At 46.0% G+C, this 72,089-nt stretch overlaps 3 protein-coding genes across 4 annotated transcripts; 2 read left to right on the top strand and 1 right to left on the bottom strand.

Moving 5' to 3' along the window:
- Positions 1-15,214: 15,214 nt before the first annotated feature.
- LOC146182578 (uncharacterized) lies at positions 15,215-31,768 on the bottom strand. 2 transcript variants are annotated; one of them, XM_084608863.1, is made up of 11 exons: positions 31,393-31,768; positions 29,409-29,503; positions 27,304-27,613; positions 26,897-26,974; positions 25,989-26,048; positions 24,608-24,673; positions 23,899-24,078; positions 22,241-22,294; positions 20,354-20,448; positions 18,288-18,510; positions 15,215-15,759 (listed from the first exon to the last, which is right to left on the bottom strand). In XM_084608863.1, exons 1-11 carry the CDS (start codon positions 31,709-31,711, stop codon positions 15,638-15,640), a joined length of 1,602 nt encoding a protein of 533 aa, XP_084464989.1. In that variant the 5' UTR covers positions 31,712-31,768; the 3' UTR covers positions 15,215-15,637. The 2 variants fall into 2 exon arrangements, with proteins under 2 accessions (XP_084464989.1, XP_084464990.1); XM_084608864.1 differs by lacking the exon at positions 22,241-22,294.
- Positions 31,769-32,188: 420 nt separating this feature from the next.
- On the top strand, positions 32,189-33,964 carry LOC146182577 (uncharacterized). Its single transcript, XM_084609561.1, has 2 exons — positions 32,189-32,383; positions 32,690-33,964. The coding sequence occupies exons 1-2, from the start codon at positions 32,261-32,263 to the stop codon at positions 33,962-33,964; spliced, it is 1,398 nt and encodes a 465-aa protein (XP_084465687.1). The 5' UTR covers positions 32,189-32,260.
- A 43-nt stretch (positions 33,965-34,007) lies between these two features.
- Positions 34,008-39,642, top strand: LOC146182576 (uncharacterized). Its single transcript, XM_084608862.1, has one exon. The coding sequence runs from the start codon at positions 35,128-35,130 to the stop codon at positions 36,409-36,411; it is 1,284 nt and encodes a 427-aa protein (XP_084464988.1). The 5' UTR covers positions 34,008-35,127; the 3' UTR covers positions 36,412-39,642.
- Positions 39,643-72,089: the final 32,447 nt, after the last annotated feature.

Raw genomic sequence — 72,089 nt, 5'->3', positions numbered from 1 at the left:
AAGTCTATATTCCCTATATTCTACACGTCCTGCTTCTATATTTCCTGTTTTGATAAACTGAATGCTAACAGTTGTGCAAATAGTACTAATAGTACAGGAAACCTCCTGAAACCAGCGGCTAGAACAACCGATTTGTGGAGCAATAATAAAGGGCGTCCAAAGAGTTTTGCTCTCATTTCAATCACTGCTTATTACAATAAGAATTTAGCGCAAAAATAAAAAAAACTATGGAGAGAGAAGGACACGATCGACGAGCGCTAACTACCAACTCTTTATTCATGCCAAAGTACAGAGCATGTAAAAAGAAAAATCGAGCATACGCGTTGACTGCTGCTGCTTTATCGGTCTGTTTCTGCGCATGCTTGTTTTTTTTTACATAGGCTTTACTTTGGCATGAATAAACAGTTGGTAGTTAGTACTCGTTATTCGTCTTATGTGCCCTTCTCTTTCTGTTGTTTTTCATTTTTGCGCTAAATTCTTGACTTAATGGATCACTAACTAGCCCGGCAACATTCTCTCCTCAACTGCTTATTCCAAATTTCTGAAACTTTTCAAGCATGCTTCCGTACATCTGGTATCCCTAGATTAATTTTCAATGCAATCTCTATCAACTGCTGTTGCTTTGCGCAACCGGTCTCCCACGGCATGCCAGCCTTTTATCCTCCTGGTGCAACCATGTCTTCAGGCGCGAATGAAGCTCATTTCGCCCGCAATTGGGATCCGTCGCCCGAAAAGAATAATAAGACAGAGCCAAGCAAAAACTGTAAGGAAGATAGGGCAGTATGGTCCTCACAAATTTCGCAGGGTCTTTGTGTGTGCGTGCGTGCGTGCTTGCGTGTGTGTGCTGTCTGTGAGGGGGGACCCGAAAGTACAAGCAAATACAGCCACATAGAATTATTTATTTGCTACCTAGATTAACGGCACTGCGAAGGCACAACGTTGTTAATCTGAAACAGTTCTAACGCGCTCTCCCCGGCGCCAAGGATTGGCGGCGCCGCATAGTTCAAACCAGAATCTCGGTGATGGCGCCACTTGTCCGCAAGGTGGCCGAAAATACCACCTTGTGGCAGCGTATGCGCTAGCTGCTCGAAATCCTGTACTCACCTAACCCGGCTTTTCTTCAACAAGCATTTTTTTGTTTTGGATATCTCACTTGTGAACTGCAACTGTGTTGCACCTCCCTAAAAGGCGCAGGGTAGGGTGGGGCAGAATGAGACATGTCTCATCTAGCATCATCTGGTCTGCAATCTTTAGAGCAAGCAGGCTTGTAAATTCCGAACAGCTATCGCTATGTGACCAATTAATACGTATTATAAATCGTTGGAATTATACGATGCATGCTTCCGTAAAAAAAATCCTGCAGTGGCCTTCATACGGTGGTTGTTCCGCCAAAAAGGTGCGAAATGCTGACGTTCCCTTCTTTTGGAACTGTCTGCCAATTACAGTGACAAGGCACGTAATTTTGTTGCTACTGCGTCTCCTTGGCTAGCTGTGAAAACGGCTATATTGCCTTGGATTGTAATTTTCGTGAAAATTAAATTGGCTAAGTCAGACCATATACTGCTGCTTTGAAGAAGCAAGTATACAATATCTGCGCGATAGCAGTGCGTTATGGTAAACTAGTAAAAATGCCTCTCAACGATCAGGAAACATCAGTAGTATAATCAATGAATGCCGGAAGGGTGATGTTTGGCCCTTTTCTCGTGCGCCGCTGGACGATCCTCCGCTCAATGAAGCGTCATTGTCAAGCACAGCTGGACAGCAGACTTGTAATCAACGAGATGCCTCCCGCAATAACTGCCTCTGCCTACTTCTGCCGAAGGCAGTTAACAGACAGCTCACAGTGAGACGAGCTTTCAAGATCTTTCTCGTGTGGCTGCTATGGCAAAAAAAGAACAGAAGCAACGAGGTTGGACTCTGTTTTGCCCTCATCACCTTAGAAGGCGAAGCTGGTTGCAGCAAAAGATGCCGAGGAGTCAGGTGCGGTCGGCAAAAAATGAAACGGAAAATGGAGAGAAGGCTGTTTGTAGCAGTGTTTTAAAGTAAGGATAATATTCTGGTAAGTGGTCGGCAAGAAAAAAAACGTGACTGGGAGTGTCTCACGTGCAAATTATTAGAGAGCAGCACAACGCATCGTTCTGTGTAGATTGAAGCACTAAAAGCAGCACCGTGATGACGGACCTGAAAGAAGGACTAGTGCTGACTAATAATAGTTGTTAGCGCTTCTTCTTTCGTGTCCATCGTCGCGGCGCTGTAATTAGTTTTTCAATGATGCACCAATTCGCTCAGTTTTCGGTTCCTCTCTGTGCAGATCCTACGCAGGACTTCAACGAATGGGAGAAGTGCGTAGGGGCCCATCGATTGCATTTGAAGTGCACCGAGCGCAAAAGGGAGTTTTTTTTTTTTTTTTTAGTTGACAAAATGTCTCGCTTTGCCCCACCATATGTTTCGTTTTGCCCCGAGTATAGAGCAAAATGGGACAATTGCAATTTTTTTTTATAATTTATGTTTGTTCCTAGATTAATTGTTGCAAGTATTTCTAATTTTGCTGCTCGCTTAGCCAACATTCTAAGGAAGTCTCCTTTATAACATATCCGAAGTTTACGATAATAAGAAAGGACCACGAGTTTGAAAATTGTTCGTCTCGTGTTGCCCAGCCCTGTCATAATATTGCGCCATGAATTTTATGAACTAAACGAGTGCAAATGCATGAATTGTGCGGACACCAGATGTTTCTCTTCATTTGCGGCAACTTAAACGTCGATGCTAATGAATCAGTGGTTACCAGTAATCATGCGCAAGCTACTCGCGGTCATAGTTGTTAGCCCACTTCAAGCCACTACCAGAAGGGCATCTTCCACTGATTACTTCTTTGCAAGCCACGTCGATGTAACCAGCACCAACTATGCGCCTTCAGTTAACACATGCCGTTACTCGCTGTACTGCGCCACAGCACAGATCACACGCGTGATTAAAAGTAAATTTTCTTAAAACTATTTTTTTTAATGTCAACATAATTTGGTTGGCACGACGTACAATCCTCCAGGAGAGTAATCTAGGCGAAGCAGTTTTTTTTAAACTGATCCCTTTGCTAAAGTATTTTCCCACTGTGGCGGCGACTTGTGGCATGCAGAAAATGCGGCCCATGTCACTGGTGGTACGTCGTGTGCCGGAAAACACGGTTTCCCACGGCCTTCCTGAGGAGCGGGACATCGACGAGTGGCCGTCCCTCGCACGTCTGCGCGCAGGATGTAATTACAGTCGCCCGTGTTTGCCAATTAAGGATCGCAGCTGCTTCATTAGCCGGGGAAATCTGGCGCGTAATGAAAGGTGGCTTTCGTCCATCTTCCTCTCGCCGCCCCTTTTGTTCGGCCAGAGAGCGCTGCCTATGGGCGGCGATGGCCGACGGCGCGCAAACAGGTCTGCCTCTTTAGGCGCCGGTGCTGTGCACTCGCTGACGCAGGAGCGCCTCTTCAAGGGCAGGTGTCGGCAAGCAAGCGCACGACTCGTCTGGCCATCCGCAGGGCCTCGTGCCAGATATGGCGAATACTGAAAGCGCAAGCAAAGGACTACAGAATTGGACAGGCGTCACCAAGCTTATTCGGAAACTTTTTCTGCCTAACCTGGGCATCCCCAGTCAGCACAAAAGCAAAAATAAATCGCCAACACACAATGAAAGCTGAGAAAAATATGGCTAGCTAGCGATGATTTGCCGAGACATGGTAAATAAAATATTATCAATTCGCATTGGCGCACGCTCGAGAAAATAATTTTATTTTTATCCACGATTGCAAGCAACAAATTCCTAACACGGTGATTGTCTGCTGGGTAGACAAGCTTCTTTTGAGTGAGGGCTGTTGAAGGAGTGCTCATGCAGTAGTCTCCTTAGTCTCCTGCTTTCTCAATTCAGTATCCATCGAATATTTCTCACCCAACCTACACTGATAAGGAGCTCAGGCATGAACGCAACAACTCAATAGTGATGGTTCGCATGAGCGTCGTGTGCTCATATATTACATGAATGACCGAGATACTTTGTTGGGCGAGTTGGTACTTATTCATTATTGATATAAACAGCGCGAACACGAAAACAAGGGATGTACTGTGGCTTTCTTGTTTCTTGTCCCTTGTTTTCGTGTTCGCGCTGTTTATATCAATAATGAATGACCGACCCACTCGCCTCAAGAAGGTGAAGAAAAAGTTTGGTATTCCATCGTGTCGTTTCGATTTAGCTAAGGGCTTAAACTGAACATTAAAAAGACAAAGATCATGGCGTCTTGCCCTATCAAGTCCTGGAGCATCAAGGGACAAGAAGTGGAAGCTGTGACAGATTTTCTCTTCTTGGGCTCCAAGATTACCCCGGAAGGAGACTGCAGCCATGAAATTAGGAGACGCCTGCTTCTGGGAAAGACAGCCATGGCTAGGCTTGACCGCCTAGTAAAGAGCAGAGACATTAGTCTGCCAACCAAGATCCGTATAACTCGTGCTATAGTCTTTCCAGTTTTGATGTATGGATGCGAGAGTTGGACTGTGAAGAAGACTGACCGCCGAAGAATTGACGCGTTTGAATTGTGGTGCTGGCAGAGACTCTTGAGAGTTCCTTGGACTGCCAGAATATCAAATCAGTCGGTATTGTCTACCATAAACCCTGACTGCTCATTGGAGGGTCAAATTCTAAAGTTAAAGCTCAGCTACATTGGTCATCTGATGAGAAGAGAGGAGTCGCTGGAGAAAGATTTGATGTTGGGAAAGGTTGAGGGTCACTGGAGAAGGGGTAGGCAGCGAACGCGATGGTTAGATGGCATCCTCGAGGCGCTGCAGATGAAGTTATGGGATGTTAGGAAGATAGTGAGAGACCGGAAAGCGTGGCGTGATATGGTCCATTGGGTCACGAAGAGTCGGAAACGACTGAACGACTGAACTGAACTGAACTGAAGGCTGTCAAGGCTGGGCTGCATGACCAACAACGCTATGAAGATGAAGCACGGATCAAGCGTGCCATGCGATTTGTGAGCTGGAGCAATGCAGTGGTTCCCTTAATTCCCCTGTCTAGTCACAGGTGCCTGACTGCGGAAACACATCCCGATAAACTTAGTTCTGATGGGCACTTGGTTGCCTGTGGCAGAAAGTGGAAAATTAAATTACTAGGCAAAAAAAAGAAAAAAAAGCCATTTTTTTCCATCCACCCGAAGCTATATTAAATTGATAAAGCAGCAGACAAGCACGTGAACCACCCGTCAATAGCCTTCACAAATACGCTCCGCCTAATCACGACAGTGTTAAGTGCTCCCCCTGAAACGGTTCCTCTTCACACTGCCATTGTTCTTTGAGTACATTGCGACATTACTAATTTTTGAATAAGTCATTATTATTCACGCATCATTCCACTTCGTACCTCACAAGGATCAACGAAAACTGACGAGTAAAGGCCACGTTGCGTATAGTCGGTTACTAAATTTTTGGGCTAGGACAAGGATGGCAGTGAGACATGGCGACATCGTTGTTCGTTCTGCCCGTGAAAATTTTATTGAGAGTGTAACATTCGTTGCAGAGGTTGGTTTGGTTTGGCAAAACTTTATTTCCCACAGTAGGGGTCCTGGAGGACACTCGGCTAGGCGCCAGGTGTAGAGGGCAGCTCCCACGTCGGAACAGAGAGCCCGAAGCTCTCCGCCGCCGCGCGGGCCTCCTGGACAGCCCGAAGCTGATCATGTAGTGAAGCACTTTTTAAAACTTTGTCCCAACGTTCCTTGTTCTTGGCGTAGGCGTCGCTCGATGCACAACCACACAGCATATGGTTTAAGTCTACACGGTCACTGCACCATTCACACACATGTTGTCCGTCGTAGTCTGGGTCGATGTGCTTCATGCGCCAGGGGTTGGGGAGTTCGTTTGGAGCAAGCTTAACGTGACTGATTGGCTGCGGGTTAATTTCTTATCCGGGAGGGGAAATGCTCGTCTGCCTAGATAAAAGTGCTTAGTGAGCTCGTTGTACGTGAATAATTGATCTCTGTACTCGATATGTGGAGTAACAGGGGAACCGGAGGGACGCGGTCGATGAGTCCTCGCGCCGCCTCGTGTGCGATCTCATTGAGATTCCGCAGGCCGCCCCCTAAGTTGCCCATGTGTGCCGGGAACCACACGATGGAGTGATCGGTGATGTTACTTCCGCCTAAGATCCGTAGCGTCGTCTTGTCTATCCCGCCCTTGACGAAAGCTCGAGTGGCTGCTCTAGAGTCGCTGTATACAGTTGTGAAGTCCGAGTCTTTTAGAGCTAGTGCTATCGCTGCTTGTTCAGCTACCTCTGGCTTCGTGTAAAGTGTGAGTGAGTTGCGCGTACGCCCGTGTCCGTCGACTACTGCTACCGAGTAGGCATGCTTTCCCGGTATGTACGCTGCATCCACGAAAGCTGTCTGGTCGGGGAACTGTGCCGCGTCCGCAGCGAGGGCTTTGGCGCGGGCGAGCCTTCTTCCTTGATTGTGGATCGGGTGTACGTTTCTTGGGAAGGGGGACACTTTGATTGCTTCTCGCACGACTTTAGGTAACTGCAGGACGTTGTCCTTTGCTACTATGGTGTTCAGGCCGAGCTTAACGCGAATCTCTCTGCCTGCTTTGGTGCTTGATAGGCGTGCAATCTGTGCCGTGTGCTGTGCCTCGATGATTTCGGCAAGGGTATTGTGCACTCCTAGCTGTAAGAGTAGTTCAGTGGAGGCATTATCGGGGAGCCCCAACGCTGTCTTGAAAGCTCGGCGTATGTGTACCTCAAGCCTTCTCTGATGTTCCTTTTTCCAGTTGAGCATTGCAGCCACGTATGTGATGTGACAGAGTAAAAAAGCATGGACCATTTGAATAGCGTTGTCCTCGCTCAGTCCCCTGTGCCTATTCATGATGCGCCGAAACATCCGGATCGCGTTTGCAATCTTGATCGTGATGCTGTGAAGCATTGCCCAGTTGGACCCGTTGCTTTGGATGATTAGTCCTAGAATTCGTATTTTATCGACCGTGGGTATGCGATTTCCATCCCTGTCGTGTAACTCTATGCATGGTGTGGTGTCGGCGCCAGTCGTTGGACGGGCGGCCTGGTCTTGGGGGGTGGTAGATGAGTAGCTCGGATTTTCTAGAAGAGCAGCAAAGTCCCATTGGGGCAAGATGGGCCTCGGTAACCGTGATGGCTTCTTGCATGAGCGCTTCTAATTCGGCATCGCTGCCACCGGTGCTCCAGATGGTAACATCGTCTGCGTATATGGTGTGCTCCACATCAGCAATTTCACCCAATGCGCGAGAAAGCTTTGTCATCGCCAAGTTAAATAAGAATGGTGAAAGCACTGAGCCTTGTGGTGTTCCCTTATCGCCCAGATTAAAGCTCTCCGAGACGTGTTCGCCTATCCGGATAGTGGCCGTTTGATCCTGCAGAAACGCCTTGACGTAGTGGTAGAAGCGTGTTCCGAGATTGTGGTCAGATATGGCTTTGAGAATGGCTTGATGTTGGATTTTGTCAAAAGCTTGCTCCACGTCGAATCCCAGTAGCGCCTTGGTGTCTCGTGTGGGGAGATCCAACAGACTTTTCTTGATGCGTAGCATAGCGTCTTGCATTGAGAGACCTGGCCTAAAGCCAATCATATTGTAAGGGAAGTACTCCTTTTCTTCTACGTATTCCGATAGTCTATTCAGGATGACGTGTTCGGCTAGCTTTCCTAGGCAGGACGTCAGTGAGATCGGCCTTAGGTTGGGTAGGCGCAGCGGCTTCCCCGGTTTTGGGATGAGGATCGTATTGGCATGCTTCCACTCTGCAGGTAGTTGGCCAGTTTTCCAGACTTCATTGATTTGGTGCGTTAGGAACGTGACCGAGTCGTCCTCTAAGTTTCGGAGAGCCCGATTTGTGATACCATCGGGGCCGGCTGCAGAGTTACTGTTGAGTTCGTGAATTGCGAAGCGTACTTCGCTTTCTGTGAAGTCCGTATCTAGCTCTGAGTTTGGCGCACCGTCATAGCTTTTCCTTTGTAAGGTACTGGGTAACCCCGATTTAAGCGGTAAGTATCGTTTGGCAAGGTCATCCAGATGGGCTTCGGCGGTACTGATTTGCTTCTCGCGTTATGTACTAATTTACTTAGCCTGATCCGTTGCATAGTTTTGGACTTTGTTCCGTGTTCGTCGAGGAGGTGTTTTATGAGTCCCCGCCCACTTCCTCTGCGTATTTGCCCATTGAGGGAGTTACAGACTTCATCCTATTGTTGTCGGGAGAGAACCATGCAGTATTGTTCAATTGTCTTGTTGAGTTCGGCAAGTTTCCTTCGTAGTCTTCTGTTAAGACGTCGACCCTTCCACCTGGCTAGAATGGAATGTTTGGCTTCGAGAAGATTCGCTAGCCGACTGTCCATCCTCTCTACCTTAACGTCCGTGGTAATTGTCCGTTCCAAGGCTGCGATGTCTGCTTTGAGCTGCTCGGTCCAGCTCGTTATCGTGTGCTTTGTGGTTGCTCCTGATGAGTTGGATGGCTGCGCCCGTATTGCACGAAATTTGTCCCAATCGATAAGTTTGTATTCCCTTTGCCTCTTTCCCGGTATCTCTGCATCAATTCGGAGAATATAGTGGTCACTCCCAAGGTCTATTCCTGAGTTGTGCCAGGCACATTTTTCTAGGCCCCGGACAAAAGTAAGGTCTGGTGTGGTGTCTCGACATGTGGAAGTGCCACATCTGGTTGGGGTCTCCGGGTCTGTGATCAGCGTGAAGTCGAGATCGGAGGCTGTCGTGAGAAGACGATTTCCCTTGCTAGAGGGATACGCGTAACCCCAAGCCTGGTGTGGGGCGTTAAAATCTCCACCTATAATCAGCGGACTGTCTTTGGCGATGTGCGCAATCTTGGCCAGAATGCCTCTAAACCCTTGCCTCGTATCCTTAGGGCTGCTGTACAGATTGGTGAGGAAGATGCTTTGCTTGTTCCCTACGTGGTCGTTCGGTATGTCTCAATCCTGAGGTGTTCTAGATAGCAGGCTGTGTGGCGGATCTCATGCCGAATGTACGGGATCTTCTTTCCAATCAGTAAAGCGACGCCTCTGCCCTGCTCTTTTCTGTGGGCTTCGGCCGTATATCCCGTAATGGCCAGTTCAGTTGTGAGTGTTTCTTGTAGCATGATGACGTGTGGTTTCTCGGTTTCTGATTTGACCATCTGCAGGAGGACCGCCTTTTTTGAGGCGATCCCCCTGCAGTTCCGTTGCCAGACGCGGAGACTGCGTGTCTTATTCGGCACTGTCATGTTGGCCGTTGTAACCTCCTTCGCTTGCAGTGAGACCATCGCGAGGTGGGCCTTGCGCACCGATGTGTTGTGAACTCATCCTTGCCATTGCCGGTACTACCGTATTGTTTAGATACATTTCCATTTTCTGTACTCGTGAGCTAAATATGTCCATTTTCTCGTTCATTCGCACCATGCTCTCGTGCATTAGCCTCATATTCTCGCTCATGGCGTCCATAGCGTCCTTCGTGATTCGCGGTTGCGTTAAAGGGCGCTTCTTAGAAGGCGGGCACTCTTCGATTTGTTATTCATGTCTCTTCGTCTCAACGAGTTGGGGAATTTCGATAGCGGTTGATGGCTCAGGTGTGAGCGTTTGTTTACGGCTGTGCGCTTTACCCATTGCAGTTAATTCGAGCGTTAGCTTAGTATAAGCGGCTTTTAGCTCTCTTAGTTCCTGTTCTAACATAGCTATTCGCTCTTTATCAGGATTGCGGGACTCACTTTTCTTTGGAGGCGTGATAGCGTCTCTGACCTTGTCCGCCCACGTGCCATCGCCTCCGTTGTCTTTTCCACCGAAGCGCACCTGATAACCACTTCCGTTTGTCCTCGCATGTGTGCGGCTCTTCGATTGAGAGCGGGAGCGGCTGCGTGTGGGCGTCTTGGACCTAGATCGGCTTCGTGCCGCGTGCTGCTTGTCTTCTTCAACTAGCTGTACTTCCTCTTGTTGCTCCAGTCGCGCTCGTTGTCGTCGTGCGCGTACTACGTATGGAATGAGATAGCGTTTCCTACACACCTTGTCCGCCGTCACGTGCAAGCCCCCGCACAGCTTGCATTTTGGATCGTACACATGGGATGAGGTGGGGTTAGGAAGTCCGCAACCCCCATAATCGGTTGAGTTTGGCTCGGGGCAAACGTCCGCACGATGTCCGAGTTTGCCGCATACGTAGCATATGTCTACTTGTCTGCGATATAAGTAGCAGGGTACCAGTGTGGGTCCATACCTAACGAAGTTTGGGACGCGAAGACCATCGAACACAATGATCACTGATCCTGAGTCCTTGATTCTTTTCGCCGCTAGTGCCAAGGGGTTGCGGTCATTCACAATGTTTCTTTCAATCGTCCTGTGATCGTCGGCACTATCGATGTGTCTGATTACCCCTTTGCAGGTGTCGCTTGGGGCAGTTTCGTAAGCGCTGACTGCGTACTCTTTTTTGGCTATTCGGATAGCCCTTATTTGCGCATACTTGTCTGCATTTTCTCGAAAGGGCGTGCTCGCCACCATGATGTTCTGCGTAATATTGGGACATATTATGTCCTCCGTGGTCTGCTGTGGATCAAGATTAAGTGCTGCCATTATGGCTTTGCTCACTAAGGTAGGTCCGATCTTTTGCAAGTTCAAGCCGCCCTTTGGGCGAAGCACTATCTTGATGTTGTCTTGCGGCAGGGGTGGCATGCGTGAGGCTCTTATCACCCGGTTCTTAATGTTAGGAGGCTTGCGAGAAGAGCTCACCTGCCCGTCGCTTGCATATTGTGCTTACTGTGAAAGTTGCGCAGTAGGTTGGGCGCGTTCCTTGTTCGGTGTCCGGCTAGTCACCACTTTCCAACCCGTGTCGTCTTCTGTAGTCGACGCTTGTGGTAAATCCTCCGCAGAGCTATCCATTTCATCGGTTGCCATTCTCTTCGTGTTGCACCCAGCGCGAAGGGCGGCTGGCGTCTCGCCGAGCTAGCGCGTTTCTGGCTAGCGCTAGCGTCTGGCGTGCACGCCTAGGCTTAGTTCGGCGGCGGCGTTCACGTGGTAGAAACGTACTTGTAGATTCTTGAAAAATGAAGACCCACCTCAAAATCAGGTATCCACGAATTCCCTGCCACTTCACGAAACTGCTGGTGCAAGAACTTCGGTGAAAATTGACAGAAATCACTGCGGAATCATATGAAGATGACGGAGCCGATTGGATCACGTCCACACATCTCGGCGACCGCAGCGCCACCCCAGAGGTGCAGAGGTGTATCGTGCACAAACGGAGCAGCCACAATGGATGGCTGTTCTTGAAATATCGGTTAGATTGAAAAATTTTTAACTGGCGTGTTTCAGCAGTGTCTGTATTGCTTGAACTGTTGTCCGAGAAGGCAATAAAGAAACAAAAAGCGTAGTTGGTCGCGTACCTGGCTTGTAGCTACCCAGAAATCGTGGCTTCGAATCTGTACTAGAACAGAAATTTTCGCTCGTGTAAAATGAATTGTTTCTTAAAGTTAACTTGTTTGAGAAGTGCGTCGCCATTTATTTCACATTTGAAGTTCTGTTTTCAATTATATGCATTGCAGAGATCCAAACATCCCTCCTCGCTCGACGTCGTTTTCTGGCAGGACGACGAAAGGCTTTCCGCTCAAGCCTTCCCGCTGGCGCGTTAGAAACAGCTTGCTTACCTGGCAAAAAGCACGTGCATCAATTTATGTCTCTTACTGTTTGCCCCCCTTGGGTGAGAATAAAATACCGAGTTTCTCAAGCGTGCGATACAGCGAATATGTGAGCCTTGCCTTTACGTGTCCAATAAACATATCAGTTCATGTCTAGAGTTGTGCGTCGCTTGTTTCTTTTAGCTGTCAGCCGTGGATTTTCGTAGCAGTCACCAGGTCGAAGCCATTCAGTCAAAGGAGTGCTGCCATCTTTAGACACCCCTTATATAGCATAGTGCATCTCATTTCGCTCACGCACATTCTACCCAAGCCACAGATAAGCGACGCTTCCAGTATCTAAGTTTCAGATTTCTTGCTTTTTTAAGCAAAGATGATAAGCGTTTCATCATTCAGGAAAGCCGGATCCACGGAAAAGCGACACCGAAATCCTCACCTTCTGGAGTAATTTCAAACACCGAGGGAGAGAACTTTCTACCGCATGCCATCATTGGGTTCCGGAGAGGAATATCCACGCAAGATGTCATGCTACAACCTTCAGGTTTGGTTTGTTTGGTTTGTGGGGTTTAACGTCCCAAAGTAACTCAGGCTATGAGAGACGCCGTAGTGGAGGATTCGGGAAATTTCGACCACCTGGGGTTCTTTAACGTGCACTGACAACGCACAGCACACGTGCGCCTTGCTTTTCGCCGCCATCGAAAAGCGGCCGCCGAGGCCGGGATTCGATCCCGCGTCCTTGGGAACCGTAGTCGAGCGCCGTAACCACTGCGCCATCCCGGCGGGGTGCTACAACTCTCAGATCACATCATTAATCAAATTATTTCCTCTACTATGGCTATTTTCTGACTTGACCTTTAAAAAGGTTTTTGTCAACGTATCGCACAACAGGATAATAGAGCTCCTGTTATAACTCAACCCCGAAATGAGAGCCTTTAATTACGTGAAAGGCTTTCCGGATAACCGCACAGTGAAACTTCAAGTGGATCTGCTACATTTCAATCCATTGAAATCCGGGAACAAGGGTACACCAAAGGGAGCGGTCCTACCTACCTGTTCAAATCTGTATTCTTCAAGCAACCAAACAGAGGAACGCTATCAGCAGCATACACCATTGTCTATACGCTGCTTATATTACTGTATGAATCAATCAAGGCTCAGGTGGATAGAGAGAAGAAGCGTTACAGAAGACTGCCAAGGCAGTTGATGAACAGGCAACGAGAACAGGACTCGAGTGCTTGCCGAGCACGATAGTCATGCAAGACTGCTGGTCATTCTAGACACACGCCCTAAGACAGGATATCTGTTACGGTAAAACTCCAATAATGAAGTGAGTGAAGTCCAAGAAATTGATTCTTGAACTAAGGTTACCTAACTCATCGGGTAACGCTGCCACGCTGGTAGCAATCAAATGATCTGTCCACCAGACAGCAAGAATGATTACGGGCATCTATCGAAAGGGGAATGAAAGAGCACGATCTCTTCCATATCATTAACGCGTTCGTACTAAGGAGAATAACGTATGCACTCCACTACGTCAACCTATACATGAAACCGAGGTCGGGAAGGTCGACGTTTTGATTAGGTCGGCTTACTAAACAGCTCTGTCTCACTCATTACACAGCCAATGAGCAGCTACGTGCGCTCGGGGTTCACAACACGTTTCAAGAAGAAGTGCAACGGACAATTCAAATTCAAAGGGTGAGCACACTCTCACAGGAAGAGCCATTCTGCACAGACTGGGCATCGAATGAGAACCGATGATGAACACTTGAGGTCCAGTACAAACAATTATAAGGAAAATATTCAAGGTCAAGCCACCCCTGTCAAAAATTCCAACAGCTAATGGTCTGAAGGAACCCGTAATTTGGGCATGTTGGTGACGGCCTGATGGTGATGGCCTGAAGGCGACGGCCTGAAGGCGGCGGCCTGAAGGCAGCGGCCTGAAGGCGGCGGCCTGAAGGCAGCGGCCTGAAGGCGGCGGCCTGAAGGCAGCGGCCTGAAGGCAGCGGCCTGAAGGCAGCGGCCTGAAGGCGACAACCTGAAGGCGATGGCCTGAAGGCAATAGTCTGTTGGTGACGGTCTAGTAGCGATGGCTTGTTGATCCCGTCACTGTTCGGATATTGCTAGGCCTACTTTGAAATACATTATGAGCACCTGAGCAGTGTACTATACAGAAAAGCATGCTATCCCATGAGCCCACGTTGTCATCTGGTCAAGAGGGGTAGAAATGCTCCACGATACACAGACTTTATGCAAATAAACATTTTATTACAGTAAAGCGCAGAGTTCAACATTCGGTGGAAGAAGCAGAGCCCGATCATTGCACAGACACTACAGGGGAATTTTAAGCTTATGTAAATGCAAGCACTGACTATGAGATTTTACATAATACCATCATAATTGTCCAATGCTTCCTGAAATATGCCAGATATGTTCATATAGAACAGGAGCATATGCACCTTCCTTCTCTAATAACAGAGGTTGTTACCATTCGTGACGGTTTGTCTGCATTAGCAGAAAGCCTACATGTTGCACCGCTGACCATTTTGATCTTACATAGAGCATCCACCAAGGACACAATATTGTGCAAGGAAATGTTTGCACAATATTGCAGATATCGATGATGTCAAAAGTATTAGCTATACTCTGTAAGGCTCGGACTGCCTGGGTGGATTCTCTCATCATCATCATCATCATCAGCCTGACTATACCCACTGCAGGGTGAAGGCTTCTCCCATATTTCTCCACTTAACCCGGTTCTGTGCTAGCTGCATCCACTTGACCCCTGCAAACTTCTTAATCTCATCCGCCCACCTAACTTTCTGCCGCCCCCTGCTACGCTTTCCTTCCCTTGGAATCCAGTTTGTTACCCTCAGCGACCATCGGTTATCCTCTCTTCGCACTACATGTCCTGCCCATGTCCATTTCTTCTTCTTAATTTCTATTAGAATGTCGGTAACTTGAGTTATTTCTCTGACCCACTCTGTACGCTTTCTATCTCTTAATGTTACCCTTATCATTTTTCGTTCCATAGCCTTCTGGGTTGTCCTCAACTTAAGTAGAACTCTCTTGGTTAGCCTCCACGTTTCAGCCCCATAGGTGAGTACAGGCAAAATGCAACTGTTGTATACTTTCCTCTCGAGCGATACCGGTAAGCTGCTAGTCATAATCTGCGAGTGCTTGCCAAATGCGCTCCATCCCAATCTTATTCTTCTTGTTATTTCCTTTTCATGGTCCGGATCTGCGGTTACTACCTGTCCTAAGTAGACATATTCGCCTACTACTTCCAGTATTTCGCTACCTAATGTAAACTGCTGTTCCTTCCCGAGGCTGTTTAACATTACCTTAGTCTTCTGCATATTGATTTTCAAGCCTACCTTTCTACTTTTCCTGTCTAGGTCATCAATCATTATTTGCAGTTCATCCCCCGAGTTGCTTAGCAAGGCAATGTCATCAGCAAATCGCAGATTACTGAGGTATTCTCCATCTATCCTTATCCCTAACTGCTCCCATTCCAAGTCTCTGAATACTTCCTCTAAACAAGCTGTGAATAGTACTGGGGAGATTGTGTCTCCTTGCCTAACACCTTTCTTTATGGGAATTTTGTTACTTTCTTTATGCAGAACTATGGTTGCTGTGCAGCCACTATATATATCTTCGAGCACTTTCACGTACGGCTCGTCTACCCCCTGATTTCGCAATGCCTGCATCACCGCCGAGGTTTCAACTGAGTCAAATGCTTTTTCGTAATCAATGAATGCTATGTATAAGGGCTGGTTATATTCCGAGCATTTTTCTATCACCTGATTGATGGTATGGATATGATCGATAGTAGAGTACCGTTTCCGAAACCCTGCTTGATCCTTTGCTTGATTACAGTCTAAGGTTGTCCTAATTCTATTAGCATTAACTATTCTATTAGCGATCGAAAGCCATACTTGCACGATAAAAAAAATTATTACAGCGCCCATTGGCAGTTGCAGCCGCTGGGAGCTATTACGTGTGGGTCCCCTTCCGCTTCATATCACCCAGCTTCTGTGAGAGGTGCTTCCGCACCTGCTTCAGCCTCTTGCTTTTCTCCTCGCCTTCCACGTCGCCCATGTAGACGTGGAAAAGTGCTGCACAGAAGAACAAAAGTCATGGCACATTAGAACATAACTTTGTGAGCAACTAGTTGCAAGAATGATAAAGGCAAACTTTATCTGTCATGTAAAGGTGAGAAATAATCCATGTTTTCGCATTACCTGTGCAAATGATATCAAAATGGGCACTGAGGCTCATATCCAGTACACATGAAAATCAGCTCAAGCTTGTTTTGCTTATTTTTTCAAACATTAAAATGACACCAAAGAGGTACGCTGAGAATGCTATTCTTAATTCAAGAATACAGAACAGCACAGGTGAGGGATGCTCAGCATTACCTTCAAATGAAGCGTGATTCAGTGACCAGCTTAGTCCACACACGACCTGAACTAGTGTTTCATGCAATGCAGCACAGGGTCAAAAGGTGCTACTGAATGCCTTCTTTTGAAAAAAGGTCACATAGCCGGAGAGTCTGTGCCCGCAAAATGCTATTTATACCCACAAGAGGGCCGCCACACTCCGGTAAGGCTTATACCCTCAACTAGGTAGCTGGCAAATCGAGCAAACAAAAAACATAACCCAAAGGAAAATTCTCAATAATTAGTAGCAGTCAAAATATTTCATAACATATGCTGGACAAATTAAAAGGTGTACCCCATGACCATCAAAACGCATGCACAGTCTTTATATACATATCGCACATCCCAGGCTAACACAGAAAGGATATACAGTAGCCGACGGGTAATTCGGACTCCAATAATTCGGACTTGTAGGATATTTCGGACTTCAGTGAGGCACCGTCAGTCACCCCATAGAAGCGCATACATATTCGCGACGGATATTTCGGACTTTAAAAATCCAAAAGTTCGATTTTTCGGACTAATTTCAGTCCCCTGCAGGCCAAAATCTGCCATCTTATCGGCTTTTCGCCGGCGCAACAAGTGGATTGGCTCTGCAGTTGGATTGGCTTGACATGGTTTCGGTGCCCCATTTTTGCCAGGAGAGGCCCCTGCAATCTCTGCCACTTCGAGGTGGCAGTCGGATTGTCATCGCCGTCAACCTGCTTTTGTCGCCAACGCTGACGCGGGCAGCTATCTCTTTGTGCTTTGTCTCATACGTCCGCCGTGTTGTCACACGAGTCTCTCCGACCGCGTCAACCGAGTGGCGCGCCGTCAATCCTTTGGCCGTTTTGTGATTGCGTCCGGCGGTTCCACCGCTCTGAACGAAAAGTGCCTCATTTTTGCGTGTTTGACGAGCGGTGTGGTGCGCACTCGGGCTGTGGACATGGCCCCGCCGGTGCTGCCGGGTCCGTCAAAGAAGCGTGGGAGCTATTCTACCATGACCCTTTGGTGCAAATACAAGCGCAAATCGTCGCCAGCAAAAGAAATTTGCCGCAAGGTAAAATCAGCGACTTTTTTAAGCCGATTTCCTCTGAATAAAGTGATTTTTTGTGCTTCACGGATTTTTCGGACTGTTCGATTATTCAGACCATTTTTCAGGTCCTTTCAAGTCCGAAAAAACGGTCGGCGACTGTACTGGTGCCACTGGCAGGAAACATATTGCACCCAAATATCCACAAGACATGTGCTCACACGCTTTGTGCAAACCTGATGTTATCGCCAACCTATAATGCAAGAAACGACGAGATCGTAACCGTTTACATTAGCTCCTGCTGAATTTCACGATTTATGCAAGTGCAACATGCCTTTTATCAACTTGGAATAAAAAGCTGCCTTTCAAGAGCTTTACTTCTGAATATACTCTGAAAATACATACCGCAGCAAACCCACGAAATACAGAGCACCCAGCTGTCTTATGCGGAGCACTGAACTTACATCCTAGTTATGCAGCAAATCCACCAATCTTTTCTATGTACGGGTGTACCTATCCACTTTGTTTCCTTAAGTGATGCACTGAGTAAAATTCAGGACATTCATCTCTGCCTTTTAGGGCATGACATGACAGCCTTCATGCTTCCTGTCTTGGCTTCCCTTGCATATCCTCATTTGCATATGTGCTTTCCAACTCATCAAATCACTAATTCATTAATCTGTACCTCTGCTATTCCAGAAAAACTCAACATACAGCAGCAAGCTAAAAGATAATGTATTGAGAAACAAAGCTGGTACTGAGAAACAAAGCTCTATCTGAACCAAGCCTTGCAAATGTGCCTGTGTAGCCTAGGAGCCAAAGGGTTCTGAGTTTGATTCCCATCTCAAAGGAGCTACATGAGTTGGCTCCCTATGCCAACTACGCCATGCCATGTGGTCTTGTAATGCTACACAATTTATCGATAAATCAGTGCCCAGCCATGCCACCTGCAAGAGGTGTGCTCCGATTTTTTATTCACAATGACAGCGCTGGATTTTCTGCACAACAGTACTGTTGCGTTAAAAGGTCTGCATGAGTCAGTTGTTCAATGCTTGACTGCATAGAGTCTAACCATATGACACCAAACAGTTACATGCATCAGCATTGTTGCAGCCCCAATCTCAAGCTTTGCTTCAATTGCAGACGCCTTTTTATCCTTTAGACATTACTGAAAGCAAATAGAAAAACTCACCTTTTAGTGCCGAGACCTTTTCTGGTGAAAGGGCAGGCTTCACTTCTGTCATGCCAAGTGACCTCGACTTGTTCGACAGTACCCCAGTGACGCTGCGGCTCCTCATTTGGTCTGGCGTCCAGTAGAGGTGAGCCGCAGCACGACAGAACATTGAGTCAGTCGGCGATTTGAGAAGTACGTCCCACGCACTCCGATCAACCCATGCATTTGCGCCTGCATACACCTGCAGCGAATTCCCAGAATTTTACATTGGTGCACTAATAGAACTCACATTTCAAGTCCAAATGTTGAGAAACTGTAGAGAAAGCACAAATACATGCATACATACATTTTGCTTTGCAGTAAGCAGTATCTTAAATCATGACAATATTCAGAAAGGTGCAATAGTAGTATACTTTTTTTTTTTTTTAGTAACACAGAAATTTGAGCTAGTTGGTTCCTCTTCGATAGTTTATCGGTGCTGCGACAGGGGACGAGGAACAAGAAGAGACAAGACAAGTGCTCGGGGCGAGCGCTTGTCTTGTCGTCTCTTCTTGTTCCTCGTCCCCTGTCGCAGCGCCGGTAAAATATCGAAGTAGTATACTTGCTCCTGCTCTTTTCCATGTTCTCTATACACCGTGGTGCACTGGCTTCAAGTGCATGCTTTTTAGAGGCCAGTTTAGCCCTGAAACAATCCCAATCACGCAATCTACTCCTGGAACTACAGCAGTTTTGATTGATAAACACTTCATTGGTGAGGTACAAAGGCGAAGAGGCAACCACAGCCATGGTAACTGATTCACGAGGCAAACTCATATACGGACTAACTATACGAACCAAATGCATCCGCAAAACGGAAGAGGTGGCAATAGCCCTAGCAATCTCTGAAGCAAACCGAAGAAAACACAGTTACTGGATAGTCTCGAACTTGTAAGCTGCCTGTCGAGCCTACCAAAACAACAGGATTAATCACATAGCAAACCACAACTACTACTGGTTGACAAAGAGTCTCTAAGAATGCCTGGCTGAGAAGCACTTGGTTACCGAGTGGTAGGTGCTAACATTACGATGCAAGGATTGCAATTTCTTGGCTGTATGAAAAAGGTAGTTAAGCAATTTGCTGAAAATCAGAATGGCAGTAGCAGAGATGGTCGACAATCGGGGGTTGTGAGTGCACTGGCATGAACGGTGGTTGAGAAAGATAAGCTCAGATATCTAAAGCAGGAAAGAGAGGAAAAAGGTGCAGTGTTTGGAAATGATTTCATGAGGTTTAGGGTAGGTTATAAGGTATGCTGCTTATGTGAACTCCAGAGACAAACAAACATCAAAGTGATTTTTTTGGTAAAAGATGTGAAGGCCGGGAAATTGGGCTAGCTGGGAGGCAAGAGGGCATAGCCAGACAGAACAGAGTAAGGGAGGGAACGCTCTTCATGGAGTGCCCCAAGAGAGTTCATAGAGGTAGGACAAATGGGTATTTACTTGCAAGTGAGCCACTCAGAGAGGAAGAAAATGAGGTACAGTACATGCTGGAGCCACAAGCAATAAAGTTCTGAAAAAAAAAAGAAAAAGAAAAAAAAAAGGATATGCCAAACCTGCCAAATATGCCAAATCTACGGTTATCAGTGATCACAGCATGTACTTGAGTATGGGAAGGTAAAAGAAAGGTGTTCTGGAAAAGCAGGAACATGTCCTGAGAAGCTGATGAGCAAAGGAGAAAAAAAGTCATCTTGAGAAAATGAGAAATGCGAATCTAAGCCATCTGCTCAAGAGTCTTACCAAAGCATGCCAGTGAGATATGGAGGTTTTAAAGGGAAGAAGGTTTGCCTGGTTAAGAATCGTAGTATTGATGCATGACAGGGTGCCGGTGTCTCGGGTTTCACTGAAATAGGAACAAAAATCTTCAGGTGTGGTCAAGGTGGTTGCCGAATATAGCGTATGTAATGCTGTCCTCATCGAGAGCGGAACAGATAGCATTAGCAATCAGGGCCACTTCGAGCTCCCGCAGAGTGAAAGGGCAGTCTAGATCTAGATTAGGTTCACCCGTGTAGGCCAGACAGAAAACAGAACAGTAGATAGAAGGCAATTACCTTCCCATCGTCTCGGGTAGAACCTATAATGCTGTCTTGCTCACCAGCCCTGTCGAACTCGCAGCTGCCGTCTTCAGCTTCGATGTCCTCATCACCTGAGGATTTTTGTGCAAGATAAAAGAATTTTAGTAAACCTCAGCAGTAAAGTAAATGACAAGGCAAATTGACTACTGTTGCTTGACACACAGGCCATTCACATTCACATTTAACAAATAAGTTGGCCAATGATTATTGTACTCTCTAATGGGAACTTTTATGGTCTGCCCATTAGATCGACCATGCTTGTCCAACACTTAATTTCAACAAAAAAATATACTGTCATGGAAATGTACCCTGAAGAACATGTCCAAGGTAGCTCATTAAAAAAAGTAGTTTTCAAAAACAATTTCAAAACAAATTTGGTGGATAGGTCAGTTTTCAACAGTTTGCACAACCTTCACTTTGAAGCCTTGCAAAATGTAATTATTTGCACCCAGTTTTCCAGCTATATATATATTGGTACTCCACATACTCCCAATGCGGTAACAGCTATAAAAAAAAAAAAACAATGAAGCACAGCAGATTTTGAAAACTTTTCAAATTATGAAGGAGAATACAGTGAAAGCTTGTTAATTCAAATTTTCGGATAATTTGAACTAAACTACTTGGTCCGGCCAAGAACTATAGACATCTGTGTACAAAAAAGCCTGTTCATTCAAAAGCGAGTCGGTTCTGCTACGGATAATTGAAACTTGCGATTAAATACTTAATTCGAGCCCTGTTAATTTGAAAATACAGACAAATACTGTCAGCGCGGTCCCAGCTAATGCCCATGAATGGCTAGGGGCACCACAGATTACGTGAGAGAACTTTTTTTTTTTCTTTGCGAGAGTCGTTCTTCCTTCCACCCAACAGTCGTCAACGGAAACACATAACGCTGGCTTTGAGCATCGTTCACTTCAAAAGGTGTTTGCTGGTTTCGCGCATTTAAATGATTGATTGTCAGCAGACGGTGCCAGCCCCAATCCAGCTCAGCATGGTAACACGAATGTACTGTTCTGAAAACGAGGCTTGCACAACTGGACAAGCACTTGCACACTTGCACTCTGCCAATCCTCCCCCCCCCCCCCCCCTGCCACTAGTGCTAACATCAAAAAGGTAAATACACTATGATGTTACTGCTGGGCCCAATCTTAACACTGCCAAGAAATAAATGCGTTGTGGACCATGATAGCGCAAAACGGAGGGATGCGCTAACGACTAACGCCTTTTTTTTTTTTTTTTTCAAATTCTTAGGCACAAATTGGGGATGGGAGAATTCATTACGCGAGTGGGTTCGTTATGCAGATAAATATGGTAAATTTACCATAATGCAAATGGTTCTTGTCTGTCTTTTTGAGGCCATTCGATAATTTGAACATCGGATAATCCAAACTTTTTTCCTAGTCCCGCGAAGTTTGAATTAGTGAGCTATTACCGCATCTCGAAAAATATAAAACTCAAAACTAGCAACTTCGTAATATGATTATAGGTCCTTTTGGTAATATCCACACTAAATTTTGACTGCCTGGCAAGCCTAGCTCAAGTTTAAGGGTGCATGTTCATTTGCAAGCAATACACAAGTTGTAAATTGTGAACGTTTACAAAAGTGGCCTATCTTTAATTTCTCGGAACGTGTTCAATCATGAGCTTTTGCATGTTGCGTTACTTTTGTATTTCAGGGCATAAAATAATGGATATGACCCTGTTAGCAGTATTGCTCCTATAGATAGGCAGCTGGTTGGAAAGACAGAGTCCAAATTTTAAGCAACCAAAAAGTCGGTGAATAGAAAAGAACACCATTTGTTTTTGCACTAACAGGTTTGTAATCATATCTGCCCCTAAAAAGACTCAGCAATGTTTAATTACCTTCATCTGGGCTTTGCCATGACTTCCTGAATCTGCCATGCACACTTGATAGATCTGCCACAAGTAATATTAAGAACTTGTCACTGCACGAATAAACTGAAGAATTGAAGAACTATTCACAGACTGAATGGTCACTTCAGTTGGGCATGAGCTTTCTACCTGCCGCTCTGGCCATAGCAGCAATTCTGTTAATAAAGATATAGGCAAGAAACAAAAGGGCGTTCTGAAGTATCATTTCTGAAAGCTGGAAAGAAATTGAAGAAGGCCTTTCTTTTCTACAGGACTTTCAAAATTTGAAACGCATCTTGTTCGCAATCAAGGGTATTTTCCAACATGGAGACTTATCTGGCACTCCAAAATCAGTATGGAACTCGCCAGCTCAAAAAAACTAGACTTCGGACAGCACAGGCTGGTATGTGGACACGCCAGATCGGCTATGATTTTTATGGCCTGCTGCCACTACTAAGACGCACTCTTCAACTGGAGTGCACAGTCATTACAAATAGTAGACTTCCCTATCTCAAGCCAACACATCATGGCAGTGGAAAATCTGCACATACTAAGTGCCATGCTTTCTTTCCCCAAGAAATCTTGCCACAAGAATGTATTATCTATATGGATGCTGCCATGCTAGCTGTAGATGCAACTCAACACATATACACAGCCTGGTTCAACCAAACTATTCGTGCACAGGACTACCAACATCACACCACCAACTTTCTGTTCCAGAGTATGCAAGCCAAACTGCAAGTGGTATCTCAATTCAGCCCTGATGCATGACAATGGTACATTCAAGCATTATCATCTATACAGACTTGCAAGTAACATACCGAACCAGTTCCAATGTACACTACAGCACTCACGCCACTTTTTAAGACTATGATTTACTGGGTCTCCGCAGATTCTAATCTGCCAGGCAACAAGGAAGGTCTATCGACTAGCACGTGCATATCTACTCTTCATGCTAGCAAAGACCTAGCTCCTGCTTATACACAAACAATATGCTGCCAAGCTCCTCGAGAAGCCGACCTTATATTTCAGCGCAAAATAAATTGCTCTCGCTGCTCTGGCACCTTGCAACCACAGCAACCCCTTTCACCTGACTTCTCACTTAAGCAGACCATTACATTTTGCAATATCAAAATGGTGATGCCGCTGACTCCACATCACCACCACCCCTTGCTACACCAGGGCTGACTTAGAACACCTGCTCTGGGACTACCCCAGATGCACACTCTCCAGCAACGCACCCTGAACACTGTACCACTGGAACTTCGGCCAACCTCTCTCTGGTTCTGGGCACGTTCCCCTCTCCCTTACCAAACCAACTCGCTCCACAGCAGTGTCTGTAGGACGCAATACTATAAAATAAACATTTAAAATCAGTCATGCTCCCAGTATTTCTGTCAACCTTGCCAGAGGCCTCTTTAAAATGAGCTTCCTGAGATTGAGCCTGCCAGATTGTAATAGAGAAAGTGAACACCTAAGAGGGCTTGACTAATGCGTGGTGAATGCATGTAACAGTAATGACAACGCACATATTGCTTGGACCAGAGTTTCCTGCTTACAATGTTTGCTTGTCCAAGCCAGGATATTAGTAACAAGCCCTTAATTAGCCCGGCAATAGCGATCAAACACTGCATAACAAGATTGCTCACCAAACATGTCTTGGCCATTGTTGCTGGCCACTGCATCAGTGCATGGCAATACCGGATGCACTGATGTCATTACTGCAGGCAGTGACGGCACTTCTGGATGCACTGCTGGCATCACTGCCTGCAGTGATGGCACTGCTGGAAGTATTGCTGGCATCACTGTAGGCACTACTGGAGGCTGTGCTGTAAAATTGATACCCTGATTACACATTCACACACAAACGTGTACATTTAAACATAAATCCTTAAACTAGGACATGCCTTTTCTGCACTGTGTCTACACATCTTTTACGGCTGTAAATTCAACAATAGGTTACACATTCTGTCCCTAGGCCACACAGACATGCTCTTACGGCATGGTTAAAGCAATGCTTTATACCTGCGTCGCGCCTGGTAACTTGGGCAACATATATGACATTCTTCCTCCCTAGCGTGCTCTCGTGGATAATGGCAAGACAGCAAATAATTAACATCTACCATCTACCAAGATAAATTATGACTAACTAGTGTTTTTACATGTCATGCTAGGTTTACCCACATTACACCTCCGCAACTGTTTTCCTTTTTCCAGCGTTTAGTGTTTTTACATGTCATGCTAGGTTTACCCACATTACACCTCCGCAACTGTTTTCCTTTTTCCAGCGTTTAAGCAATGTATTTTGAGTGGAAGCAGCACTATTACTAGAAACTGGCATGACTAGAAACTGCTTACCTGAATGATGTGGGACATTGTGAGTGGCTGCAGTCTTGGTCAAGGTGGCAGGTATCGCAGTCCGTTCTGCAACATTGATATGTTTAAACCTTCAGATCAAACATTCATATGAGATCTGTAAAAAGCAAATGGTGTCTATATGTATGTCACGAAATCGGCGCACCTTTTTATTAAGGCAGCGTGACACCGCATTAAAGGTTCGACGTCTTTCAAGAAACGGCTTCCTCCCAACGCGAGGAGAGTGCGTAGCCTTGTACGCATCGGTGTCACCCTCTTTCTCATCACTCGGCGATGACGGTGACTCAACCGGCCAGAATGTGCTCATCCTATCTAGATTTTTTGACGACGCATAGCCAATGACGACACGGGGCTCGACGGGAGGAAAAGTGAACGCTTCAACAAGCAAAGTTAAGTGTGTGCGTGCAAGCCTCGGCATGCTGGAACAGACAGACGCGGCGCGCCCTATTAATGGAGGTCACGTCGCTTGAGTCAATCAGTCAGTGTGTGAACTAGTATTATGACGTGTTCGCAAGTGCTTCTCCTCAACTTCCGGGAATCACCCGCTGCTGGCAAGCCCAGACCTGCAAGGGAGCGGCACTCGTCTTGCATGACGGCCACATCGTGACTCTCAAGGCGTCGGACTGCAACAGCGCCCGGTGAACAATTTGGTGTTTGTTTATTTGACTCTCTCGTGTATTCTGTATTGTAAAGCCTTTGTGTTATTAATACCTCTTTAGCTGAATGCTTAGCGTTGTTTTCTGCGAACCTCTCGTCTGTGCATTTTTAGTGCTCATGTGTAATCCTCTGTATTGCCTCTTGCAGTATATAAAGTTTTGTTACTTCTGACTCTGACCCTTACTCTGGCTTGAACCAGCGAAAGCTGGGCACCAAACGGCCACCCCCTTCTGTCACTACAAAGTACTTAAATTCCGGCTGAGCTTGCCACGCAAGTCGAGGGCATCTCCTTTACGACCGGGACAGCTACCCCCACTCACTCTAAGGGTGTCTGGGAGTGTGCGCACCATTAAGGACGCATCGTTAATAATATCTACCACATACTAATTTAATAAATCTTTTTGGAACGAAAGGCATGAAGTTAATGAGGCAAACATAGCTGTTAATATGAAAAGCAAGAGTTTATCACAAGAGTCTATTCTTTCTAATGAGCTACAGGCCTTGTTGAACTTCCTAGGCTACCTGTATTGCACAAAATTTTGCAATAGTCTTACACAAAGCATCTGAACTCTTAAGAAATTTGCTATGTAATTGGCCTTTACTGAAAAAAAAATATATATTTCAAGCTTATTAGAAAAAAATCATGCTATAAGCAAGACCATTTGCTAAAGCAGTATTGATAAACTTAACCATGCACTTTCCTCACCTAGATCCCGCAGGTCATCATGCCTGGCTGCAGCAGTAGCTGGTGGTGCTGGGAGCATTGCTGTAAAAGTGACACATTTACATTCACTTTCATGCATCATAAATTACATTTGGATAGGACCCCTAAGAGGCAAGGTATCCACACTGACATTGAGATACACACAGAATAATTTGGAGCGCTACCCAGGTAGCCGCTTGGTGGCGAAACATGGTAATGCAATCAACAGTCAAACCTAGATTACAGCTGTGCTGCTCCTACTTGGGAAATGCTAGGGGCCTTCTCGGCATTGCAGAAGTGAGGGGTATGAGATGACATAACTCATGCTGCACTGCGTTTACAGCGAGTCACATTTTGGCTCGCGGACTGTGGCAAGTATGCAGCCTTCTCAGTAACGATGCTGTGCAAGTTCAGCAATCATGCCCCAAGACTCATTCAGTGTTAGTTACGCAAGCTTCATTACCCCTCACTTCCCTGTGTAACACCGAGAAATGGTAGTCTAGGTCTGCTAGGGAATGAGGCTTGAGGCTCACTTGTTAAGGAGGCCACGCATGCACAGATTGTGGCTGTATTTGTCTGCCGGTGGCCACCTGTGTGGTGCTCTGAACAAATTTGTGAGTGCCTGTACAGGCCAACAACGCTAACACAGGGGCCAGTATGTTGATCATATTTGGAGACTTGCGCAATTCTAGTTGAGTTGCCCAAGGGGGAAGATAAAACACAACACACGACACAAGCGCAACACTTCCATCCATTCCATTGTGTAATCCTGCAAATCTGTACAGGCCATTTCATCAATTAGATTAAGACAATAAAGGTGCCGTTTTAAGCACTACTGCTACCCAGCCACTGTACTATACCAGATAAGCAAAACAAACAGGATTCCAGATGTGTTCGTAAAGCTCACTTGCCTTTCTTTTTCTGAGCCCGTTCAGGAGGTGCTGCACTAACGTGCACATCCATCGATGATGCATATATCACCCTGCTTTCTGAAATTTTGACGTAAAAGGTCATGTTAGATGCTATGCATCTCAAAGGCAACATTTAGCACCACATTATAATATTCAACTTTGTTCTTTTCATAAAAAGACAAAGACCTCTCCCATTATCTATCGATCCTGCCTCGAGTTTGAACATGCCACTGCAGTCCCATTTTCCTTCACAATGTGCTTTAATGGGAAGTTAACTCCAGAACTCCAACTTATGTTGTCAGCATTATTAATACTAATACGTTTTCTCCCAGTACTCTTAAAGCATCCCATTATCTGCTTGCCAGCTGACTTGTCCATGCTTGCATGCAACCAGATTATACACTCACCAGATGAAAAAATTTTCTGTATTAGGCTCTTCTGCAGCTCAATGTTCAGTTGGCGAAGTTCTTTTACTTCGGTTTTTAATTCTTCACACTCAGCTGTGCAGCTGCTAAGTCCATTAGCAGCAGCATCCTTCTCTGCGAGCCGTTGCTTAATTATTCCTAGCTCTTTGTGCAGTGTGCGCACCTCTTCTTCTAAGGCTGCACATCTGCACTTGGAGGTTTCCTCTTGTATGTTGTCCTCCATTGAATCCAGAAGCTCCATCTCATGCTTCCGCTGCACCTCCTTGCGGAGCTTTTTAGTTGGCTGTGCTACCTGCAATCATAATTGATCAGGAGTGCCCACATGCAGCTTATAAATTCCACTGGAATGTATTCACATATTCCTGAGTTGGCTTCTTGAAAAAAAAAAACTGAAACCACCATGAGCCTTAAGTATCTGTTGTGAACAAGTCATGATCTCATTCCATTTGTCATGCATGCATACCTTGAGCTAAATACAGCTTACATATGCCTCATAGAACAACATAAGCAGCGAGTGCGACACTGCATCTACCATGGTACGGCATCTAGTGCTCCCTTTTTTTTCATTGATTTTTGGAAAGGGCTCATATCACTTAGCGTTATGCAGTTTATGAACAAAGTGTCATTTTAACTACTATTATAGCCAATAATTGTGAAAAAAAGTGTTTTTCCAATAATGTCTAATATCAGCACTGCATTAGCTGGAGCATGGCCACTGGCAACAAGCAGTTTCAGGCAGCTGTTCTTGCCATTAAAAAATTGCCCAGTATGGTATCTAGAAAATTGCATCCTGTGCCAGAGACAACATAGGACTTGCTGTATTTGTCTACCTAAATATTGGCCCCATCTTTGTGCACTGCAAAAACCAGTGCAATGAAACAGTAGTAATCAGCCCAACTAGAAACAATTCTTTTCCTCAGTATTTCTCAAATGGGGGTCCGTGAAGGAATTGTCTGGGTCCGAGGTACCCATGCCCACAAAACAAAGAAAAAGGCTGCGTGAGAGCTCTAGCCTGGCTAGACAGCTTTGCAGGGTTAGTAGCTTTGACTCAATTTTGAATGAAGCGCTCTCACATAACTGTGGCACCACTCTGCATAAAATTGCAAGCCCCCCCCCCCTCCCCTCCCCGCCCCCCTCTTCCTTTCTGGGAAATACACTGTACCTAATCCACAACTTTGAAAAAATCCCCACAGTTGACCTTTCAGCATTTTAAAGATCAACAAATAAAGTCCGATTTAATAAGGGGGCCTGAATGTGCAGTAAAATTTGAATATGAACACCTGTGAATGCAAAACGAATAAACACAAGGCAAGACCTGCATTATGCCCCTAAGCATCAACTGTCATCTTTTAATAAACTACAACAATCTCATAATCTAACCATGACATAATGATAGCTTTCACAGTTAAAGGCTAACTATACTCAACACTCTCGTTATAAAAGGCTGGTCAAGCCTATAATATACCTCTATCAACACCTTGCTCAACACCTTTGGTTTTGCATGCACTGACATGCCAAAGAATTGACAAAAAAAGAAAAACAATTCCAAACTGTGCTTGCCAGTGTTGCACCTGCATCTCTAGCAATCGGGCTGATCAAATATAAGAGCTCACAAACTCGTGTCTTCAGTTTAGATAAAAGCATGATGATGTCACATATGTTGGGAGGATTAATGTCGACCGATAAATAATTGCCCTTTGTGGCAGATGATAGATACCTATTACAAAATAAAAGGAGGACATCTTGTACAATGACAGCTTATAAGGCCAAAATGCTCATACTTTAAACCAATTTTTTATACAGCAGGCTGATGTTTTCACACTTCTTAGAAAGTGCCACATCTTGTGAAAAAGAATCACTTTATTAGTAGATATGTCATTTTTCCCCATTTAAGAAGCAGATCTGACATCTGTGCTTAGAGCTCACATCATACCTTTGCATCTGCATCCATCCCATCCCCCTTACTGCCACCATTTGGTCTCCAGCAACATAGACAGGACACTGGCATGGTAAGAAGAGTGCTGCTGTTTTGCAATCTAGCATTAGGATATGAAACAATTTGCAGTAAACAAGGTGCAGTTACCAACCTTTTCCTTTTCTCTGCTCGTCCTCTTCATGCTGCTGGGTAGTACTGCCCTTCTGCGGCGTTTCTCTGCATGATTTGCCATTTCCTCTTCCGTTTCTGCAATAGCAGAAAGGTGGTTTAGGTAACCAAAGCAGGGCGATCAGCTACTGGAATTTCTTTCAAAACAGCTATGGCAAGAGGCACAACTTGGGGCTGCCACAGTCAACTTGACCTCGAATAGGCCAGCACGGTGTGCAGTGGTCTGCAATTGTGGTGCACGGAGTAGGGCCACGAAGTGCCCCCAACAGAGCTTGTGTGTAGTGCCACCTTATGTATGAAAGCTTCATGGCAAGCAGTGTAGCTAGCAAGGCATCGTTCATAATGAAGTAATAATGAAGTAATTACTCATTAATATCCAACAATGTGCAGCCACATGACTAGTACAAAGGACACCTTTCCAGCTTCCATACAAAAATTGCAAAATCTCTCCTGGTTCAAGGGTTGAACTTGTGACCATGCTTAACTGGGACCATCACTACTATTCGAGTTTACCAGGACAGCTAGCACAAGGTAAGGACGATCAAATTGGTCAACTCGTGGCAAATTGGTCAATTTGCTCTTGCCCTACCATATGCTATCCATTCTGCTTAGCTCAGTAAGTAGAGTGACTGCCCCAGTCAGGTAGTGCAAGTTCAAACGCTGAACCAGATTGCACTTCCCTTCTAATATTTTAGAATGTTTCTGTGAAAGCTGTATGCTTTTCCCTTGTAGCTGTAATGGCTGCACTTGTGTCAATACTAATGAATAAGTGCTCTCTTACCGCAAATGTTTAACTTGGGGAACTCCCCTAAACATTGGAGTGGCCATTCAGGATCTACAATCAATTTGGAGTGTTTCAATGGGGAATAGCTTTCACACTTGCTGACATGAATTTCCACCTCAAACGCAAAAGTAACAAGCCCTCAAGGCTCTATTGCCAAATCCAAATTATATGAATTTAAAATACCTGAAAACCTGAAGGCAATAGAGGCAGTGTATGTGTGCCTGCGAAACACAAAAATACACTTATCTAGAAGTGTTTAAGCGTACGGATATGACGTCAGCAGTTACTAAGCAAATGTTGCAATCGGTAGTTTTCTGTGTGTTCAAGAACTCTTCATCCCACAGTCGGCACCAAAATGCCAAAGCCAATGGTCTAGCTCAGATAATGTATGTATTCATGTCACAGGTTGGCATGTGCACTGACTCATGAGTCCACATGTAGTTGAGTGTAAGTTCGAATGAGTTGATATCACTGTAGTGGTTACTGTAAATGTGAGTGGGCATGAGAGCAAGTGGTCATGAGTATAATTAAGTGAATTGCCCTATATGGTGCCGACCATATGCTTCAAGTTACACATGTGCTGGAAAAAACTAAGACATGGAATTCACAGGCAACAGCATTGTCAAGAATGATATGACATGAGCCGTGGTATATATAGCTTTATAGATATGTTGCCCTACATGCACGAGTACACATTTTGCAAATAGAAGATTGCAGAATTTGCACTGTGTTACAGAATTCGAAGTCCACCCGCGGTTTATTATTGCTGGCTAATTAGTCTTTCTTTAACGCCAGATTGTTTACTGAAGTTCATATAGGCACATGCGTACGCATGCAGTTTTGATCAGGTTCATATATGAGCTATTCCTCTGCAGCTAGCTCGATCACTTCCCAATCTCAGCTATGTATGTACACGCGACAGCATCAAGTGTGCCCCAATGGAAATCTCTAGACGGCACATATGCACAATTACGAGACGAACTGCACAGTTTGTATAAAAGAAAATAAGGGATCTATCTACTCGCGCGCAACACCCAGGTTACTTCACATGCGATGAAATGCACCGTGAGTCGCGCATCACATCGGCTGTGCACGTCACTTCACCAGAGCTCACTATGGCAACCTAAATTGTACAAGTCATAATGCGCGCGCGCGGTAAATAATGTATACGTATAACACTTACCGGTCAGATGCAGAATTCTCGCGTCGTAATAGCCTCCTTGGGTGGTGTCGTTACCATGCCAGTAGGCTTGATAGGTTTTTGCCGCATCAAAATCGGCCACATTGTTCGGAGAAAAGTGCTCGATATCAGTATGCTGAACAACAGCTACCGTTAAGTCACAACGGTATTCGACTAAACAATACATGTCGATCTTGATGATGGCCTTAAAGCGTGTAGAAACACCGAAAGCAGTACAAGCGAAGAAACAAACAAAGACGGGCAGAGCGAGCAGCGAGCGACGAAGAGCGGGCAGAGGACTCAGAGAAGCGAACACGCCCATCTTAGTGCCGTTAGCACCGTTAGAGGCAGGGCTGGGCGGGGCCGGTGTGGTGCATTCCCGTCGTGCAGCGCGCGCTAGCAGACGACGCTGTTAAAACAGCAATACGTGCTTCCCTCCTGCAATGATCAATAGCAAGACTCTACGAATAAAAAAAAATGCGTGAGGTCGGCCTTATTATCCCGATGGCCTGTTTCATCCCGCGGGCTGTAAGTGAGCCGCGCGCTGCTCATGCTGAGACACTCGGCGCACGCAGCGCACGCTCCACTGGTGTGCGCGCGTCATCGTGTCTGACGCCACTTCCTATGCTCCAGCGCAGAGGCAGTGTTTCATGTGTCTCAGCCGAAGACACCGAACCAACCTAACTTCCTTCATACTTCCGTTAGCTTCTTTTATCCTTCCGTTAGCCAAACACCGCATCGATCCTTTTGTCCTCTTGCGATATTTCTAGCTGCTGAGAGATAGCCTTTTCATTCTCAGTGGAACCGTGTCTACGGTAAAAGTGCGCGAAAGGCTGGCGCTCTGTACGCGGTGAACTCGCTTTATTTTGCGATGACAGGAAAGCGGCGACAGCGTTACAGGCGCTACCTCGAACCGGGAACAAGTGTTGAAGTCCCTAGACAGACTGTCGCCAATGCAAGCAAAAGAGCCAAAAAGACTTCAGCTGTTGTTCAGGTAGGTGTGCTTTATCCTATTAATGATGTAAGATCTCAGCAAGATTTTTTTTTTTTCCTTGGAGTTACAATTTAAACACATGGATTGGCATCGCAATTACTGCAGAGGCGCCGATTTAATATATAAGCGGGCACGGTGAGGCCGCCACCCTTACAAATGTCCCAATTTTAGAACCAGGTTGCAGTTTATTTTTCTGGGCAATAAAATCCATGAAATGTGTGGTTGCTGTAATTCGCTGCAAAGAATGGAAATTGCAATGCTTACGGAGAAAACGGCAAGCTGCATTATGTTTATTTTCATTTGCAGGACAACCAGCATGCAGGTACAGATGAATCCGCAAGTGTTCATGCAGAGGAGGCGCTGGTTCATGTCACTGAAGGCTCAAGTCCAAGTAGTACAGAGGCAACACAAGGTGATGCTGAAATTCAGCCTGCGTATGCAGATGACACTGCAGACTCTGACAGTAGTGACCATGAGTCTCAAGCACACTACAACTCTGACGAAGAGTCTGCGGCATGCAATGCCAATGAAAGCATGGAACAGGATGATGAGAATGTTGAAGATGAAGCTGAACAGCAAGACTTTTGTAATGATTTCGACACCTACATTGGGAACCTTTCAAAGGAAACATTGCCACATCAGCCAACTACTAAAGCACAAGCACTGCTGTTGATTTTGTCTTACATTGTCACGGCAGGGCTTACTTGGTCGCAAGTAAAAGGTCTTCTCATACTTTTGAATGCCCTCTTTGGAAAAGAAGTTGTGCCACCTACCCCGTATATGCTGAGAAAGTTATGGAAAGACAAAAAAAAGGCACTGAGGCTACACTTATTCTGCCAGCGCTGCCATGAGTATCATGGAAGCACTCATGAAATATCCAGCAGCAGTGAGGTCACTTGTGGCAACTGTCACATCAAAACTACTGTAAAAAATTTAATAGGAGTTGGAAGCTTCTTTGTGATTTTCGACCTCAAGCAACAGTTATCAGATTTGATCAGGCGTTCTTGCTCCGTTCTTTTTCAAAATCTTCAGAATTTGTCTACACTTATCCGGGAGCCAGGAATATACAGAGATATTACTGATGGTGACCTGTACAGGAGTATTCGCCGTCAACTCAGCATGACATGGAGTGACATCACTCTTACTTTCAACACTGATGGAGCACCTGTTTTTGAGTCATCAAAAAGCTCCATCTGGCCCATTCAAGTGATGGTGAATGAGCTTCCCTTCGAGCTTCGGTGGCGAAATGTGACCCTCACGGGACTTTGGTTCGCAAAGGAACATCCACCAATGCACATTTTTATGCTGAAGTTTGTTGAGGAACTGCAAAATATTGGCACAATTGTGTGGTCCCATACAGGCACCATCGTAAAGTCTTCAGTCCATGCGATTCTGTGCTGTGTGGATTCACCGGCAAGGGCATCCATCCTCAACATGAAACAATTTAATGGTTATTATGGGTGCAGCTGGTGCCTTGAGGAAGGTACATGTGTCGATGGTAAGTTTCATTCATTATTATACTTCATAAGGGCGTTTCATTTCCAATGGGTCCACAGTAATAACAACAATTTGGTGTCATAATGACACTATGAAGCTGCAAACTTATTGGTAAGCAAAAGCAACACAGCAATAAACACCGATATACCAAATAAACCAACCCAATGTATGCCTGCCTACTAACTGTTAGGTACATATAAGTGAAGGAAGTTTATTTTAATTGCATGCTTTTTGAACATAATCAGATGGTGAGGATGAAATCGACGGTTGAAGAGTCAAAATGCACTGCTATATTTCAGGAGTGAAAATTGTAATTTTGCTGTAAAAGAACTGCAGACTGGGCTAGTTGGTGTTGCTTCATAATGGTGGTTTAACAGCGCAGAACAGACACAGACCAAGAAAGAGACAAGCACACGAACCAGCACTAATTTTGCTGCCATTTTCCGAACACTTGTAAAGATTGGAGCCGTGCCTGCTGAAGGATGAACATTTATTGCTACCTTTCTGTGAGGACGTAGCAGTCTGCTTAAAATGACCATTAGCCATGCAGTTTCATGTCTTGATTTTGGTAGTACAACTGGCTGTACCTGGCATGGCACTCTGCTTCCATCAGAGCGGACAAAATTCTCGCATAGTATTCCAAAGTGCAGCTCTCATGGGCCTGTTGCTGTGTTGTGTTGATGGTGAGGGGATAATAGTCACAGTGCATGCGGAGGAAACCACAGGAGTAGGGTACAATGTTAGCATAGGAAAAAAATCGGGGCATTGCATGAGTAGGCAAGAGCAGTGGCGACTCCTAGTTCCCTTGTGTGCAGCCAAAGCCATGACTCAGCATTTGTCTATAGCATTTATGGTTTGAACACAACACTTGAACTCAAATATCACATTGTAGAGAAGCATAGTCATTGACTAGTGTTTTTTTTATTACCTTTATCTTTATTGTGCTACTCTGGGATGTTTTAACAATTTTAGTGATAGGTTCTGTGTTAAAAGTTTTTAGTTTAGGGGAAGCCATAGAATGTGCATTTGTGTTACTTTGTTGAACGGCAGTTTTTGATATTTGACCATACGAAACCATCCAGAGGCAATAAAATTTTAGCTTGCAATCTGGCCTGATGCTTAGCTTAAAATTTTACTTTTGTAACCCCAAAATCTTCAATGGTGGCCTACTTTGTATCATGAGGAATGCTGCATGGCGGTTAGTGCAGACTTGGGTTGTATCTGACTGTAGTAGATGGTAATGTAGCATGTTTTCAATTTTTACAGGCACAGTCAAGTACCTTTACAATGGCCAGCTAGCCTGTGAACGCACGCATAGGGCTGTGCTTCAAGCAATGCGAAATGCAGCACAGTCTGAAGACACCTTTGAAGGCTTCAAGGGGCCATCCCCAGTGTTTAAACTGAAAGGCCTTGACCTCGTATGGGGTCTACCTCCAGACTATATGCACTGTGTACTGGAGGGCGTTACAAAACAGCTGGCTGACCTGTGGCTGTCAGTTACAGGATCACAGTTCTACATCGGGCGACACATCAGACTTTTGGACTCTAGACTACGTGCCATTAAGCCTCCCATAACCTTTTCTAGAACCGGACGACCCCTCTCGGAGCGTGCATATTGGAAGGCAACTGAGTGGCGGTACTGGCTCTTGTTTTATAGTGTCCCTTGCCTATCAGGGCTCCTTCCTCGGGCCTACCTTGTGCATTTTGGACTCCTTGTGAAGGCAGTGTTTTTGTTGCTGAAGGACACTGTGAGTGAAAGTGACATTTGTGCAGCTGAAAAATTATTGTTCTCGTTTGTGCAACAGATGGCTCGGCTGTACAGTCAAACAGCGATGACGTTCAATGTTCACCAGCTGCTACATCTGCCTAAGGCAACGCGCATGTTTGGCCCACTGTGGGGCACATCAACTTTTCCTTTTGAGGATGGAGTTGGCCGTGCACTGCGGCTTGTGTCAGCAGCCAAGCTTGTTCCTATTCAGGTGGCTGAACGATGCATTATGCATCAAACATATCGAGATTTGGAAAGCCAGTTGGAACTTCCTGCTCATTTGGCTTGCGCCAAGAAAAATATTGGGGCTCAGTGTAAAAGGACCTATCAGACATGTGCTCTCGGTATACCGCATTCTATTTCCTTTTCTGAACACCTTGGAAATATTTTCAACTTAAAATTTGGCTGTATACCACAAATGTCAAGGTACTTTCGTGCTCAAATTGGCAGCATTATTGTGCACAGTTCAGATTATTCGACACCAAAGAAGACCTGCTCATGCTATGTCAAAATGATAGATGGGTTTTATTGCTGTATACTTGGAATTTATGTAATCGGAGGCTCTGTGTATTTACACACTCAAAGATTACTTGCCACACCACTAGTGTTTGATGTGCCTCATATTGTGCAATGTCAACATCCACCTGCTGCTCAAAATAATTCTCTGTATTGTTCTGATGATGTGGCTGTGCAGTGTGTGTTTTTTTATGTAGATAATGTTTCGTACTTGTGTGAGGTGCCTAATCAGAAAGAAAGGGACTGATACTGGAGTAATGCATATTTTGTTTATTTTATGGGGTTTGCTGTGCCAAAGTGACCTGGGATATCAGGTGTGAAAGAAGTGAACAAGGGTTCAACAGGGTGTTGACAAGTTCCCTTGTCGAAACTCGAAACATGGCATGGCTTGTCAACTGAAGCTCCCCATCAATCTGTGTTCATTTCTGTTTTGTACTGTATAGCCATCTTCCTCTTGTTCTACCTTGAGATATGAGAGACGTTTAGTTTGGTTTGTGGGGTTTAACGTCCCAAAGCGACTCAGGCTATGAGAGACGACGTAGTGGAGGGCTCAGGAAATTTCGACCACCTAGGATTCGTTAGCATGCCCTGACATCGCACAGCACACAGGCACCTTGCTTTTTCACCTCCATCGAAAAGTGGCCACTGCGGCCGGGCCCGCATCCTTGGGCACAGTAGTTGAGCACCCTAACCACTGCACCACCACGGCGGGATAGGATATGAAAGACATTGTAGTTGTGGGCTGCAGATATTTTCGACCAAATGGGAATTTGTAACATGTGCTGGCATTGCACAATTCATGAGTTCAAATAATGTAAAAATGCTGTTGTGCCCATAGGCTGACATGAAATTCTCTGACGAAACTTAAATGACATGCCTTTTTGCATTCTCATAGGATGATTATGCTTTTCTCTTGTTTCTTTAGTGTTTGAAATGTTTGCTGCATTTAGTATAATGCTAGTTGTAGTAGTAGTATAAAACATTTATTTGGGCTACATAAGTTAAGTGGTGTAGTGTGAGGTTGGTCGGGTCCTCAGTCCAGGACTCCGCTGACTGCTGCCGCTGCCCAAGCTCTCGCTAGCAAGATTCTTTGTGTCGCTAGGTCGGAACTATACAGGGCCACCTCCTAATCTGCCCACGTTGGGTTTTCTTTGCGAGGTATGGCTTGGTTTTCTTGGCAAGCCCATACCATATGGTAAAGGTCTGCTTTCTGGCCGCAAAATGTGCATTCAAGTGACAAAGTACCCGGACTAATTTTGTGCAGTCTAGCTGGGCTATTTTAGGACGTTTGTAAATTCCTTAGGTGACACTCCTCTGATTTATCGAGTCCTTTAGCAGGTGCTGGGCATGTTTGGCTCGCTAAGTGGACATGTTGCAGTATTTTGATATGTGGTCATGTGGGTGGAGTGATGAGGGATCTCGTGAGAAGAATGCTCGGGCTGTGGCATGTGCACACTCGTTTCCCTGTACCCCTTGTTGACCAGGCACCCATATTAACTAATACTTTGTCTCAGGCCTGGTGTTTGGCTCGAGATAGAATTTCACAGGCCATGGGAGCAACCTGGCCTTACATGTGGTTTCTGTAGGTTGTTTTGGAGTCTGTGACGATGTATATAGAATTGGTATGTTTTGCAGCTAATGCAATCACTATCTCCTCCATTTGTGCGACGTCTGAATTTCTAGCCGTCGGCCCCACTGCCGTATGACCTAGACAAATGACGGCTGGTGTTGTGATGCCTTCGCAGGGATCCGCAGCATTCACAAGCATTCACATTTGTCCTTAGAGTAGTTCGTATCCATCGTCCCAGCTCATGCTTTGCGTCGTGCCTCGTGATATTAGGGATGAATATTGTGTGGTAGGGGCATGGTGTGGAGTTTTTCCCTCCATTCATATGGTATGTCCTGTCTCTACTGCATGGTGCAAAGAAGGCTAATGCTGAGCTGTTCAAGTACTTGCAGTCCAGTGACGGTACCAGAGAGACGGAATGTTTGCGTTACAAGATGAGTTTGTTGATGGTATTGTCCACGCAAAGTTTAAGGATCCGGTCGCTAGATGCAGTGAGAGGTAGCCCTAGTCCGCCCACTTGTAGGCCATGTAAAGTATAGTGTCGAGTTACTTGAGGTCGTTCTTTCGTAGCTTGAGGTATGGGGTTACTTACGCGTAGGTTATGCGGCTGATGACAAAGGCCTGGATTAGTTCAGCATGTGGTGTACCATTCTTCTTGGTTGTAATATGTGAGATCATTCTGCTGGTTTGTTCACATGTTGTCCGAAGCTTAGCGATACTGTCACGTTGATCCCTTTGTTGCTAATGTACAGGCTGACGATGTGAATGGTGTCTGCTTAAGGAATGGGTGTATCGTGGATCGTAATTTGGATCGGTTCGTTGTTGCCACGGGGGTGCATGACTAGATGTTTTGACTTAAGTAAAAAAAAATGAACAAGTGAAAAAGAACAGCAGGTAATTCCGCAGTCGGTGACACAGTTTTGCACAGTGTTGATGGCTTTCTGGAGGGCATCCTCGACCTGTGCCACATTACCTCTTGGTGCCAGATGGTGATGTCATCTGCATGCAGGGCATGGTGTATGCCTTCTATGGCGTTGAGTCGGTCCGGTACATGCAAAAGGGCCAGGTTAAAAAGAAGCGACGAGAGCACTGCCTTTTGGGGTGTGCCCTTAGTGTCCATGTGGATATGAATGAGGTTGGATCTTGGATCTTGTATATTTGACTATTTTCCTGGAATTCCTTCACTTAGTTGTAGGTGCAGACTCCAGAGTGCATGCTTTGAAGGTTGTCCAAGATTTTGGAGTGTCTGACATTGCGGAATGATCCCTTTAGGTCAAGTGCCAATATGGTGCGAAAGCCTCGTTTACGGGCTGAGTCAACGACATCATGTTTGAGTTGCAGGGGGGACATCTTGAGTTGATAGGTGGCTTCGGAAACCAAACATACTGTGGTGCAGTAAGTTGTCTTCAAAGTAGCTAGGGAAGCGGAGCTGTACTGCTTTCTCCATTAGCTTGCCCATGCATGATGTGAGGGATATCGGGCGGAGATTAAAGATTATGATTTCCTTCTCGTGTTTGGGTATGAAGCTCACGTCTGCGGTTTTCCATTCATGCGATAGCGTCCTGCAATGCATAGTATGCATTACATATTGTCATAATTTTTTTTTATTTTTTTTTATGTTTATTTCAGCCATTTATTACACCTTCTGCTTTGTTGTTGTGGTCCAACATATGTAATAAATCAGATTGCTGTATGTGACAACCTCAAACTGACATTTCTTTATGCTGTGTATGCTACAGGGGTGTAGCATACACAGCATAAAGTGTATGCTGTGTATGCTGTGTAGCATAGGGTGTATGCTACAGGAAAGCTGTGAAATAAATTCTTGCCTTTACCCCTACAGTGATACAAATAAATGCTGGAGCAAATGCCTCTTAACGGAGGTCTACCAGCCTGTCAGTGATGACTAGTTATTGTGACAATATAGTTAATACTTTTTTTGAATTGTTTAGATATAGTGATGCACATATCACAGGCTGGAAAGTGAGTGCAAAAATATCCACCACGGATTAACCCAGCATCATGAAAATTGGTGGTTGGGGACCTCCTTCAACAGACATGTATTACTTTTTTATTCAAAGTGCCTTAAATGCTGCTCTTCTGAATATTCAGTAAGGTAGTAGCAACATCATATGTATACAATTCCAAGTAAACATCATCCCTATTTTCAGCTGGATCATTGAACTAGAAATTACGTCCGGCTGCTGTGTCTGGTTCTTGTTTCCAGCTGGGAAATTTTGCACATCCAGATGGACTCCTGTCCTCATGTAGCATGAAAACAGCACACTAGAAATTCAGCTGTAAAACTGTTTATCCGCCTGAAATAAGTGCCCTTGACAAAAGTCTGCCGATTGTCACTTTTATTTTTGATTTGGTGTTGTGTCCAGTGCTGGATTGAGATGAAGACTAAGGAGGCCGCAGCCTAGAGCCTCGTCTCCAAGGTTAAGAGGAGGGGGCCCATTTATTCTGACCTCCTTCATATATGTGGAAAAAAAACAGAGTGAGGAGATGGGCCTCGACATAATCTGATTCTATTTAGCTTTTGGGGATACCTTGTCGAGCTGCAAAAACTAATTCCCCACCATATGAGAGGTTCCTTTCTTCTGACGTGATCTACACTTGCTTGAGAAGGGCTTTTAATGGTTTTCTTTAAAATGTGTTGCCCTGTGGCAGTGGGCAACCTAAACGAATATGTAACTGGAACACCAGATAGCAGGAAAACCTTCCTTTTCAACCTTCATCACTATCACCCTACAGCTCTCAAACAGGCCATCATCCTGCAGATTTAGAAGAGGGACATGTCAAGAGTAAGAAGAGGTTGGAGCCACATAGCGGCTCTGCAGTGGCTACTCTTTTTTTTACCAATTTATAAGAACCACCTGGTCTGACTATCTGAGTGTGTTAAGGCCGGGTATTGCCCCTGTGTTCTGTGTACTGCAAAATGCATCAATTTCACACTATGATCGCATCTTGTTCCTTTTTAGTTATCTGTAGTCAAAATGAAATGGACTATATTGAAGTATAGAAGTGCAGACGGGAATGGGGGAGGGTGTTGCATGTTCATTCCGCCCAGGGCCCCATTTTTATTATTATAGCCCTGCAGTAGTTATCCCAGTGTGTATGTTGTCGATCACGCGGTAAAATTTCAATGATATATGTACAGTTTGGCTTCGCGTGCGGAGTCGCCCAGTGTCACGTACGTGATTAACTTGCTGTACAGGTGTACATGCGCGCACTCGCCTTTCCGGATTGTCTTCAAAGGGCGCTGTTTCGGAAACGACGTGTGCTATACAGCTCGATCGCTCAATTCGCGTACTAGCGCAGCCCATTTCCGAGATGGACGATTAACAAAACGGCTGTGGTTGAAGGTATATGTCGGACAGAACCGCGGTACTTTCGATCGGGAACGACTATAGGGAAAACCCAAGTTTACATTGTACAATTAAGTGTGTGTTGCGCTGAGGCTATCTTCCCGCTTACTGTCCGGAAAGGGGCGATTGACGTTCAAGTGCGTGAAAAACAGCATGCCTTTCGGTTATACACTTCTTGCCACAAGTCGCTGGGCTGCAGCGTTGAACTGCAAATTTACTCCTATTTTTGTGCAAATTGGCAATTTGCACGAAGTCCGGCGCCGCATAGCTTCTGCTCCTCCCGGTCCGAAACGGCACGCGTAGCAAGCGGCTTTACGATATATATATATTTAAGCCCATACTGACGTCCGTTGTACGTGCCTTTCCGAGAATCAGTTATGTCTTTAGACACTTTGTTAATCTATACGCACATGAGCAGCAATGTTTACCTCACACGTAAATATGTAAATATGCTAGTGCGCGTCCGTGTCATACATATGCGCACTCAGCTAGGACACGTTTCACATGATTTCGGGCCAAATTCAGTCAATATGAGAGCCTGCAGTTAATCTGCTACAGCATTGGGTATGTCTCCTATACAAACTAGCTGATATATGCACGAATCCGCGCAATTAAACTTCTTGCTAGCAGTATACATGTTATTTCCGCGTCAGAGTGGATACACAAGTGTGGGGCTGACGGAGCCTCAAAGCTGCGCCCACAGGCAGACCGAGCTGCAAGCAGGTTTCTGCAGGATTCCGTCAAAGACACGCCAATAAGAACAGGGCTGCCAACAGACTCCTTCAGCCCCTTCAGACTCACGCCAGTAAAAGCAGAGCTGCAAGTGCCGATTCCTTCAGAACTCTCACAGTCGCGCCGATGCAAACAGGATTGCCCGTAGCGAGGCTGACGGCACCTTCAGAACAGCAGCGATGCGATCAGGCTTACCTTCAGAGTCATTCAAGTGCATGTAGAGGTGCATTCAAGAGCATTCAAAAAACCTACTGGCGCCCTCAAGAATCTTGTTGGTGCCTTCAGAATACTTTGAAGGATTTTTTGACTGGGATACCTAAAACATTACAGGCTGCGTTCAAGCTTGCTTAAGAGCTTGAATGGCGAAAGCCACTTTGCAGGACTTTTTTCATCGACTGCATCGTCATATCATTGCTACTGTCATTGCCATCATTATCACTAACTGGATCATCACTGTCTTCGCTTATCATTATCGCTACTATCATTGTTGCAAACTAAATCGACCGTAGTTATTATCGCTACTATCATCCTTACGCTAGGCAAGGAAAATTACAACCTGTTTCTCACGAGCCTGCTGTAGAGTTTGCGCGCTCGGCTAGGGATCGGAGGAATAGTGGTTCGATTCCTGGTGGTGACGCTTTCGTCACAGTTTCTCTGTTCATGCCTTAAGGCCACCCAAAAGGCCAGAAGCAACTTCAAAGAGCTTTCATAAAAGTTTATAGAAAAGCCAAGACGTCTTATATGCAGACGCTGTCAGCAACTAAGATGGCCCGCATAGGCTTACTATTTGCGGTGCCACACAACCCAAGATAGAAAGACCGACAAGGCTAACGATGTCGGAAACTCTCACAACCTGCAACTCCCTTGCCGCGGAAGAAACTGCCGTTGCACTGGCTATAGTCTACACCCGAGCCACCACCATTGTGAGCGACTTCAAAGATGAAATATAGAACTCTATCAGAGGAAGGATTTCTAGCATCGCTAGGGACATACTACTCAACCTTGACCTGACTGAAAAACTAGGAGAAATCGATTCGATTTTTGCGTTCCAGCCCACGCTGGGAAGTTAGGCAATGAGGCAGCCCACACAAACGCTCGGGTAGAAGCCGGTTGAGCTGTGGACGTCCTCTTAGACTTGGAGACCTCCAAAGAGCCATTGACCTCATACCACAATTACACCACACGCTACAGACTCGGGAGAACACACCCACGACCATGCAGCTCACTGTCCAGAGCGCAACTGGTGGTGTGGAGAAAACTTCGAACCGATTCACTTTAACACAAACATCCTTTCAAATTTTCATTTAAAAAGTCCAACCTATCGTTTTTGCGGTGAAATAGTATTATTAAATAACAATTTTGGAATCTTAGGCACATCTACCTCCCACAGAATTTATATCTGGTCCCTTCCTCGACATGTGGAATGAAGTAGAGGCCAGCGACGACCAGGACATCTGAGATCGAGCTGTGGGATGGGCCTTTGTCGCCCGGGATTTTCATGGTCTCGGAGGCATGTCCAGACTACCTTCCCTGCTTCCGCCTTTTCTTTCAACACCCGGCAGCGCACGTGTTAAACGTGAAGTCACGTGCGAATTAAAAGTGTTTGAAACACCACATGCAATGCAAATTAAAGGCCGGTACAAGTCTGCATTGATTTACCTTCCTAAAGAAATGTGGGCAATACGAGTAGCTCCTTTAGGATATACATACGAAGCGAGCCAACAGCAACTGTTACAAAGGAAACCATGGGGGACGTTTTTCGCGTTGATCAATGTTTGGTAATTATATGCTAATGTAGATCATTGAATAGACGGTAGAAGAAGAAAAAGCTCATCCTGATGAAGTGTGTCGGGTTCAGGGGGCGAGCTTCGCAGCGGGCTCAGGACGCGACGATGCATCGAGGCGGAAGACAGCCAAGGAGGAGAGGCAAAAAGTAAAGTTTATATACACTTTCTACATACTCAAGAGGATACAAGTCATGAGAGGAAAACAGAGCTATCTGTATAAACAAAAATCCGTCAGTTAATATGGTTTGGTATCCCCAGTTCCTTAGCTGGCGAAACAAAGTTCATCGATGCTATCCAATCAGTGGGGGCAAGGGATCACTAGAGGTGCCGCCCACTGCCGACGGTGAACCTCCTTGCACATCTTCCGGTGACGAGGGCAAATCTTCTGATGTCGATGACGATTTTGTGCGGGCGATGGAGTTTCGGTACCAGGGCAAATTGTACGAGAAGTCGCCCATTTACGGTGGTCATTCACCCCGCGAAATTCCAAGGGGGTCACCTGATTGCCTCGAGAATTCGGCGAGTGGGGTCAATGCTGCTCGGCGACGCGTCTCGTGCCCATTAAGCACAAGAATAGGTGCCCTGTTGTCGCCGTCGTGGCGCTGCTTCTGTTCGTGGTCGCTCGGCGGCGTCCGCTAAGTACGCCTCCATTGTCATCTGCTAAAGTCTGGCCGGAACTCCGGTCACAACACTGCCACATTTTCTGATCCCATCGGCGGCATATGGTTCTATTTTTATTTACTCTATATTGAATTGCCTCTACGAATGCATGAATATTTTACATTGATAAACGCAAAAAAAAAGAACTGATTTCCCTTGTGCCAGTGGCTGCTGGCTCCCTACGTATGCACCTCATAACGAAAGCCTTTCAGGTTCCGTGCACGTGCTTGCCGATTAGCTGAACGAGGATTTGAATAGGTAGCCTTGATGCCATCGGCACACCTTTAGAGGGTTATCGCAGATATCTCACCCTCTTCCCGTTAAATAACTTTCCACGTGACACTCGCGACCCCATAAGACGTTTCACATTCGCCACTATGCGCGAGGGTGGCACTCGCGAACACTTATAAGGGTAGGTTAGGTAAGTTATATGCAGCACAAAAAGCCAAGAAAGGGGAAAACTGAACAGTCGTTGTCGTTGCTCAGTCGCTAGGATACCGGACGTGTTTATTCGGAGGTAGTGGGTTCCGTTCCAACTTACACATGCGTTCATTCTATCTTCTACTTTCTAATCAGTTATAGTGTGCATTGTTATTACAGATTGGTGAATATCAAACAGGTACCGTATGCAGTCCTTTGTGTAACTCGATGTTGGCTCCCTTTGCATATTCCTTCACAAAATAACTGATTTACCCTATAGAACAGTAAAGAATTTCAGGTGTAAATCGAGCTCATGACCGTGTGTTGCGATCCAGACACATTACTCACTAGTGCACCCAAGGCAGGCTGTTAGCCTTAGGAACAAGCGGGGCTTTACATGTATCTCGCGTCGTCTTTCAAGTGAGGAATCTTATGAGCGGAGAAGGCGGTGTGCATACAGAACACCACAGGCCGCTATCACGTCATGATGTTAAGCCAGACGTTAAGTGTTCTTCGAATTTCTTATGTCAGAAGTTAAGGGGGAAATAGTTCGGAGCAAGGATCGAGCGCCTTTCCAGACGAAGGGAGCTGTGTCTCGATCTTCAAGGAAGCAACCCAGAACTGCCTCAGGATAGTAAAGGAGCACGCAAATCATCTTATAGCAAAATTTACTCGGCCTGGTAGGGGGAACAGTACGTAGAAGGAAGCAACAAGGAGGTCACACCTTTTTAATTCGACCCCAGAGTGCCTTTTTGTCTTCAGGCTGTAAGTTGTCTCTAAAATGCAGCACCATAAATTATTCACATATTTGGTGCATCGCAGCGTTGTTTTAAACCTTTCCCCGCTTTAAATTTTAATGTCTAATTCCCATCCAATAATTATGAAGTTTGATATTTTATTGCTATTCCGCAGTATAGTTCTGATACAATTTAGTAAACATAAACATGGGGCAGACGTTGTTTAGCTGTCGGAATATGTTTCTTGCCTTCAGAACCACTCTTCGCGGAAAGCAGGCGTCGCTATCTGTGTAAAAATACGCCAAACAGATGTGTATTATCAAACTTCTGTGAATAGCTTCTCACTGTGTACTATGCTTTCACTTTAAATTGCTGACAAAACTTTTCACGTTGCTTACAAGCCGCCGTCTGTGAATCTGCAAGCATTTCTCGCATATTTCGGCAAATCGCTTTATTACGTTTCGATAAATAAGGTCACAAATTAGTGGCAGCAAATTAAATACCATCCTACTTGCACCTTCCAATATATCTAATTTTGTCACTCACACTATAACATTACTTCCCATGGTTTAACTGACCTGGTCGCTATGTCCGCACGGATTACGCCCGCTTCCTTCAATAACACTGACATATTTACAGTGAACATTTTGGAACATGTTATTTCTGCACGTACTATTTTGTGATGCGATTGAGCAGTGTGCCAAATCTTATTCGTACTATACTTCTCTCCTGTTTATTTTTTAGACTTCAGACTTCTGGTTATTGTGTTAATTTAAAGTGTAGATGAGAGCAGAACAGAGTGAGGCCTGCTAGCTCCAAACACCATGCCTCTTCCTTCTCTTCTACCACCGAATACCTCATCGTCGTCAGTAGCGTTACATCCCCCCACCCCTTACTCAACCGAAGATCGGCGTATTGATGGGTCGTGCGAGGCTGACACGGCTTCAAACGGGCAACGTGACAAAGTTCCGTTTTCGCAGACCGACGACCAGATGCGGGGAGGCAGCTATCTGATAGGCTAAATCCCTGATCTGTTTGAGCACCACATATGACCCATTATAGTGGGCCAAGAGTTTTTGATGTAGGCCGCGGCGCCGAATTCGATGCCACAGCTGGACTAAATCACGCATAGAGTATGTCACACGCCGGTGACTGGCGTCACATTGTGCTTTGGAGCGTTCCTGTGAAGCACCAGACCGTAAGCGGGTGATTCTCCGAGCTTCTTCGGTGAGGCAGAGGGTTTCAGCCAGGCAGGGATCTTCACAGCTTGAGAACGGCAATATGGTGTCCAGGAGAAGCGTGGTGGTTTGGCATATAACAGGAAAAATGGGCTGTACCCACTCGTCCCATCGTCCCATGCGTGGCGGTATTAAACGCATATGTAATGAAGGGTAGTATGGTACACCAGTTCTTGTATTCCGCATCCTCATACATGGCTAGCATGTTGATAAGCGCTCTGTTAACGCGCACAGTCAAGCCACATGTCTGGGGATGGTATGGCGTCGAGTGTCGAAAAGTTACGGAGCACAAACGCGTGAGCTCTTCAACAACATTAGCGGCGAATTGACCGCCACGATATGTGATGACAATACAAGGCGGCCTGTGTCGTAATACTACTGAGTACAGAAGGAAGAGCGACACTTGATGCGCTGTAGCAGATGGAATAGCGGCGGTTTTACAGTAATTTGTGAAGTAGTCCAAGCAGACTATGATTCAGCGATTTCCATCCAAGGACTTCGGAAACGGACCTATGAGGTCAATGCCTATCTGATCGAACGGAGCCGTCGGGTTCTTCACAGGATGTAGCAAGCCAGATAGAGCTATGGTGGGAGGTTTGTGGCGTTGACATTACTTGCAACTGGCGAGGTATTGTTTAATCTCCGAGCGCATTCTGGACCACTAAAACCTTTCTTGAGCCCGCGGTGGAGTGTTTGAACCATTCCAAGATACCCAGAAGTCGGATCATCGTGCATGACACGCAATACGTTAGTGGTACGTGTCTTGGGGACCACGAGTATACGTACCTCTGGCAGAATGGGGAGTAACTCTTTTTCCATAGGAGGCCATCATGCACACAAAAACTGCCTGTAGCTCCGCTGGCTTGGGCAGCGGCAAAAAGGGTCGGCAGATCTTTGTTCCTTTGCTGTTCTGTTTTGAAAACTTTTTATTTGGGGAACGCAGACTCGACGGCCGATATATAATTGTTGAAATCGTCGCTGTCGGATTCGGTCGTGGCCAGTGGCACCCTAGAAAGACAATCTACGTCTGCATGACGCCTCCCGGTTTTGTAAACCACGGCTAAGTCAAATTCCTGTAACCGGATGGCCTAGAGTGCGAGCCCACCAAATGGGTTTCGAAGGTTCTGCAGCCAATAGAGTGAATGATGATCGGTTACGATAGTGAACGACTGTCCGTACAAATATGAACGGAAATTCTGCACAGCGAAAACGACAGCCAGGCTTTCCTGCTAAGTGACTATAATTTCGCTCTGGCTTGCTCAGGGTACGACTTACGTACGCAATAACATGCTCTCGCTTGTCGTGGCACTGGACAAAGACTGCACCGATGCCGATTCCACTAGCGTTCGTATGAACTTATGTTGATGCAGCAGGATGGAAGCGATGGGGAATAGGTTTCGATATTAAAAGAAACTTAGCTGATGGAATGACGCGTCGCGCTCTGGTGTCCAAACAAAGGGGGCATTTTTGTTGAGAAGGCACGTCAACGTGTAGACAACGTCAGAAAAGCGACGAACAAAGAGCCTAATATACGAACACACCACTAGAAAAATGCGGAGCTTTTCACTGTCTGCGGGGGTTTAAAGGACTCAACAGCTGATGTTTTTTGGGATCCGGCAAACACCATCACCACTGACTAGATGTCCTAGCACCAGCGCTTGGTGCTATCCAAAGCGACACTTTTTCGAGTTCAGAATCAGAGCGGTGTTGTGCAAACAGTTCAAGACGCATACTGGACGGTCATTGTGCTCTTGTAGAGATTTCCCAAATATGACGATATTGTCAAGATAGAAGAGGCCAATCTCCTATTTTAAGCCGCGCAAAACTGTGTTCATTAATCGCTCAAATGCGGCAGGCGCAGTGCACAGCCCCAATGGCATAACATCAAACTGAAAAAGACCACCGGGCGTAACAAAGGCTGCCCTTTCCTTATCTGCAGGGTCCACTGGAATTTGCCAGTAGCCAGACCTGAGGTCGAGACAAGAAATATAGGACACACTAGAGAGGCAGTCGAGGGCGTCGTCTTTACGAGGAAGAGGACAGATGTCCTTTATCGCTTCAGAATTAATAGGTCGATAATCTACGGAAAATTGCCATGCCATTCGTGCGCCATTCTTGCGCACGATAAGGACAGGAGCTGCCCAAGGGGTGGATGACTACAGTATAATGTTCTTCCGTAGCATGTCCTCTACTTGATTATGAATTATGTGCGTTCAGATAAGGACACGCGATAGGGTTTTTCACGAATGGGACGAGCTTAACCAGTGCCGATGGTATACAATGTGTCCGAGACACAGGCAGAAAAATTAGTTCATTTCTTTGAGAAAAGCCAAACATAGGAGAGAAGGGTAGAAGAGTGTCCACAAGAGTGCGGCATTGCGGTGAGCTCAGATAAGCGCTGAATATGTGGAAGAGTGCAAATCCTTTAGCGACCGGAGGTACTGGGGCAGTCATAGCATCTGTGACCAAAGCAACGTCGCGGGACGCAGCGGGTCCACATGAGGCAAGCTTCCACCCAGTTGGTAAAACTGCAGGCTTGGATGATGTGTTCATTGTCCATAACGAAGCACTACCGTGGTGCATGGAGATCACACAATGAGGAATAATAATATTTTTCTTGAGGCATGCTGAGTGAATTGTGTGCACCACTGCCTGAAATGTGATCTGATCAATAAGGGGGGCGTATACGGGGACGAAAATGGCATACAAGGGTGGAACTATTGTGCATTAGGTAATAATAGAAACAGTTCCTTGGTTAGGGCAGTTTTCAAAACGCAGATGAGTGCCGTCAAAATAAACATCTTCACTTCTGTAGTCCACAGAACAAACACAAAACTTCAAAAATTATATTCCTAATATAATTTCATGCGTACAGTGGAATAGGATGATAAATTTGGCTTGAAATATTGCACCACCCACAGACACTTGCGCACCACACACATCCAGAGGCCGCAACGCCTCTCCATTCGCACCACAAAACGTTAAAGCACGACCGCATTCAAACATCACTTTGCGTCCCAATAAGCGTCGAAACTCATTACTCATCACAGACACAGTCGCACCCGTATCCACCAAAGCTAATGTACATACACCATCAATGAACGCGTGAATTTCGTTTTTGAGCATTACAGTAGAAGGAGGAATATTGGCACACCGCGCACTTCCAACGGCCTCCCCCCCCATTGGTAGCGCTGGTTAGGTTTCCTGACAAGGTTATATGGAGCGTCGCCACGGAGATGGGGAACAGTGTACATGGAAAGCAGGTGGAGGGGTAACACTTCCATCAGATGCGGTGGAATGGTAGCGTAGATACTCGTTCGGGACGTTCGGGTAATATCCATGTGTAGCATTGGATTGTCGTAAAACAAGTTCGTGCTGCCGATTCGTTGACACTAGGCTCCGGGTGGTTATAGTTTGGTGGCAGCCTACTGCTGCAGTACCTGGCGGTGTGATCTTCGACGCCACAAAGGTAGCAGATCGGGACTGGAGATGCAAAATGCTGCGGTTGATAAGAGCTCCTAGCGGCATGGGCAGAGGCATATTATTTTCTATTTTGGGTAGCCTGATCATAATATATTGCCGCATAGAAGACGACGCCAAAGACGACAACTGTGACCACAAGCGCGAGACTGGAAGACTCGTTCTGGTCGACCATTCAAACTGTCTACCTTTACCCTAGTAGCACAATATGTTTCTGTAACATTGCAGCAACATTGTCAATGTTGTACAATGTTGCGATAACATTGGACAACGTTTATCCAACATAATGCGAAAACTTTCAGCATTCGATAACGTTGCTGCAATGTTAACAAGTTACATGCTGGCAATGTTGCTCTAAAGTGGTCTTTCCACATTGCAACAATATTGTCAAGTGATGTATAAATGTTGAACCACATACGGTGACATTGCTATAACATTTACTTTATTGGCTGACTGTCGTTATTTCAGACTCTTTCTGCAGCCCAAACAGAAAAGCCGGTATTAGGTCACTCCAATGACCTTGTTACTTCCCCGCATGACAATGTTTATTTATTTTGTAGTTTGAGTGCAACCTTGCATGTCATGTGCATGCGATGAACAGTACAAGTGTACTGAACTTTGTTACACTGAAGTATATATATATATATATATATATATATTTAGACTGCTGAGATTGCATTATCTTTCAATTAAATATGTGGACTAAATTTATAACTGCTGAAGAAATTTTGTTGCTTTCACTAATGCCCCGCAGCCTAATGCTCATGAAGATCATCGCGAATCCAAATCAAGTCGAAATCGCGGCCGCGCCGAGAACCATTCCTGCCAAACCGCGTGTAAGCGGCGATCGGGGCAAATTCTTCACGTGCATGGAGCATTTTCCTTCCTCCATGGCTCACGTGTGTTTCCCTTATTCTAGCATAGTTTTCTTGTGGTTGCCGTGTTCTTGCTGCTGTGTTGCATTGCGGCTTCATAAGAATTCAGCTGAAATGACGGAGACGTGCACAGAGGATAACATCAGTGGTGAGTGATTTCTAACCTACGTTGTTGAGCTGTGACACGTGTTGCCTGGCACAAAGCCAGTAGTGCATATATGCATGTGTTACCCATGCCCTTCGTGATAGTTTGGTAAAGTGCTACATTCATTGTATCATGAAGAGAGTGAAGTGTTCGATAAGCGAAGTGTCGATCCGGCAACGACGCCGAAGAATAGCAGAGGCTGTTAACGACGACTAGAAAACTGTGCGGCAGATGTCAGTCCTGATAATGGTCTTGACAGCAGATCATGAAGAGAGTGAAGTGTTCGCTAAGCGAAGTGTCGATCCGGCAACGACGAAGAATAGCAGAGGCTGTTAACGACGAACTAGAAAACTGTTCGGCAGATGTCAGTCCTGATAATGGTCGTGACAGCTGTTCATGTCTGTGTTCATAGAGCAGCGTAAAAATCTTGTAATTAGAGATGTGCCCACCAAGATGCTTAGCTTAGCAATTCGATTTTTTTTTCAGGGATGCAGCTTCACTTGTGACAACAGCATGATTTGGAAGAGACCCTCATCGTGACCAGCTGGTGGCTACCAGGGCACAAGCATTTTTAGACATGCTAAATTGTTCAGTCAAATGCTGACAATACTTGTTTGTAGTTTTCCAGTGCAATGGCGCATGTCCAAAGAAGGAAGGATTAAACTAGTCAACCTTGAGTTTGGCGCTCTTTGGCCTGAGTCGCCCTTGCGCCATTAAAAATCCATCATCATCATCATCATTAAACTAGTCGTAATGACTCTGCTGTTCATAATACGTCTGCTTGTTTCTGAATACCGAACTAGGTTGTAGTTCTACTTTGTATATTTGTGTCAACTTTCTGCACAAGATAGTGCTACACTGTGCTATAGTGTTTGCGTAAATAGTTTACGGAAGTGTTTTATATTTGTAAATGCAAGTTGAGGTGTGGTAGGTGCATTTTCATGCTATGCTATTGTGCCCAGTAACTGTTTAAAACATTATCTCTGGTTCTTGTTCCTGAGTAGCCTTTGTGTTGTTTTGTAGCTTTGTTGCAAGTTACTTTATAAAGTAATTAAATAAAATAAATCTTGTCTGTGAAATGTAGGCCCACGTGGCACATTTTTCAATCTATGCCAATGTGCCTGTGTAAATGTTCAGTATGTTATATATCTGCTTTCTTTTTCTGAATATGCAGTACTGCTGTTTTATATTTTGTTGCAAGTTTCTGCAATTAATAATTTAGTAAAGTGTCATGTTTGTAAAACTCAAGTTGTGGGACATGCACATTTTAAAGCTATGCTGATGTGCTTAGTAACTGTTGACATTATTTGTGCTTCCTGTTCTTGAGTAGCCGAATCGGCTGTGTGCTATCCCAGGTAGCACAAAGTGGGCTATGAAGGGTGGGCCCTGGTGGGCCCGATGTAGGGAATGCAGGACAGCCCCGGTGGGCTCAATGTGGGTGCTGCAAGAGGGGCCGACGTAGGCCCGAAGCGGGCTGTCGACAAAGCCCCAATTGGCCCCACTAGGGGCCGATGCAGGCAGCCCTTGCGGGGCTGCCCACATTTTTCCGGCATTGTTAAAAGAGCACATCCCGCCAACTCCCCACGATGGTCCTACTTTGGACCGATTTGGGCAGCCGCTTTGGAGGAACATTTTTTTTTAATTTCAGTTAGCCCCTCAGAAATTGACATAGGACCAATGCGGGTTCTATAGCGCTAGCCACACTTGGGCTTGCCCACATTATTCTCATAGGGGTCCGACGTAGGAAATTGATGGAAAGCCCTAGTCCAAGTTTTCCCAATCAATATTTAGGCACATAATTAAGTAATTACTTTATACATGTCTGCACTTTCTAAACAGCCACAATATTAAATTTTACAATAACTCATAACATTCATCTAGCCAAAATGACTTCATGTACATCTTGTTCAGGCTGTGTAGATGTGTGTTCTGAACAGTAATATTGTACTGCGAGTTGCAGGCTGTCCAAAGTAACCACATAAGAGGTAACAGTTAGCAATCAGTTTGTTTTCGTATATGTAGCGCAATTTTCACGAGCGCGAGAACTAAAGCAATGTAAATTTCTAATCGACTAAACATGGCCACAACTGTTATACAAATCATCTATAACAGTAATTTAGGGCAACATTTAATTCAAATAAAAGTTGGAAACAATGATTACGCAATTGCACGCACGCCTTCTAGCCCCATTACGGCCGATGTGGGACCTACAGCGGTTTTGTGTGGGCAGCCCCAATTGGGCTGGGTGTTGGTTTTGAACCTAAAGCCCACTTGCTATTGCACATGCCTTCAAATTCCAAACAAGGGACCAATTTTGGTATCATGCGGGCCCTCCCGCCTTCCAGCCCCATTACGGCCCATGTGGGATATAAAGCAGTTTTATGTGGGCAGCCCCAATTGGGCTGGACGTTGTTTTTGAACCTAGAGCCCACCTGCTGTTGCACGCGCCTTCAATGCCCCCACAAAGGACCAATTTTGGTACCATGCGGGCACGCCCGCCTTCCAGCCCCATTACAGCCTATGTGGGACCTAAAGCGGTTTAGCTAAGGCTGCCTCATTTGGGCTTCACGAGGGCTTGCCCAAATTGAGCCCTTATTCATATTTCACCTGCCCTCAAGTAACCTACAAGGGGCCGATTTGGGCAGCATGTGGGTATGTCCGTTTTCTTGCCCCAATGCGGCCGATGTTGGTCCCACAAAGATTTAATGGGGGCGGCCTCACTTCGGATCTATGAGGGCTTTCCCATAAAAAGCCCACATTTAGGTTGGATTGCCCTCAAATATCCGGCAAGGGACCCTTGTGGTCTGGATGCAGGAATGTGCTCTGCATTAGCCCAAGAAACGCCGCTATGGGACCCATGCAGGAGGAGCAGGGGCAAGCCCAAATGGGGCTTGCCCACATTTGCCCCATCGGGGACCGATGCAGGTTTTATGATGGTTGCCCCAGCCCCACTTGCCTACATCGGACCTACTGGGGCCCCACATTCTGTGCTACCTAAGATGTATGATTGTTCCAAGTTTCTGCATAAAACGATTGTGTTGAAGTAAATGTCTTACATTTGTGAAACTAGCTGCTGTATGTCAAGCTAATGTGTATACTGGAATCAAGCTTGCTGTAAGGCTAATTGAATAAATTCTTCACAAATAAAATAGCGCTAAGAAACAAATGATGGTTTTTTGTAATGCACATGCATATATATAAATCATTCTAATTGCCAGAATAACCACTTTCAGTGCCATTTTCAGGTCACAGCAGCTTATAGCATCTAAATGAGCACTGGTACAGAGCTGATGAATATTACATTTAAGGTCTCATTCAGAGCAAGCGGCTTGAAAAGTGGGGAAAAGCTGTGTTGTCCAGTGCAGCCTTTTAGATATTCGTACTCCTCTGCACCGCACTGCCGTGTGGCAACGAGTAATGTTCAGTTGCTCATTCTTGCGACCTTAAGCTACCATAACCATTGTGGTACGATGATACAATTGCACATGGTTTAGCCTTTCACAAGATAAATTTACTGAACAGCAAGCATCGATAGCTAGTGGCCATCAATGCGGCGGAATATTTCAGTAGCTTGGAATGCTGCCTGAAAGTTTCTGAAACATTACAATAGCTTTGCAACAAAATTGCACTAACGTTGTCATGGGAATGTTGCATGAGTGCAAATAAAAAGTTGTACCAATATAAGAAAATGTTGCAGCCATGTTGCATTAATATTGTCTTCAGAAGTGGCTTAAACATTGACTAAAGGTTGTTGTAACATTGGTGCAATGTTGCTTCAATGTTGTCTTATGTAAGTTGCATCAACGTGGCAAAAAGAGGACACTAGCCCGTTAAGGCAATGTTCAAAGCAAACATTGCGGCCACATTGAGGCAACAAAGTGTGCTACGAGGGCAGGCCCTCCTTGGCGTTCTATCGAGACGTGACACTGTGGAGCGCGCTGGGGTATGCATAAGACTCCTTCCGGCAGTCCACAACGGATCCCAGACATCGACACGCCTTTCCATCGCGCTAGCCACCGCCTTCTAGGCCTAGCCCCGGATTACAGCCATCTTCCGAACGACTCTTCAAACGCCCAAGTTCCTGAGGTCTCCCAAGCTATGGCACATCCCAACCTTACACCGATGACTCTTCAGAACACCAAGGTACCAGAGTGCTTTCTCGGGGAAGCGTTTGAAGATGTTGAGGACTGGCTCGACCAATTTGAGCGAGTGGCCAAGATAAACCAGTGGTATTTTTTCCTTCGGGATAATGCTAGAACGTGGCTTGAAAATCACGAGGCCAGCTTATCCACATGCAATGACTTCCGCCGCCAGCTGGTAGACACTTTTGCGAGAACTGATCGACGAGACAATGCGCTGCGCCTGCTTGAAGTGCGCGTCCAGAAGCCGAATGAGAGCGTGGCTATGTTTGCGGAAAACATGGCTCGCCTTTTTCGCCGTGCCGACCGCGATATGAGTGAGCCATGAAAGCTACGGCATCTCATGCACGGTGTCAAAGAACAGGTGTGTGCCGGCTTGGTACGCAACCTACCTAAAACTATGAGTGAGTTCGTTAAGGACGCTACGGCTATAGAGCGAGCCCTCCAAGACCGGTTCCGCCAGTACAACCGACCCGTTAACTGTGCTCCGACTACTGCGGCGGCGCTGACTGCAACCGATAGGACCACTCTTCGAGACCTCATTAGAGAAATTGTCATCGAGGAGCTGCAGAGAATTACGGCTACGAAGGCTCAGTCATCAGAGGCCCTCATAGAAGCTGTCAGCAATGAAATTCGGTACGCCTTATTACCGTCTGCATCATGCCACGAGTCTCACCCCATCGACAACGCGGCAGTCATTTCGGAACCATACCACGCTCTATAACCGGTCAGCTTCACGGCCGACATTCCCGCACCTTACCACGAGCCGCAACCCGAGAGCTATGCAGCAGTCCTTCGTCGCCCGCCTCCAGACCACGTCCCATCGAGCTCACCGAGCCGTCAGGAGACGCGATTCTTTCAGGGGCCTAGGTGGGCACCTTTCAGGCGCTCTCAACCACGCCGAATAGACAGGTGGCGCAGTTATGACAGCCGACCACTTTCTGCGCACAACCTGGCCACGTGTATCGGTACTGCCGCTAACGCGATGAGGGGCAGGCCTTTCCGCCTGCTTCTGCTGGCCACCACTTCAACGCTGGCTCTGCCCAAATCGAGGACGACCCTCTGATCAGCAGGGAAACCAAATCCCCGGGCTTCCGCCGCCGCTCCTCCCCATCACCACAGCGTTATTCTTCGCCGATACGTCGTAGCATTGCTGGCGTTAGCGGACGGCGGTCCCCGAGCCGTCGCCGGAGAAACTAACAGCCTCAACTCGCAAGGGGAGGTTGAAACCAGTCGAAAAGTGTCAAAACCCTAATCACCGCCACAACTGCTGACAACACCCCGTGCTTCTGACGTCGCTGTTAACATTGGCATTGCCCCACTAGCACTGAAAATGCCGCCTACATTACCGCCGAAAATGCCGCATCAGATGAGCAGCCCCGACGACGAAGCTGACACCGCCGACCTTGCCGCACTTCTGCCGCAAATGCGAAAGAGACGAGCAAACCAGATAAAATTGTTAGCGCTGACCTCACCGTTTCCATTGACGGGCTGGAGGTACATGCTCTGGTGGATACCGGGGCGGATTGTTCAATTATTAGCCACAAACCGGCTGATAGGCTGCGTTTTAAGTGCTGATGTTTTAAGTTTAGTACGTATTACAGTGTGACATTGACACTGCAAATGTGCTGCCAGTTTGTTGTTCCCTTCCATTTCTTTATTGAAAGCGATTGTAATGTGTACATTATGCTACTTTGTGTACCTTTCATGTTGTGCTAAAATAACTTGTTTTTCTTATAATCGCTACTGCCATGTATTGGTCCCCTTGGCCTTTGTCAAGCTGGGAGCAAAGCTTTTAGCCGAGGGTGACCATCCAGATATTTCTGGCAAATAAAATATATTGATTGAAAGTAAAAACCGAATGGACTGGGCCAGTAATTAGAAGTGCTGGGGGTCAGCTTAGCACCAACAGGGAAGGAAATGTGGTGTTTGTTGGCAGCTTCGTTATTTTCCCTGACTGTTATAAAGGCCTTATCTTAAGCATGGACTTTCTGCGTCTTCATGGGGCTGTATTCAGCATTCGGGACAGCGTCGTTGCCTTCATCAAGAATCATGAAGACCTTGGGTATGCGGAAGTACTACTGAAGCCCTTACGCGTCGCTAATGAGACGGTGACATTACCTCCGCGATAATGTTCTCTTGTTGAAGTGAAGTGCGACGTGGTGCATACCGGCGATGGTATCGCAGAACGGGCAGTCACCCTGGTACTCAGCCAAGGTGTTTCTATAGATCGAGGTCTAGTCAACTTGACCAATGGGCATACCGAAGTGCTGCTCACAAACTTCAGCAACTAGCGTCAGCATATTCCGAAAGGCACAACTGTGGCCTTTGTAGACAGCCTCCCAAATGCGCAGCACTGCTTCTCACTGCAACAGGAAGGATCAGTGTGCACGACGCCCTTAACCATCGTCGATGTGAGCCAAAATTTGTGTTCTGCAGAGCGGGACCGCTTTTTGGATCTCATAGATCAATTTCGAGACTGCTTTGCTTCCGAATCGCGGATCGGCCAAACGCCTTTGACAAAACATCGAATTATCACAGGTGACCCGATTCGTCCGATTCGACAAAATCGTTACCGTGTGGCTCCGAAAGAACGTGGAGCCATACATCGCCAGATGGCCTAAATGCTTAGAGACGACGTTATCCAGCCGTCGCAGAGCCCCTGGGCTTCCCCTTTCGCACTTGTTAAAAAGAAGGACGGCAGCTTACGATTTTGCATAGACTATCGCAAGCTCAACCAAGTGACCAAAAAAGACGTTTACCCTCTTCCTCGCATCGACGATTCCCTTGATTGCCTACGAAATGCATGTTACTTCTCATCAATGAACTTGAAAAGTGGATATTAGCAGATTGAAGTAGATGAGAGGGAGCGGGAGAAGGCAGCATTCCTCACTCCCGATGGATTGTATTAGTTTAAGATCCTTCCGTTCGGTTTATGCTCGGAACCAGCAACATTTCGGAGGCTGATGGACACTGTGCTCTCGGGACGTAAGTGGCAAACATGAGTGGTGTATCTTGACGACATGATTGTGTTTTCGGCCACATTTTAAGAGCATCTATACCATTTGCTAGCTATGTTTCAGGCCATATGACCTGCGGGCCTCACACTAAACCCAGATAAGTGCCACTTCGGTTACGAGGAGCTGCAGTTCTTAGGTCGCGTCGTTAGCCAAGAACGTGCCCAGCCTGACCTTGAAAAGCTCTCCGCACTCGCCAAGTTTCCAACATCTACGGACAAAAAGACATTGCGGCGCTTCCTGGGTCTTTGCGCGTTTTACCGCCGGTTTATTGCTGGCTTCTCACGAATTGCCTGGCAGTGTTTTTACTGACGCGTGACAACGTTGTCTTTCACTGGGGTTAAGAACAGCAACAAACTTTTTATAAGCTGCGGAGGCGTCTACAGACACCACCTATCCTGGCGCACTTTGATGACGACGCCCCTACACTGCTTCATACGGATGCCAGCAATTTGGGCTTAGGTGCTGTGTTATCGCAGCGCCAGGATGGTGTGGAAAAAGTAATTGCTTACGCCAGCAGGACCATATCTAAAGCAGAAGCGAACTACTCGGAAACCGAAAAAGAATGCCTTGCAGTGGTATGGGCGGCTATGAAGTTCTGCCTTTATTTGTACGCTCGCCCCTTTCAAGTTGTTAGCGACCATCACTCTCTTTGTTGGCTGACGAAGTTAAAGGACCCTTCATAGAGACTCGAGTGCTGGAGCCTTCGATACAAGAATTCGACATGGCAATTATTTACAAATCTGGAAAGAAGCACACGAATGCTGATTGAATTTCGCGAGCGCCGGTAAAACCTTCCACTATGACTAATGAAGACACTGCGTTTTTAGGTGTCATAGATGACGCAACGCTTTGCCAACAGCAGCGAGTGGACCAGGAATTGCTCCCTATTATTGATTTCTTGGAGAAGTCCTGCAGTGGGTATAGTCAGGCTGAGGATGATGATGATGACGAATCTCCTAATTCTTTATTCGCAACAACGTACTTTACAAGAAGAACTTCCACCCTGGGGGAAACAGTCATCTACTCGTCCTCTCATCGGCTCTCCGCAGTGAAGTTTTGCAAGCGTGTCCCGATGAGCCAACCGCCGGTCACCTAGGCTTCACCCGCACGTTGGCTAGAGTACAGCATGGATACTACTGTCCAAAACTGCCGGCGACAGTGAAACATTATGTACGTACGTGCATAGACTGCCAGCGTCGTAAATCACCCCCTGTAAGACCAACTGGCCTACTCCACCTACTTCACGTGCCAGCGACACCTTTTAAGCAAATCGACATAGAGCTCCTGGGACTTATTCCGACGTCCACAGCCGGGAATAAATGGATAGTTGTCGTCACCAATTATCTAACCCGCTACGCGGAGACCAAGGCTTTGCCAAGGGGTACCGCCACCGAAGCAGCTCGGTTTTTCGTCCAGAACAATGACTTGAGGGATGGCGCTCCGGCGCTCATTATAACTGACCGAGGAACTGCATTTGCGGCCGAACGTTTGGAGACCATTCTCCGTCTCAGTGGTACCAGTCACCGTAAAACTACAACCTATCACCCCCAAACCAATGGGCTGACTTGACGGAACGCCCCAATAAAACCACCGCAGACATGCTTTGCATGCACGTTGACGTGAACCACAAGAATTGGGACAAAATTCTTCCCTACGTCACGTTCGCCTGCAATACGGCACGCCAAGACACCACTCGTATGACACCATTCAGCTTCCTTCACGGGCGACCAGTAACAGCTATGCTGGATGCAATGTTGCTCCCGAATGCCGACACCCACGATCTCGATCAAGAAAGCGAGGAATTCGCTCAGCGCAAGAGGGAGGTCGACAACTAGCGCGTGTGCGATCAAAAATCAGCAAGAGCATGATGCACGACGCTACAATCATAGACACTGACATGTAATGTACGAACCTGGCGACAAAGTATGGGTCTGGACGCCTATTCGCCGCCGTGGACTCGTCGAAAAACTATTGCGGCGATACTTCAGGGCCTATGTTGTTCAGCGATGTTAAACCACGACGTCAGTTATGAGGTGGTGCCATACGGGGTGTCGACAGCAAAGCGACGCCAGCAACAAGCCGACGTCGTGCACGCTATACGTATGAAGCCATACAACTCGGTCTGACCTTGACCTCCTACTTCCTTTTATTCTCATCGGGACGATGCTTCCTGTGGAGGGGGGCAAATGCCGCATAGAAGACGACGCCAAAGATGACGACTGTGACCATAAGCGCGAGCCTGGAAGAGAAGGAAGCCTGAACGCATGACTCGTTCTGGTCGACCATTCAAACCATCTATCTATAGGCCCTGCTTGGTGTTCTATCGAGACGTGACAATATGCTGATAAGAGCTAGGAACAGCAAGACACGTCGTAGTTGTGGCTGAATTTTCGTATCGTAATGCTAGCAATCCTGGTAGGTCGGATTGAAGATCGAGATGTACTTGAGGCAGTCACATCTTTGGGCGTCGAGCATCGACGAAGCAGAGTTGGCGAAATGCACAGGCGGATAGTGAATCGAAGCTGCAGCTTGAGGAGCTTGGGAGAAAGACAGCCCTACAATCGCTTGTGGTGGCAAAGAAGCCAGCATTATAGGGACCCTGTATATCCAGAGACCTCAGCAGACTCATGCTGAGGAAGCGGGTTCATTTCCTTCTAAGAGGTCACTTGCTCCTAATCTGTCAATGGAATGCGATCGCTCTAGCTGGGGCATTTAGCGTAAAAAAAAACTTGAGAGGACGCTAGACGTCACTGTAGCCGTACGGTGCGAACGTGGTTCTTGATCGCTCTTTGGAAAGCACGTGGCGACCGGCGCCGGACAATTGGCGACCACGGGAGCGACGCAAACGTGTCATATGAATGTGCTTTTTTTTCTTTAACAGTTGACTATAATTACTTGAGCGCTAAGGTGCGAAATTCAGTTGTTGATTTAATGTCTAGTTTAGTGGTGACGGTCGCTACCCTTATGGAAATGCCATATCTGGACTTATAAAAAAAAAATCCAGATCAGGTATATCAGGAATTGAGCAGATATGGTATATTAGGACAGATCTAGGCCAGATAAGGCATATCTGCCCAATTCCTGATTTCGAGTACCAGATAAGGCATATCTGGTTGTATATGCGTGATCTGCCCAATTCCTGATTTCGAGTACCAGATAAGGCACATCTGGTCAGATATGCCTTATCTACCCAATTCCTGATTTAAAGATCTAGCCCGCATGGCAGGTAGGTTTTGAACTATAGATCTATATATCTGCATATCAACATAACACTTTATTACAACACACACAAAACAATTTCAGTATTCCAGCTAAACGCACGCTCAATCAAGTTTGCCAAGGGAAACCTGAATTTCCTCTTTTATTTCAAACCTTACAGGAAAATAGCTTTGAAACCACAGGTTTTCTTTTTTCCCTGCCTATATGGAATCGCTCAAAGACGGTCCTGAATTACGTGTGTATACCGAGGGTGAAAGACATGCCCATCCGTTAGTAAATATTGAGATTCTACTCATTTACGCGCGATACTATAACAAACAAATGAGATATCTGAACAGAATAATGTCTACACGAGAAGCTAAAGTGAAATACATTAACCTCTTAAATTAGATATTACATTTTTATTCTACTCTTTTGCACACAGAGCTTTAACCAGTAAATGTTTTTAGTTTGAGCTGGTTTACTTGCGAAGTTAAATAAAATAAACGGCTATTAATCGAACTAGACTATTAAAATGAAATTTAAAGTTTGTCGACAACCGGAAAAGGCACCGCTAAACCGTAGGGTGATAAAACACACACTGATGGGACTGCTGATAATACCTAAACCTTAGCAAAGTACATATAGGCTGTCAGGAAGTACTGGTGTTACCTTAAGCAGAGACTGCAGTGCAAAATGAGCGAACGCGCCTAACTCGTGGGTGCTTTTCAAATTAGGAGAGAAAAAAAAAAGCATGTCCGATGGCATTTGTCATGACCGCGACAGCTCTGCCCCTAAACCAAATCAAGCATGAAGCTACTTAGGTAAAGCAAATATTAATAATAATAAACAACGACGGACCCTATACACTCACTGAAATTTGTTAAAATTGCTGGAGCGAAAGACAAATTAGCAACGAAATGTACGGAAAAATATCACATACTGGCAGTTACCATCCAAGTTACTGATTGGAAAATAATTTTCCATCAAAATAATAGAGTGAACAATATCCTGAGGCGGGCAAGTGCTAGTTCCCGACAAGAAGTGTCACGCTCACGGATTTGGTGATCGGGCGTGAAGATGAGGCGGCACGATGAGGGTGCGATCCGACACAATGGTGAAGATTTGGCCGGGCCACCCAGGGCAGAATCCCCGAAAAGCTCAATCGACCATCAGGTTCGCTGCCAAGGCTGGGGAGGCGGCTTTCACCCGCAGTGGGACGCAGTAATTTCCTTTGTGCCGACGGTCAGACTGAAGCTCTTGTAGGTTTGCTGTCGCATTTTTGTTACATGCACACAGCTAATAGCGAACAGGCGCTGGCACACACACACACACATACCAGCATACACAACATGCAGCACGCCCGCCAGCCACACCGAACTCCGATGTCTGCCTCCGAAAAGGAACGAGATACCAAGTGCTTAGGCGCAAGGAGTTGAAAGGGGGAGGGGAAAGAAGCAAGCACACACAAAACGGAGAGCTCGCGGCCTACGCGGTATATAGCGTGGCAGCGAGGAGAGATGAAATGCGAGCCAGCGACGCAGGGGCCGCCGCTGCGTGAGAGGGAAGAGGGGAGCGCGGGAGAGGGGGAGTCACTGTCTAGCCACTGCGGCCCTCGACGAAGCAACCGCTAGCTGTCTCTGAGGGTGAGTCACCGTCTGACAGCGCGGAGGGGGCCGTATACTCAACTGCCATCATTTTCTTGATATTTTGAATCGCTCAACTTAACCGACCATGCTTTTGTGCACCGGACTGCGGCCGCATTTTAAATGAAAATGCGAGTTAGTAGGCGGAAAGAGGAACATGTAGCTATAACCCAGCGCCCTCCTGGATTAAGGAACACATGGTGTAATAATTATAGTGCAGCGAAATCTGCAGAATATTTGATATGTTAGAAGTCGTAGCTATTTTCTAAATTGGATACAATTAACACTAAGCATGCAGGCCATGCTGGGTGTAGAAAAATTGAAGCTCGACCACATGATGCCAATATTGGATATTTGCAGAAGGTAGACGAAGGCCACATATTGCTAATATACAATAACTATGGCGCCTACATAATTAAGGCCCCGATGCGGTTATATAAAGTCCTGTTGATGCCAGGCATATATGGCCTGGTCTGTCTATATAAGGTCATGACGATGTCATATATGCCCTTGATCAGGCCACATAAGGTCGCGAGGATATCATATATGCCCCTGATCAAGCCATATAAGGTCCCGCTACCCGTTCAGATATGGATTATATGTTGCATGATATGGCCAAATCTGAGCCATATAAGGGCAACATTTTGCACATATATGACCTTATCTGGACCGGATAAGGCCTTATTTGCTGCCTTATATATTTGTATCTGGCAGCATATGTTCCATATCTGGAGCAGATATGGGATTTCCGTAAGGGTAGACATTCATGAGAACTTTCGTGTGTAATTTCGTGGGCGCTAAGTTCATGTCTAAGTCCACATGTGCTAATATTGTTAAGAAAAAACACATGAAATGCAAGAAATGTGAGAAATGTGAGGTGTGAGTGTTGTTCGATGACACGCGGTTCAAATCATTAGAAGAGGCAGAGCAACGTGATTTCATGTGCAGATGTTGCGTGCTCGCGAACGCCTTGAAAATTTACAACTGCAGATGAAGAAAACGCCGCATTGTCGTACTGAAGTCACATGTTTATGCCTAAAGAGACAACAAGACCTCGAAAAGGCGTATACAGGTGAGCTTTAAAGCAAATAGATGAAATCGAGAAACAATTACGGACTCCGTCATCGAAAGTACGAGAAGTACACCACGGGTTGATTGGCATTTCATAGAGTGAATGCCCGAAAGATGGATGTGGATGAAGACAGCCTGAAAAAAATGACTTATACTAAGAAGGCAAATATATAGCTGCAAACGAAAGTCACAATGACAAGGTGAACGCCAGGAAGTATAAGAACGAGCACGAACAGACGCGGAAGCAAGGAGGGAATGAAGTATACCCAGCTTTTGTTAATCGCGACTGATTCAAACATGAGAAGGTGGCGCGGAGCTATAATGGAAAATGTGAAGGAAGACAGCTGTGTTGGGTAGGCGTGTTTCCTGGAAATACATTGGCCAGGTGATACGCAAAACGAAAGAAGTGCCAAAAAAAAGCTATAGAGCGTAGCATCGTAATGGCAGTACCAAATGATATTCTCAACGGCTTCCATTTCAGAGAAAGGGTGGGAGCAGAGATTGGCCGGCGCCTAGCAGGCCGGGATCTAGCTTATTTACAGGGTTCGCGAAAACCCCGGGCGCAGGATTTCGCAGTGAGAAACAAAATATCATACTGAAGATCAACCCAATAGATAGACCAATAGGCGGTTAGGAACAATACTAAGGAAAATGAATTGAACTCCAGTATCATCATCATCATCATCTGCCTGACTATATCCACTCCAAGGCCTCTCCCATATTTCTCCAATTAACCCGGAACTCCAGTATAAATTATATAAATATTCCGAGAGCACTGTGGAATCTACCGTGCAGAAAGAAAATTGCTGGTCCATACGGTGAATCACGTTTTCTCTCATTACCATTATCAACTAAATCCACCGTCATTATAGTTGCTAATGTCATCGTTGTCAATATCACTAATTGCAGCGTCACTGTCATCGCTACAACCATCCTCAAGCTGGATAAAGAGAATTATGATGCGCGTTTCACGATCCCGGACGTGGCGCAGTTGGTTAAAGCGCTTGACTGGGGATTCAAGGGATGAAGGCTCGATTCCCGGTGGAGACAGAGGTTTTATTTTTCTGGTGACGCCATTAGATTGATAGCTATAGTGTGACAGAACAAACGCGAACAGTATAAGGCACAAAGGATTTCACCTTAAAACTCTAAGGCGGCAGAAAGAAAACGAGATGGTTGTTGGAAATAAAAGAGCATTTAGGAGATGGCGAAGTATAGGCGTACACTATTTGTGCGAAACGTACAGCCTTTGTCAAAAGTTCAGAGCCCAAGGGGTCTGTTTCTAATCCGTCTAGTGACGCCTCTTTAGCATTCGTGCAAGTCGTTTAGATTGGAGAGGGTAGTACAAAAATTCTCCTTACCTACAGAAAAGTTGGAACTCTGAGAACGATTACGAATACCACATGGTGTCGCTCAGAAGCAAACCTTCAGGGCTCTAAACTTTTGACAAAAACTGTACCTCACTGATTTAGAAGAACCACACGTTATCGGAGGCTATGCTTGGGAATGGTGTCGCAGAACAACAAGAGCAGGGAGGGGGGGGGGGGGGTGTAGTAAGCTGATATTTCAAAGGGACCAATTGTCCCAGAATCAAACCAGCTTGCAAAGAACATATCTGGGTTTCAGGAACAATAACAGGTAAAAAGACTGTTGGGCTCCCGCGCCCCTCTTCGCCTTTTGAACTACGCGCGCTCCTTTCACTTCGTCTTGGTGCGCACTGAAGTAGTGCAACTGCGCATGTGCATATACAGTATCGCGGGGCGTGGCATGTTCTCTGCTTGAGAGTGGATAAGGACGACGAAACGCCAAGAACGGGGATTCCAAGACGGCGCGGCTGAGACGCGGTCATGCTGTCAGCACGCTGCACGATGCATCCTGGGTGAACACGGACAGCGAAGCCGAGCCCTACCAGAATGAAGACAGAATGAAAAGCAAATTAGCGCACTTCAAAACAAAGACACAGGAAGGGAACGACAACACAGCGCTGTGTTGTCGTTCCCTTCCTGTGTCTTTGTATTGAAGTGCGCTAGTTTGCTTTCCAAGATGATTTACCAACTAGCCCGTTCTTCCACCCTTGAAGACAGAAGTTGTGACTCCAGAGAAGGGTTAGGCTGTTTGCGTGAGTTGTTGCCACGCGCTGTTAATGTCCCTGGTGCATCTAGAAGCGATGTTGGCGTGTCGCATCCCCCTATTCGCGCCCTAGTTTGTTTTGTCCTGACACGCCGTTTGACGCGCAGCCCCCCTTCTTTTTTAATCTTGGCATAGCACTGCCGAAGCCTCGAATGTATGCTTCGCTCTGCAGTGTCTTCCTATGTTTGATCGTTCCAAAGTGCTTTTTTTTTTACCCGGAATAAACTGGTATTTTTATACAAACTGTGGATCTGTGACTCGTCGGGCGAGACCATTTCTCGCGGACCTGTTACCTAGAAGGTGGAGCCTTCAAGACGTGGCTAGTGGTAGGGTAGTCTATTTATACAATTTTCGCACAACGGATAAATAAGTACTGTGACTATGATATACCTGGACGAAAACATTTCATAATCTTCTAACAGATCTAGCAAAAACACATGGATACCGCACTTCAAATTTATTATCGCGCCCCCATCACGTGTCACTGTGTCAGCTACGCGTGTTATAAGCGGTAGCCAGACGTCATTGGCTGACGGATAGGTTGCAAAATAACGCCTGGGTTTAAACTGAATTGTAGAGAAACTTTGAAGCAGGTACTTTAATAACATTGGGCCCAACGGTCTCGAAGCTGTGTCTGCCGAAGCACCCGAGGTGGCCGTTATACAAATACAAATACAACTACAAATAATTTTATTTAGCATCAACACTGATTATACAGTACTCGTGATGCTGCAGGGTGCTAGCAAAAAGCCTGCGATGGCTTGACAAAGGCTAGCACCCCGCTTACAGTGCAATACAGCAGCGGACAAAACGCAACAAACAAGAAAAAGCTATTATAAACATAACGACGGCTTTATATATTACAAAGTACATTTAGAGGATAGGACTAATATTGGGTGGTACAGAACTGCATGTGTTAACAATATTTTGATTTCAGGACATATACTGTTGTATAGATTAGCTAGACTTGGTAACAGAGGAATTAAGAGCTTGTGGTAGCATGTACATCAACATTTGGCGGCCATAGTTGGTACGGGTATGGGGAATCTTCCAAATCTGACTGCTTCGTGTGCCATACGTTTTTTCAACTGGAGTCAGCGTTGCAAGTGTTTCAAGGAAAGGGTCACTATTTATGCGATAAGTATAATAACGTTTTAGCAGAATTGCGTTGAACAGGTTCGGTAATGGTTCTAATCTAAGTCATGAAATATAGGTTCTGTGTGTGCGTCATAAGGTTCATTAGAAATGATTCTTACAGCTTTTTCTGTAGTCGGTAGATTTTGGACAGGTTTATGTAGGTCGTTGTTCCCCATACTAAATAACCATACAATAGCGTGGACATGAAAAGGGAGTTGTATAAGAGCAATTTAATGTGCTTTGGCAAAAAATAACGAAAGCGTGCAAGAATACCTACTATTCGCGAAAGTTTGGAGTGAACAAGGTCAGCATGTGCGCTCCACTACATATTCTCTTAAAAAAGAACACCTAACGTGTTTTTTACTGGTACCAAATCTATGACCGAAAGACCTAGTCGAAGAACAATATTGGAAAAAACTGGCTTATTTTTAGGGCGAAAAAGAACTGATTTTGTCTTCGAGACGTTTATAGTTAAAGAATTAGTTTGACTCCAAGTGTTTAGTACATCAAGCACTTCATTCGCTTTCCTAACAAGCAGGGGTAAACTGTGATGTGAGAAAAATAGGCTTGTATCGTCGGCATAAATAACAATTGAAGTGTTTAAATCTATGTTAAAAGGTCGTTAATATATAGGTTGAAAAGCAGCGGCCCGAGAATACGCCGTGTAATAATGGTTTGAAACTGGAGCAAGATTTATTTATGTGTACCCTTTGTTGGCGGTGTTGTAGGTAAGACTTAATGAGAGATAGAAAACAGCCTCTGAAACCATAATATCCCAATTTTTTTAATAGCGTGGTGTGATTATTTTGTCAAATGCTTTTGAATAGTCTACAAATATTCCAAGTGTATAAAATTCACGTTCAAAAGCATTAAGAATGATTTCTTTTTGCGCCAGCAATGCGCTTTCTGTGGATCGTTTTTTTGTAAACCCAGACTGATATTGAGCCATGATGTGATGCTTGGTTAGGAATGAGGTCACGTTATGAGAACGAACGTTCGTTATGAGAACGCCGCACATATGCGAGGAGCCTGACAAGCACCCAGAGGCGCAAAGGACACTCTGAAACGAGCCACAACAGATGAGGAGTGTACATGCCGTACACACAACACAATTTCTTCTGCCGCATGGGTGCCTACAAGTGACGTCAAGAAGAAAAGAGCGTAAGCGTTCCTTTGATGACAACCTTCTCCGTGTAGCTCTCAGTATATGGCTGAGATAAAATGATTGAACGTCAGGCATGCAGTTTATTCCGGTCGCAGCGCAAATATTTACGACATTAAGTCGGAGTAGTGAGTTGGTAAGTTGAGTAGAGCACTTTCATTTTGTTTACATCAATATTTCTTAAAATAAAAATACCCTAACTGCTATCGCTCATTCTCGCATTCAACCGTGCTCCTGTTTTACCGCTAATATTGTAAAAACATCACCAGTAACACCAGAGACTCAGTGTGCGCCCTCTAGAGTGGAGTTGTAGTGTACGAAGACCTTGCTCACCAGATAGCATATCCGAAAATGCTGAGCTTCTTTATTGTTCGCTCTCTGAGGAGACAAAGCACAAACTCACTAAACATACACTTCGGTTGTGCCGTCGTGAAGTATTGCAAATCACACAACACAGGACTAGCCAAATGCCCTAAATTCGAGTTCGCAATTCCGATCACCCTAGCGAGAGAGTGCAGCCCGACCACTGTCTCGTTTTCTCGAGTAAAATATCGTGCCAGCCTTAATGTTTGCCCTCACGTTTGTCGGAGCTATACCGACGCTTACAATTAATTTATCAGTATAAATTGAACTTTTCACTCCTGATCTATTATTGAAAACAAGATTTGAATACCGAGGACGTTGCCCTTCTCAAAGCAGCACATTGTTTACAAAATTCCAGAAATATGTAAGGCGTAAACGTGAGCAATTACTTTAAACGTGTTACATACGACTATATCATGAACAAAATGCTGAAACCATATGGCAGACGAGGAGTCGGCCCTTTACGGGAAAAATTTTGAAACAAGCATTTAGGCAGGAATCTTTGTGTTGAATGTTTTTCGCTGACGTAGGTCGGTCTAGGGTGCCTCGATCCGCTCCCCCCGCGCAGTGTGTCGAGGGCGCGCGCATTGAGGCACCCCCAGTTCGGTTCTTTTCTCGCCGACCAGACTACAGCACAAATGGCACAGCTTCGACCCGCACATACATCAACGACCACAGTCTCAGTCGCAGCCCGAACGGGAAAAGGCAGCGTCAATGCAGGGGCGGCAAAGCTGTCACGCCAAGACCGGAAGAATTGAACACAAAGAAAAACTACCACGGAGGAGCGCATCCCGTCGACCAGTCTGCGCTGCCAGCTGCCCTGCCGTGAAACGCTCTAGCACCGAACTCTCCTGGAGTAGCGGGCGTGGCCCAGAAGAGAGATTAACGCGTTAAGCGAGGCGGTTAAAAGCGCCCACTCAACCGCAACTAGTCCTGTTTCCATCTTGCGTTTCTTTTACGTTTTATGCACCTCATTAAATAATACATTAAAGAGAAACCGAGGTCGAGCTCAAACTGCCCATTATCTAAAGTACACCGCCTGCTAATCCCACGAGGGTTGTTTCTCGAGATATTTCTAAGCTGGGAAGAACCATTATAAAAGGCAGGGAGCGCCGCCATCCGCTGTTCGCGCGAGAGCGATGCTTCAACATTCCTTAGTTTGCATTCTACGCAACGATCAATGATCAACGATCTTTACTGACATGCGCTGGAGCTTCTAGATGGACTGAAATCAAGACTCTAGGTCACTGGCCGCGGCGATCATCGGCGGTGAAGGCCTCCCAGGCACTGCTCCGCTTCATGAAAACCACGGGCCTGATCGATAGGCTGTGATTTTGCTGTTATGTGACGCGATATGACTGTGATGTGATGTGGCGTGATATGACTATGGTGCGACTATACTGACTTCACCCATCCCTCTCTTACCCATCACTTGTATATCCACTCACCCTGGTAGCTAACCGGTTTCTTTTACCGGTTAACCTTCCTTCCTGTCCTCCTCCTCATCGTCCTGCTCCTCTTCCTACGCAACGATCAGTGAGTTTCCATGCTGCCTGACTAATGTCAATGACGGGAATGATAGGTTTTGTTTTCAAACCAATTTCTGAACATGTCAAGGTACCTAAAGACAGCTGCGTATTCACTTTTCCCAAAGCAAACAGCAAATAGAATTCTCTTTTTTTTCTGCATTCAAGTCATTGTCGATTGGCCATAATCACGATAAATTTACGTGCCATGCGTGATGATTAGTAAAATTGGGTGCTACGACATAAATAAACAAAATTGTGCTTGCCGAAAAAAACGCACACCGCGAGACAGACAAAGACGACGAGGGAGAAGAAGGAGGCGTCCAGCAGCTCAACCACGCGCCCCAGATCTGCCGTCATCCCGTTCTGCCTGGAACACTGCTCAGAATTTCAAGGGCAAGGCACTTCCAGAAAGCCGTCTCATCTGCCTATCTTACCTGGTCCTTCACAACGAGGACAGCGTCAAATGGCAAGTGGCGACTGTACGAAACCATTCATACGTGGCATTGCAGAGCTAGCAAAGTCTGGTGTTTCTTACGGTTGTGAGAACCGATAGAGTGGAGGCCAAAACAGAACCGGATGCACAACAAAAGTGTCTTAAAGTGGATTCCTGAGAGCAAGTGTAAAGAAAATAAAGATCGGCACTATATCGAACCGTCGGTCCGCCATGTCCAGGCGCGCCACATTGAAAGCGCCGGAGACAAGCGACAGCACCGAGAGCGGACCATGGTGCAAAAATGCACTGTTATCGTAAATGCTTCCTTTTGACATCCAGCCGGCCCCTCTACGAGCGGTATCAGCGCCAGAAAGCTTCGAAATCGTGTTTTCCCATCAAAAGGTACCGATTGCACGAACCTCATGGATTGTGGCATATATTCTAAAAGCGGCACCTCCCGCATCTGACGACTTCACTCGACAGAGGCAGGCTTGACTACAAACGGTCGTCGTCGAAGAGTAGTTTCTCGAGCAGTGAAGAAAGTACCGGTGTAGACTCCTTCTCAAGTGACAGCTGTTCATTTGAGCACCGCAATTACAGGGGGCTTATTCGCCGTTCACGCTGGAGCCCACCGAACCGCGGCGGAAAAAAACAAATATCATAACCCAAGCAAAGATAGGCGAGCAACAGTCGCGGGGGCTAACGCACTCCTAATAGGCGAAACTGAGAAACACTTCGTTCGGAAGCAGAGTGACGAGTTCGGCGAAACCTCACCGTTCTGCAAGTGCGTCTGCTAACAACGCCGTCGGTACAAAGCGCTCCCGGAAGGAACATCGCAGGCTGTCGGGGACAATCCCCAGTTGCAGCGGTGGCAGCACTCGCACGACTAGAAAGCGGCGCCATCGAGTTCCGGCTCCTCTGGAAACAGCAGACAGCAGTATACTTGAAGACGAGCCCAAACAAGAACGTGCACCTAAGAACATGAAGAAGGACAGCAGGATGAACGCTTTTAAGACCGCTGGAAAGGCACACTCAGAGAGTGTTTTAACTGTAACACGCAAAAAAAAAAGAAAGCTTTAGGCACG

This window comes from Amblyomma maculatum, chromosome 7, assembly GCF_055883805.1.
Source record: "Amblyomma maculatum isolate TAMU_Amacu chromosome 7, ASM5588380v1, whole genome shotgun sequence".
NCBI classification, from domain to species: domain Eukaryota; kingdom Metazoa; phylum Arthropoda; class Arachnida; order Ixodida; family Ixodidae; genus Amblyomma; species Amblyomma maculatum.
This window is presented reverse-complemented; position numbering and strand designations above follow the sequence as displayed.

Coding starts and splice junctions, on each gene's coding strand:
- LOC146182578 (XM_084608863.1), bottom strand. CDS start 31,711: ATGGGCGTGTTCGCTTCTCTGAGTCCTCTGCCCGCTCTTCGTCGCTCG. Junction 26,049..26,896: donor ACGGGCTCAGAAAAAGAAAG/GCAAGTGAGCTT, acceptor TCACTTTTACAG/CAATGCTCCCAGCACCACCA. Junction 15,760..18,287: donor AAAGGTCTCGGCACTAAAAG/GTGAGTTTTTCT, acceptor TCTTCTGTGCAG/CACTTTTCCACGTCTACATG.
- LOC146182577 (XM_084609561.1), top strand. CDS start 32,261: ATGACAGGAAAGCGGCGACAGCGTTACAGGCGCTACCTCGAACCGGGA. Junction 32,384..32,689: donor AGACTTCAGCTGTTGTTCAG/GTAGGTGTGCTT, acceptor TTTCATTTGCAG/GACAACCAGCATGCAGGTAC.
- LOC146182576 (XM_084608862.1), top strand. CDS start 35,128: ATGTTTTCAATTTTTACAGGCACAGTCAAGTACCTTTACAATGGCCAG.